This window comes from Acinonyx jubatus, chromosome B1 (assembly GCF_027475565.1).
Source record: "Acinonyx jubatus isolate Ajub_Pintada_27869175 chromosome B1, VMU_Ajub_asm_v1.0, whole genome shotgun sequence".
Classification (NCBI taxonomy): domain Eukaryota; kingdom Metazoa; phylum Chordata; class Mammalia; order Carnivora; family Felidae; genus Acinonyx; species Acinonyx jubatus.
The window spans coordinates 101,016,409-101,072,295 of record NC_069382.1 but is presented as its reverse complement, the minus strand read 5'-3'; the positions used below and the strand labels follow the sequence as shown (position 1 = coordinate 101,072,295).

At 38.4% G+C, this 55,887-nt stretch overlaps 1 protein-coding gene across 1 annotated transcript; it reads right to left on the bottom strand.

The window, feature by feature from the left end:
- Positions 1 to 4,304: 4,304 nt before the first annotated feature.
- Positions 4,305 to 45,104, bottom strand: NDNF (neuron derived neurotrophic factor). The gene is made up of 4 exons (XM_015077490.3): positions 44,576 to 45,104; positions 19,100 to 19,288; positions 10,373 to 10,497; positions 4,305 to 8,690 (listed from the first exon to the last, which is right to left on the bottom strand). Exons 2-4 carry the CDS (start codon positions 19,285 to 19,287, stop codon positions 7,297 to 7,299), a joined length of 1,707 nt encoding a protein of 568 aa, XP_014932976.1. The 5' UTR covers position 19,288; positions 44,576 to 45,104; the 3' UTR covers positions 4,305 to 7,296.
- Positions 45,105 to 55,887: the final 10,783 nt, after the last annotated feature.

Sequence of the window (55,887 nt, the reverse complement as noted above, 5' to 3'; positions counted from 1 at the left end):
AAAAAAAGAAAAAACTGGACAAAACTGAAACAAAACTAAAAACAACCACAGACAACTCTTTATATGCTAAAACACAAAGGCATTAAATAAAGGTTTATTGGCATCATATTACAGACACATATTATATCATATGTGAGCATTACAGCAAATTCTATATAATAAGATATATGTATAAGGAAACCGCCAAGCAAGGTTGTTGTGGTGTAGTATAGGACACCATTAAAATGGAAACATTCCGCCCAGTAAGAGGAATTTAGCAATACTTTGTGAATTATTTCTCGTCTGTCTCTAGCTCTCCATATTTATCTGTGTCAAAGATAATTTGTTTACAAATGTCCAGGCCAAGCTTTAAGTGTATTTTAACTTTTCCCCATTTTTATCATCTACTCTTACTGTATTTTATTCTGGCGAAATTCTGGTTCACTAACTAATAAGCAGCAGAGCTCACTACCACACAAGTGGAAGGAGAAAGATGCATGAATTTGGAGCCAGATGTATCCACTTTGTATTCACTTTGTGACCTTGAGCACATTATGTAATTCCTTTGTTCTTTGGGTTACTTGTCTGTTCAGTGAGACTACAATAGTGTCTTCATCTCAGAGTTGTTAGGATTACATAACTGTATTTCATATGCCTGGCACTCGGCATGTGCTTAAAGGTTGTTAGTTTCCCTGCTTTTCCAAAAGGAATCTGAGAGATCATCACTTCTCATTTTACAAATGAGAAAGTTCGAGTCCACAGAAGTTAAAAAAAAAAAAAATCTGCACACCCGAAGTCCCATTTCTAATGCACTCTTTCCACTGCGGTCCTTTCCCCTAGAGCTTTGTTTAACTTCAACAGAGAAGAGAAAACTCGGTGGAATCAAAAAGTATTCTTTTCCTCTTTTTAATATAGGTAAGTCACCAAGAGATTTTAAAAGTGGGAGTGAGTTTTATGAAAGGTAATAAGTAGTCTAAGAACTGTCTTAAATCCTCAGAAACATTAAAAACAGAAGTTCTGTTCTTCCAAGATTTCCATAGCAGAGCATAAGTATTCTGTATGCTTTGGCTCCAAAAACTCCAGAACTGAGTATTTATCTGCACATTTCAACTCAGGCCTCCCGGAATGCTTGCCCGTGCAATTGGCAAAGGAGCTGGCTTTCAGAATGTAGAGCAGTCAAGTTTGCTCAGCACACAGCTGTATTTGAAGCACAGTGCTCTGCTATCAGTCCACGGAACTTGCACAAAACACAAGCAATTTAAATGTAAATGCTGTGCTCTTACCCTGCTTTCGATATCTTTGTCATCTATTCCCATACCTGAAGATCACCATGGATAACTCAGGAGAAGCCGTTATCATGTACATGATGAAAACAGGCAAAAATTCAGCAACCTGTAATTTAGATCTTGGACTCTTTGAGAAAGAATGGCAAGCTTTATTCAGCAGGAAGGAGATATTCAACACTGCCATTTAAAAATAGCCAGCCAAAGAGTCTGTTGTTTCTTTAAAAGCTGTTCGTAAGATGGCATTTTACCGTAATAAAACTAATTGAATTTTACTTGGTTATTTATAAACAAATATATGTATACTTGTGCCTCTCACTTGTCTCCCTTGCCTCTTGTCTCAGGTAAAGTTCTTACTCCATCCAGAAAGAGCAGGACACAGTAAATGTGTCTAAGGCTACTTGTGGCTGCCGTGATACACGGACACTCAGTCTTTGGAAATGGGCCGTATTTGTGACGACACCAGCTGCTCTTAGAAATTGCTCATGTAGCAAACTCTATCTGTTGTTGTTACTATTACATGGTTAAGCCCAAATCTAGTTACTTTGCCATATGGATCTGCAGAGGAGCATGAAATGGGTCAGACAAACACAGAGGCCTATGCAATATTTCTGTGGCTCTTGAGGGTAAAGCTGCTTCTAAAAACTGCTGTTGTTCTGGTGGTGTGGAAAATTTTCCAGCCTCAATGGGAAAAGCAGCTAGCACATTAATCTTACTTAATACCTCTCCGTTCATTTTATAGGAAGAGATGAGACTGAACAGTCTAACCTCTAATGCTGCTGTGTATTAATGTACTTTATTCTATTTATCATAAACAATTTTTCTCAGAAGGAAAACCCTTTCAGGGTTATGATGTAGGATGGACATTTGGGGTTTTGTCAAACATATCATAAAACAACTGCTTATATTATTCTGTGCTGCCTTACTTACACAAGTTAGAAGGATTATACCAAGAGCAAACTACAGACAAGAAATACATTTGCTTATTTCCAAATTATGGCAACATTAATCTTGGCAAGTATTTATACAAGAAGAGAGAGACCCAAAACATTGTGAAATTGCTGCTTAAAACTCAGTTTCTGATGATAGTATCAGACTCAAAAACAAAGCAACATACTCATCACATCTCTTGCTGTAGGATGGCTCTTTTTTTCCCAGACTGTTCTGTCTGGATCTCATCACCCACAATGAGAATTGGTCTGCTCTGACTTCTCTTTATTACACCTTTGTCTCAACTCAAATATTATTTCAAATTCTGACGTCTTAGGACACATCCACATCCTGGGAGGGTGCTTGATGTGTCCTTGGCTCAAAGTCTTTAAATTTACCTTTCTGACAAGTTTCAAGAAAACCTGACGCTTTGCTGAAAGTTCTCTGTAGCATAATGGGATGGTGAATTACATTCCTCCTTATTTCTGTTTCTTAATGAGTCTTTTACTAGGACTCAGTGTCCCTCCTTGTACTACTTTCCTCCCCCTCTAACACTTGTGGGGTACCTGATGTCACCATATCTTTATTAGTATCTGAATAATGACAAAATGCCAATGTAACTATGCCTAAGGCCATGCACCCCTCAAACTCGGAGCCAATTATTTTTCTGTGATGGCAATCAATAGACTTCAATTTATTTTACACTTTGAAAAAATATTTAAAAAAATCTTTGAGGGGCACCTGGGTGGCTCAGTCCGTTAAGCGTCCGACTCTTGGTTTCGGCTCAGGTCATGATCTCACAGTTCATGGGTTTGAGCTCCAAGTCAGACTCTGCACTGACGGCATGGAGCCTGCTTGGGATTCTTTCTCCCTCTCTCTGCCCCTACCCTGCTTGCTCTTCCTCTCTCTGCTCCTCTCGCTCTTAAAAATAAATAAACTTTTAAAAAGTATCTTCGAAAGAGGTGTGAGGGTAGATATGAAAAGCCATTCTAAGCAACGTTATCTCTGAATTCTGATTACTAAATTTCTCAAAGGCTGAGAAGGAGGAATGTGAATAAACAGAAGTGAAAATCTTATCCAAATAACATGATCGACCATTCCTAGGAAGTGAGAATATCAATCAGTGGATAAAATGTTAATAGAGTGGATGGTGATCTAGATCAAATTTTCCAATACAATATTTCACATCAAACAGAATCCAAAACCTTAATAAGGTTAAGCTATAGTAGATATCTCACTGCCCTTATTCTCTCAGGCCTCTTAAGAAAGAAATTCGCTAAAACTATACTTTTCTCCACACTCCATTTCATCTCCCTGCCCTCCTCTCTCTCACTTTCCACCTTTCAAGCAACAGACAAGGCTCAAATCCCAAACCACTGCATATTTATCTGGCCAAAATTCTCTGGGGAAAACACAACAATGAGTGTGCCCTGATGCCTCCCAGGTCCTGTGGACAACCAAGAGCAGAGGACAGCTGAAGTCTGGCAGTGGTCACTTCTCTTGGTGCTGGTGACAACCCAAAGTCATGTTCCCAGACGATTTTGTCTCCATCACACCTTATCAAAGTGGGGAAGGAAGTGGTTGGAGATGCTCCAAATGACCTTGTTTTTCAAGTTAGATGCTAGTTCTTGTTTTGTTTTGCTCTGAAACCAGCCAAAGAAGAGAGACAAAGAAATATACTCTGGATGAGCCACTGCATGCTTTCTGGAGTAAAGAAATGCTTACAATGAAATCCTAGAGTGAACATTTACTGGGAGGGCAGGAATCTGGGTTCTCATCTTAGTTGGGCTTCAATTTCCTCATCTATAAAATGAGTTAGTAGAAATAGATGATCTCTAAGAGGGGTTGGTAAAGTATTGGAAGAGATCCTGATTGGTTTGGGGTCCATCAAATCCACTGAGTTGTATATAAAACTGAGTGTGTGTGTGTGTGTGTGTGTTTTCATTGAATACATCTAGACCTCTAATCTATTAAGAATCATTAAACTGATTTCAAACTGGAGAGTTCACCTAAGTGATTTTTTTGATTGAATTCATTTCATTTGGCTTTTCAAGACACCAAAATCATGATCTTTTCAAATGTACTCTGAGTAATGAAAATGAGGAATGAATATATCCTTTCCAGCACATACCCTTTAATGCTTCACACTTAAAAATTTAAGCTAGACATTGATTACAAAATAATTTAACCAATAAAATCATCTGCTATAATTTTTTTATAGATTCTGAGTAGTTTTCGATTCAAAAAATACAGGGCTTATCATTACAATAGTTGATTAATGATCTTATAGCCTCAAGTTTGTATGTGCATGAAAACCTAAAATACTTCATGTCTCTGAAAATAACTAATTTTTTTTTCTTACAAGTTTGAAGTCAGTCATAGGTTACACACATTCTTAAGAAAATCTGAAATGGCCTTTAAGAATAAGTTCCTTTTAAGTAATAAATAAGACAAAAAAATTATTTACTTTTGGAAAATGATCCACAAGTCACATTTCCCCCTCAAGAATTAGTGATTTACATTCTGGTAAATATTTTGGAATCTGGGCAATTCCACTCTCTGTTTCGACCATGAGAATTTTATTTTTATTTCTCTGGTCTTTAATTTCTTCTGCACCTGAAAAATAAAGAGAGTGACCTTGAACTAAGTGTCCTCAAAGATTCTTCCCTCCTCAATGATACTATGGCTATTCTTGGGATTCTAAAAGTCCTGTTCTCAAAACAGCTATCCTGGAGTTTAAAGAAGATAAGGTGGTGCTTTTGTATTAGCTACTTTCTAGTTCTTTGTTAATTAAGAACAATTTTTTTCTTTCTTGTCTCCAGCTCACCTGAGTGCTGCTAAAATTCTAACACATTCGTAAATGAGATCTTTATTTTTAATAGGTTTTACCCTTTCTTTGTGACTGATAAAAGTTTCACAATGTGTATTTAATTTCCCTACAAGTTCTAAAAGGCAAATTTCACTGGGGCCATGAAAGAATTCTCAAATTTATCCAAACTATGTAGTAACCAGCATCACAGCTGGCTGAAAAGCAAAAACTTGGTTAAATTGAGTTGGCCCTGTTCCCAGGGGTTCCCAGGCATTAAGCAATATCTGAGAGTTAAGTCCATTGCCTTCAGAAGCTGCAATAACTCTTTGATCCACTGTGGCTCCATTTAGCACTTTGGTCTGTAATAACATATTAGTGAGTAATACGAGAAAGTTGGTTCTCCCTCCAAATGCACCACGTTTATAGCTTAGGATGTTAACATCTCTGGGATATTGTCAATTTTAAAGTTCTCCTTCCAGTCTGATAGGCTACCTGGCTTCGGTACGTGTTCTCTTTTTCTTTTTAAAAATTCTTTCAGGTGTCATTACTGTTTTATCTGGATGTGATCAATTTCCTTTTAATATCATAACCTAGAGGAGTGGGAGGATAGATTTTTAGCGGAAATATTTTATCCTAAGGTGATCAGAGCACCTTTCCTATTGGCCACCACTTATACTTATCTTAGCCGAAGCAATTCTGTGCTCCATAGGAATGCGACGGATGCATGCCCACTGTATGAAAGGTGGTGCCTGCATGTAGGGGACAGTGTAGAGGTTAAGAGATTATATCTGTTCCCACTTGTAGTTACAGGAGCACCTTGCAATTTAAGACTCACAGAATTCTACAAAAGACAATGTCTTATAAAGAAGGTATCTTATAATGTCTCCTTATCTGAATCTGTCACCACCTAATTTATAAATGGAAAAGGGGGGCAATGGGAGTTACCAGATTTTCTTAAGGTTATGTGGCTTTGGTGATGACAGACTTTACACTCTCTGAATCCTGAGCTAATGTTCTCATGACATCTCATGTATAGTACTGTGGAGAATGAAACCATCTAAAGCGGCTCTTTGTGCAGTCTTTGCTAAACGGTTTCTGTTATTATTTGCCTATATTTTATCTTACACCTAAATTACTTTGTAAAAATTCGTGACAAATCAAAGTATCAGACTGTTAATGTTACAAAACAGTAGCTTCTGTCGTTTCCTCATTTCTAGCTCGAGTCCTAACTGGTGGTTGCTAGACTGCTTCAGGTAGAAATTAAAATAATTATTTTGCTAATATTCAAGAAGATGGAAAATACTTGCAATGTCCCAATTTTGTATTTAAAACAGATGCTTATGTTTAAAATAAATGAAATACATTTTAGGTCATTAAGAACGATTTGTTGAACACTTACAAGCTACAGTGTTTGGCTTATCCTATTCTTTTAAAACAAGTCTGTTAGAGCTCCCTCAACCCTGCTGATACCTGGCTCCGGCTTCAATTCAGTGTCAAAATACAAATTGTAGCAACTCTCTCTAATGCCACAGAAACGTTAGAGAGATGCAACATGCTTTCTTAACTGTTAAAAAAGGGTCAATTCTGGTGCCAAATTCTATAAAGACGCAGTTTTGAAAACAGAATAGAAATTGAATACACCGTGGTAGCTGCTTGGGAAAATGAACAGTATATAATCTAATATCTTTAATTTTATGTACATGAATATAATGTATGTCAACTTTGTACATGAGATACATATAGTATTTAAACATTTTACTCAACAGATAAGAATTTACAATAGCAATATAACTGACTAGAGGGCTGTCCACTTAATATACTTAGATTAGATCTGTACTTTAACAGGAAAAGAATTTAATAGTTTACAATCATAGAAACACTGACATTTAAAATGACTTTATAAAATAATTTATATATATCCTAGCATCTATAGAGAGGAATGATTTGCATTTTGTGGATGTGTGCAATGAATGGCATTATCTTAGATTTTTAGGTAATAAAATAATTTAGAAGCAGTTCATGCAGTGGTCAAAGCAAGAGATGGCAGTTCCTTCAAGATGTCCTCTATCTTTGACATCCACGGGCAGCAGACACACACTAGGTGCCATCGGGGCACACTAGAACAAGGCTCCTCAACAGTTACTCATATAAACATCCATGTACACAAGTTGATATCCTTCCTTCCCCAGTACCAGTCACAACTTCTCTCAGCTGTGGGAGTAGTCAGTTTATATTGAAAGTGATTTCGTGTCTCTCCTGCAGTTCTATGTAATAGTATCTCTCTCTGTGAGGTAACTAACAGAACTTCCTGGTTTTCACGACTTTACTCTGATACTTCACCGAGTGCCCCCCATGTCCTATGACATAAACATCCAGCAGGTAAGATTTTCCAGGCAGAAGTCCTTTAATTGTTTCTGTGGTCACTGCTTTCTGTAGGTTTTGACTGTGGAAATATTTACAGAGGACCTTTTCCGATTTCTTCCTTGTATCTGGTCCGAGGCATTGGTTTTGCTCTCTTTTCTTCTGGTCTTCATTGTAGTTATCATCCACTTCCTTTTTGTAGATGCAGAACTTGTTCCTCTCCTGAGTGCCCAGCCAAGCCACCGTGGCCGAAGAACAGGTGCGGAGCTTGTCGAAGGCTTTGATTCTTGTGTCTTCAGGAAGAGAGGGAAATGGCTGCTTACTTGGCCTTGTGGTCGCTAGTATTTTCAACATAGATGCTCCTTTCTTGTGTCCCTTCAGGCGAATGAGATACTTGGCTTTAGGTTTTCCTCTGAGCTGAAACTGCCGAATGCCTTCCACATTCTGTGACAGAAGAAGCTTCCCATCCCTTCTCACTTGGATCTGGATAGCGTCCAGACAAGAGTGAATGAAGAAAGTGACTTTTTGGTGTGAAGAGACCGGGGCAAACCGCAAAAACTTGGCTCCCTTCCGTTTGACAAATACGTCTGTCACTTTTCCATCTTTGAGCTCGACCGTCTTCTGTTTTGCCTCTTCCTTGGTCCTGGCGAAGGTGCCCACGTAAGCCGTACTCATGTTGCTATTGCTGTTGGCCACGAAGACGTCAAAGTAATACTGCGTGTCAGGTTTCAGGTCTGAGACGGTGAAGATGTTCTTATTTCCTATGCAGATTTTCTGAATGTCAACCTTGGGCCTCGAGTAGACATGCCGCCCCAGTTTGGGGGAAGGCTTGGTTAGGAAGCTGCGTTCTTTGCCCAAATTATCTGAAGGAAATCCAAAGTGGGCAAAGTCAAAGGGGCTGAAGTCCAGCCCGGGTTTTGGAGCCATCATAAAAGCATCATCTGCACTCAGTTTTGCTTCAACGGCACAGAGACTTTTGAAATTGTGCTCTTTGTTGATGACCACACAGTACTGAATGGGTTGTTTCAGCAGAGACGCTGTAGGGCTCGGTTTCCAGGCCAAGGTGACTGTGGTGCGTCCCAGGGACGTGACATCTACTCTTGGGTCGTAAGGTAATTCGGGGTAGGGCTGATCAGACTCTGGGGTTGTGGTGGCATAGACTTTGAAATGTGTGTCTTTCTCTGTTGAAAGAAGCTCCAACTGATACAAACCAGATGGAGAACTAGAAGATATAAAATACTCCACATCATTGCCTTTGTAGGAGAATAATTCTGTGCCTTCCTCATTAATGATCTGCTGCCTCTGTTCCTCCAGAGGCTCTGGGTCACCTAGAAGACACGAGAGAAATACAAGCTACATGTCAGGGTGTGTACTGTGGCTTGCTGACCTTAAATTGTGTTTTTAGACTCTTCTTTTTTCTCTGTTATAAAACTAATAATGTTCCCAGTAGATAATTGGGAAATAGAGAAAAAGAATAAGATAAAAAAATCATAAACTTTTTATCCTGAGACAGTCCTTTATTAATATTTTTTGATCCTGAGACAGTCCTTTACTAATATTTTCATTCATTTCCATCTATGCAATTGATTTATTTCATCTTTCTCTATAACCTAATAACATTTATTCTCATACATATATGTTCCCAGGCAAACCTTCATTTTTGAATCCAGTGTTTCTCAATGTTATTATTATATTAATATTATATCATAAAAATAATATTGTTGGTCAATTTTTGATCATTTAAAATTGTGCTCTTATATATATGTTAGGCTTTTCTGAATTTAAATTTAGGCTTGAGGATAGGCTCCAATTAGTGGAATTTTTAGGTCAAAGACTGTAAACGTTTTAGAGACTAATCCCTACTGTCAATCTGCTTATCAAAAGGATTCAACCTGATTGCATTTTGATGGCCAGCCATTTCACAGATTTTGCTCTTGTATCTAGGACTGGACAATCTCTCATTAAAATATAGAATATAAAGGACCAGCAGGGGTACCTAATTTTCAGTGTAGAGAACACATGCACAGAAATAATAGGAGGAAAGTATTGAAACTAAACTAATTTTTTCTTTTTATTGTTAACATCAGATATCACACGAATGCCAGATAAGCTGACAGGAATTGGTGAAGGACTGGGTTGCCAGGGTGGGAATGAACCTTGTTCAGCTTATTACTGCAGCTTGAGTGAGGTATGTAGACTTTCATATTCCCAAACCATGAGATTAACACAATCTCGTGTGACTCTTTATTCTCTATCTCCTCTGCTGTACTTTCCATATTTGCCTAGTTACAACATCCTCTTAGCACTGTGAGTGGAGCAGCCTGCTGGCATCCTTCGCCTGGCACCAGTCACCAAGCCTTCATCTTTAAGCTATGATGCCTTCACCCCTTAAAAGGAGATCACACCAGGTTCGTATATGGACTCTTCTCATTTACCTGTGTCTCGGTATTTGCTTTCCACCATCTGCATTTTCTTTAAATGCCTCACGCACACCTTATACTGACTGTCTTGTCATCCTGGACTTGCACTGGTGCTAAATGCCTTCCTGCTCCTCTTTTTGGTGCCATTCTTTATTCCCCAGAGATCTTGGCTGCATATTGGAATCACAGAGGGGGACATTTAAACAGTCCCAATGTCCAGTCCACACTCCAGGACAATTAAATCAGGACCTTTAAGGGTAGGATCTAGGCATCAATAGTTTTTAAAGCCCCCAGTACTGATTCCAATGTTTGGTAAGATTGCAAACCACAGCTAGAGAGCCTAGTCCAAACCTCTCCATTTTTCCTCACGCGTTCAGTCTCCACATCTGTCTCCCTTAGCCATTTAACTAAGATCGCCATCATTTGATGCCACCTTCCATTTCCCTCATCTCCGTTGCAAAGTCTCCAGCTTCTTCACATATGCATTCATGCTGTTTTTTCTTTCTTCTTACTAACAGAAGGATGTATATTTCATAAGCCTTTTAGCTATCCATTCAGAGGTCTGGGGCCAGATTCATCCTGCTGCTTACCTGAGCCTTCCCCGCTTGCCTCTTCTGGCAGCTCTTGGAGACTCAGCTTCCACTCTAAAGGTGCATCGCAGGGAGTCACTGTGACTGATAGTGGAGTATTGTCTTCTTCAACCACAAAGAAATACCTATGGGGAAGTGGACCAGTTCAGACTGAGATCATTCATTCTAAGACTTACAATCAAGAGTCACTGGAAAAATCACTGGCTGCTTTAGTTTTCATTCGTTTAACAGATCTACCCTGACCCCTTATGTAAAATATCACCTTCCTTCCCAAGAAGCTTTCTTTCACACTTCTTCATTTGCCTTCAAAGCAGCTATCACTACCTGACATATTATATTTCTTTGTTTACCTCTTTATTTTTCTATCTCCCCCAACTAGAATGAAAGCTACAAGAGAGCAAGGTTCATTGATGAAGACTGAGAGACTAAAATAATTCTTAATCAGTATTTGTTGAATGAATTGATGAAGAAGCTTAGACTTTAGGCTTTTGGGGAAAAGTCCTTAATTGTTTGCAGAGTCTAAAACTTCCTCAGTGGGGGTGGGGTGGGGTCTGCCTGCCTCATTGGCTTCTTGTCTTCTATGCTCAAACCACGTGGGATCCCCTAGTTTTCCAGGATCCACCCTATCTTAGAACTTCTGGGATGTTTCTCGTATGCCTGAAATACACCCCTTTGCCCTTACACATATTTAAGTGTCACAATATGCCTTTTCTGACTCCTCATTCTGGATCAGGTTCTCTTATATACTCTCAGAGTGTCCTCCTGTACTTTTCAGTTGGGGCACTTATTGAAATTTGTGACTGTATATTTGTATTATTTGATTGTCAATTTCCCCACACAGGCCCATTTAAGGTTCATTTGCCATGCCATTGTATTCCCAGAGTTTAGTACTGATGTCTGCACATAGTAGGTACCTGTTAAATATTTTTGAATGAATGAATTACTAAATTAATGAACAGAACCCAAGAAACCTAGCACTAACCCTATTGTTCCAGACCCAGGATACTTACACCTAGAGTCTATTCTGTTGAAAGATACAGAATCTGAATGGCATTAGAAGTACTTCATCCCCCCTCAAATATGAATTAAAAGAAGGAAGGTGGGGGTAGGGCAGTGGGAGGACAAATAAAGTGAAGACTCTATAAAAGCAAAACAACCTGTTCATGAAATAGTAAAGCTAGATGTCATCCTGAAAAAACAACCAGATGACTGAAATATTTACTGTGTGGAAAGTTATATGTACCATAAGCATCCTTCAAGACATATGTCAGGTGGCTGAGTTTTCAATTCAGTCTACTTTTTGGAGAATAGAATTTTCTTCCTTTGGCCAGGTTGTATGGCATGTGTTAACACTATACACACACTATGAACTCATCTATATTACAAAGAAAAGATACAACAAAACAATTTGGCATCACGTAAGTGAAAAAATGTTCAAAACGACTACGTTTTGATTTTTGTGAGGGTAGCAGCACTAGCTGTGGAAGCAGAAATCAATGTCAGTTCATCCACTACCTTCTGTTCTCACTTCAAACAAGAAAGTAGCTTATTTCCCAAAGTAACTGTCTTAGTAACTTAAATACGGGCCATAGGCAACCAATGACAAATAAAACAATTCTTGCATTCCACAAGGTACTCATTATACATATAAAACAGCAGGGAGTCCCTCTAACTCAACATTTTCATATGGAAGTACTTATGATTTGGGATAAAAGATAATCTTAATAAACTTTAACAATTTGAGAAACATTTGTTGGCTACCATGCGCAGAGCACTTGTGGAAGAGAACAGCAATCAGGGAAAACAGGGCATGATCTATGTGCTCCAACTATTTACTGGCTGGTGAGGGAGACAGAAATGTAATGAATAACTAAGAAAACATGGTCCCAAATTATAATGCCAAAACTGAGGGATAAACACTCCATGAACCATTTAGCCTTTGGAATTTATGTGTAAACCTAAGAATAATTAATGAAAAAAGCTATCCACTGCTGCTAAATTATATCTGGAATTTCATCTTTAGTTGTAATATCAACAATGTCTATGAATGCCTCCCATTGCATATTTCACACCTAGAAGTGATGTTTCTATTGTTGCTGCACCTCTCCACTTAGTGTAAGATAACATTTTATCCAAATATCAAAGCCCCCAATCTTTATTTGTGGGGGGTGGAAGGGGAAAGACAAGAAAGAATAAACAAATATATATTGGAGAGTAGAATTTTCTTTCTCTGGCCAGGCTGCATGGCATGTGTTAACAATATACACTATATATATATATATATATATATATATATATATATATATATAGTGTCATTTTTAAAGTTAAAATATTTATAACCATTGTATGAACCCAATCTGTTGATGGAGTAAAGGTAAATGAACAGTGATAGTTTTTACTATAGTTGGTTTAATATTTTAAGAATGTAATCATATTGTTCAAAGAAATATTATCCTTATAATAATATCCTTATATTTATTGAGATATAATTAAAATGCAATATATTAATTTTGGATGTACATAATAATGATTTGATACATGTATGTATTGTGAAATGACCATCACAGTAAGTCTACTTTATCCCTTTAACCATGTGAAGTTACATAACATGCAATACAATATTATTGACTGTAGTCACTATGCTGTACATTACAACCCTTCGGGTTTTTTGGCTACATACCTAGAAGTAGAATGCTGGATCATATGATAGTTCTATTTACAGATTTTTGAGGAACCTATATACTATTTTCCATAGTGGCTGCACCAATTTATATAGTCCCACCAAAAGTGCACAAGGATTCCCTTTTCTCCACATCTGTGCCAGTATTTGTTATTTCTTGTCTTTTTGACAATAGTCATTCTGAGAGGTGTAAGGAGATATCTTATTATGGTTTTGACTTGCATTTCCCTGATCATGAATGATGTTGAACATCTTTCCATGTACCTGTTGGCCATATGTATGCCTTCTTTGGAAAATGTCTATTCATATCCTTTGCCCATATTTTAATTAGGTTGGTTGTGTTTTTGTTGTTAAGTTGTATACACTCTTTATATTTTTTGGATTTTAACCCTTATTAGATACATGATTTGCAAATATCTTCTCCCATTCAGTAGGTTGCCTTTTTATTTTGTTAATGATTTCCTTCACTGTGCAGAAGCTTTTTAGTATGATGTAGTCTTACTTGCTTATTTTTGCTTTTGTTGCCCTAGCAGATCCAGGGGGAGGGGAGGAAACATTGCTATGACTAATATCAAGGAACTTACTCTTACTACCTATGTTTTCTTTCAGGAGTTTAGTGATCCAGTTTTACCCTTTAGCATGTGGCTGTCCAGTTTTCCCAACAACATTTACTAAACAACTTTCCTTTTTCCATTGTATATTCTTGGAAAATTGTATATTATTGGTAAATTAATTGACCATAAGTTCACGCTTTATTTCTGGGCCATCTATTCTGTTCTATCGATCTATGTATCAGTTTTTATGCCAATACCATACTGTCTTGATTACTATACCTTGGAATATAGTAATATAGTTTGAAATCAGGAAACATAATACCTCCAGCTTTGTTCTTCTTTCTCAAGATTGGTTTGGTTTTCAGGATCTTTTTGGTTCCATACAAATTTTAGAATTATTTGTTCTACTTTTGTTAAAAATGCCATTGGAGTTTTGATAGGGATTGCATTGAATCTATAAATTGCCTTGGGTAGCATGGACATTTTGACAATATTAATTCTTAGAATTCATGAAAACAGAATATCTTCCTATTTACGTCTTCTTCAATTTCTTTCATCAATGTCAGTTTTCAGTGTACAGGTCTTTTACTTTCTTACTTAAATTTTTTCCTAGGCATTTTAACCTTTTTGATGCAATTGTAAATGGAATTATTTTATTATTTTCTCTTTCTGGTAGTTCATTTTCAGCATATAAAAACAAAACAGATTTTTGTATATTGATTTTGTATCCTGAAACTTTAATGAATTTATTTATTAGTTTCAACAGTTTTTTGGTGGAATCTTCAGGGTTTTCTATATATAAAAAATCGTACCTGCAAACAGTGACAGTTTTATTTCTTCCTTTCCAATTTGGACACCTTTATATTGTTTTCTTCTTAATTGCTTGGGCTAGGACTCCCAATACTGTGTTAAACATAAGTGGCAAGAGTGGGCATCCCTGTCTTGTCTTTGATCTTAGAGGACAAACTTTCATCTTTTTACCATTGAGTGTGATGTTAGCTGTGGGCTTGTTATATATGGCTTTTATTATGTTGAGGTACATTCCCTCTATACCTGCTTTGTGGAGAGTTTTTATCATAAATAGATGTTGAATTTTATCAAATGCTTTTTCTGCATCTATTGAGATGATTTTTACCCTTCATTTGGTTAATGTGGTGTCACACTGATTGATTCATAGATGCTGAATCATCCTTGCATCCCTGGAATAAATCCCACTTGATCATGGTGTATGATATGTTTAATGTATTGTTAAATTTGGTTTCTTAATATTTTGTTGAGGGTTTTTGCATCTATGTTTATTAGGGATATTGGCCTATAATTTTCTTTGATGTGTGTGTTGTCTTTATCTGGTTTCAGTATCACAGTAGTGTTGGACTCATAAAATGAATTTGGAACTGTTCCATCCTCTTCAATTTTTGAAATATTTTGAAAAGGATAAGTATTAGATCTTCTTTGAATGTTTGGTAGGATTCACCAATGAAGCTCTCTGGTCCTGGACTTCTATTTGTTGAGATGCTTTTGACTACTGATTCAATCTCCTTGCTAGTAATTCATCTATTCAGATTTTCTATTTCCTTATGATTCAGTCTTAAAGATTGTATGTTTGGGGGGATTTATCCAATTTTCCTAGATTGTCCAAATTGTTGGCATATAATTGTTCATAGTAGTCTCATAGTAGGTCCTTTGTATTTCTTTGTTATCAAGTGTAACTTACTCTTTTTCATTTCTGATTTTATTTATTTGAGTCCACTCATTTTATCTTAGTGAGTGAAACTAAATAAAGGTTTATCGATTTTGTTTATCTTTTCAAAGAATAGCTCTTAGTTTCCTTGGTCTTTTCTATTGTCTCTTTAGTCTCTATTTCATTTGTTTCCACTCTGATGTTTATTATTTTCTTCCTTCTTCTAACATTGGGCTTCATTTGTTCCTATTTTTCTAGTTCCTTTAGGTGTAAAATTAGACTATTTGAGATTTTTCTGATTTCTTGAGGTAGGCTGTATTGCTATGAACTTCCCTCTTATAACTGCTTTTGCTACATCCCGTAAATTTTGGTATGTTACATTTCCATTTTCATTTGTCGCAAGGTATTTTTTGTTTTTTTTTCTGTTGACCTATTGGTTGTTCAGTCACGTGTTTTGAAATCACGTATTTGTGATTTTTTCCAGTTTTCTTTTTGTGGATTGATTTCTGGTTTCATACAATTATAGTCTAAAAAGATGTTTGATATAATTTCAATCTTCTTAAATTTACTGAGACTTTTTTTGTGGCCTAACATATAATCTATCCTGTGTACTTGAGAAGAATGTGTATTCTGCTGTTTATAGATGGAATGTTTTATATATACCCAGTATATCTATCTGGTCTATTGTGTCATTTATGGCCAATGTTTCCATATTGATTTTCTGTCTGGATGATGCATCCATTGATTAATATAGGGTACTAACTTTCCCTACTATAATTGTATTGTTGTCAGTTTCTCCCTTTGGTCTGTTATTTGTTTATATGTTTAGGTACTCCTATCTCTATTGGGTGTATAAATATTTACAAATGCTAAATCTTTATGCTGGATTGAACCCTGTATGTAATGCCCATCTTTGTCTTTCATTACAGTCTTTTGTTTTAAAGTTTATTTTGTCTGATATAAGCATATCTACCCCAGCTTTCTTTTGGTTTATATTTGTATGGAATTTCTTTTTCCATCCCTTTATTTTCACTCTGTGTGTGTCCTCATATCTAAAGTGAATCTCCTGTAAGGAGCATACAATATTTTAAAAAATCCATTCAGGCACTCTATTGTCTTTTGATTGGAGAACTTAGTCCATTTATGTTTAAATTTAGTCCATGTATGTTTAAAATAATTATAAGTAGGTGTGTATTTACTGCCATTTTGTTAATTGTTTTCTGACTGTTTTGCTCCTTTGGTCCTTTCTTTTTCCCTTGCTTTCTTCTCTTGTGGTTTGATACTTGCTTTAGTGTTTAGATTCCATTTTCATTATCTTTTTTGTAATCTAGGTTTTTCTTTTGTGGTCATCATAAGACTTACAAATACGTATGTATATATATACCAGTCTATTTTAAGTTGATAACAAGTTAAGTATGAATACATTCTGAAACTACATTTTTTACTCCCCAGTCCCCAATTTATGCTTTTAATGTCACATTTTACATCATTTTATTGTGTGTGTACCTTAAGTAATTGCTGTAGTTTTAGTTATTTTTTACTTCTTTTGTCTTTTAGTCTTCATGTGAGGTTTCTAAGTGATTACTTCACTATATTTACCTTCACTAGGGAGACTTTTACTTTCATATGTATTCTTAATACTAGTTAGTGCCTTTTCTTTCCATCTTAAAGAAGTCCCTTGAACATTTCTTATAAGGCTGGTTGAGTGTAGTGAACTCCTTTAGTTTTTGCTTGTCTGGAAAACTCTTTATCTCTCTTCTTTTCTGAATGATAATCTTCCTGGTCTTGGAAGTTTTTGGCTTTCAGCACTTTGAATATATCATGTACTCCCTTCTGGCCTGCAATGTTTCTACTAAAAAAATCTGCCATTATCTTATGAGTATTCCCCTATTTGCAACAAGTTTTTCTCTTGCTTTTAACATTCTCTGTTTATCTTTGACTTTTGACATTTTTAGGTAACATATCTTGGTGTGGATCTCTTCAGGTCCATCTTATTTTGAACTCTCTGGATTTTCTGGACATGGATGTGTGTTTTTTCTTCTAGGTTAGGGTAGTTTATAGCCATTATTTTTTCAAATAAGTTTTATGTTCCTTTCTCTCTTCTCTTTCTGGGACCTCTATTATGCAAATGTTGTTCTACTTAATGTCCTACAGGTTCCTTAAACTGTCTTTACTTTTTAAAATTATTTTTTCTTTTTACTGCTCTTTTGGGTGAGTTCCACTGCCCTATCTTCTGGGTTACTGATTCTTTCTTCTGCTTTATGTAGTCTGTTACTGACCCCTCTAGTATGTTTTTCAGTTAGGTTATTGAGTTTTTAAGATCTAGGACTTGGGTTTGGTATTTTCTTATATTTTCTATCTCTTTGTTGAAATTTTCTGTGTTCACCTACTCTATTCCCAAGATTGGTGAGTGTCTTTATGACCACTACTTTGAACCCTTTTTCAGGTAAATAACTTATCTCTGTTTCATTAAGTTCCCCCCACCGCTGCAGTTTCATCTTGTTCTTTGATTTGCAACATATTCCTCTGTTCCCCCCCCCCCCCCCCACCATTTGCTCGACTGTGTTGGTTTCTATGCATTAGGTGAAAGAGCTGTCTCTCTGTTTTGAAGGATTGGTCACAGGGAGACTGGAGGTGTGTCAGTCTTAGTCTATGCAGTGCCCTGGTGGTGGTAACCTGCTAATGACAGTCTCTCTGATTGTTTCAGTCCCATGGCGCTCTGAAATGTAACCATCCTGGTCAGGAATTCAAGGGGCCATCCCCTTTGTGGCCCGTGCACACCTGCTAGCTTTAGTCAGGGTGTGGTGCTGTGCCAGGCTGGGGCATGCCTGCCTGCCAGGTTTAGCAGGATGGAGCCATGGGAGGGCACAAATGTGGGCTAAGTGGTACTAGCAAGGTAGAAGGAGAGTGCAAAAATAGTACCTGCCAGCACCTCCATGCCTGGAAAGAGTTCTAAGAGACCCCTTTCCCTCTAGAAGACACTTTGAGATTAGCTAATGAATCTCCTTTGCACGTGGTCCAGGAACTTTTCAACTTACTGTCCTTTCACTGTGTCTTAGGGTGAGTAAATTTGTGCCTATGCCCTTTAAGAGTGGAGTCTTAGTTTCTTATAGCCTTTTGGGTCTCCTAGAAATAAGCCCTCTTGGTTTTCAAAGCCAGATGTTTTGGCTTGTCTCTCTGGTGCATGCAGATTCCAAGGTTGGGGTGCCTGATATGGGGCTCAAACCCCTTGCTCCTCAGGAATATGCTATATATTTGTCAGAGCCTTCCTCTTTGCGAGTTACCACACTAGGGGTGGGGTTTTTGGCAAGACCATTTCTCTGCTTCTTTTACCCATCTCTAAGTGGCCTTTTTATCCTTTGTGTGAAGGAACTCTTCAGCTAGTTTTCAGGTCTTCTTCAGAGAGAATTGTTCTACATGCAGCTATAGATTTGTTGTGTCAAAGGGAGAAAGTGAGTTCAGGGTCTTCCTATGCCCCTTTTTTGAACCTTATTTTAGATTAATTTCATCATAATCCTACAGAGTCCTTCTTAAAATTTTCCTGCTATCCTAAAGATAAGAAAATCATCATTCCAAAATGTAAGAACTACAAAGATTGTCCTCTCCATCCCCAGAGAGATCACAATCAGTAAGGATCAAACAGACTCTACTTAATGATTAGAAGTTGCACTGTCATTTTCTTTTCTTAGAGAAAATAGGCAATGTTATTCAGAGGTTGATTGCAAGTTATCTAATCTAAGTCTAAAAAGTTACTTTCTTTTTTAGTATCATTCATGAGCTTATTGATAAAGAGAGTACTGCAGGGAGAATACCTTTTAGGTGTGTCTCTAAAGAGATAACTGCTAATTTCAGCTCCATCTGGAATTACTGACGAATCATGAAAAAATGCTTTGTCCCGGATCTGCATCTGAAAAAGTTCCTCATCTCGAGTGGGTAACTTCTGAGTCCTTGAGCTGAGTGGTAGTAGCAACCACAGCAGACACCAATGGAGAGGCACCATCCTGGGGCAAAAGAAATGATTGCTTACATTAGTTCTGTGGATAGACACTTGGGCACATTGCAAATGTTCTAAAGGGATAAGAATATTTCAGTTTTGATAGACAGAGCCAAATTATGCATTTTGGATATAACTTTCCTGTTGTTTTTTTTCCCTTACTATTTCATAGAGTTGATAACAAATTCACTAGGATTTTGAAATAAAAGGACTCTTGATGCATTAACTTCCCTGGGTATCTAGAGAGAAAATCCCACTTCAATATGGCCAGAAAAGCCAATGTGGTTATTGCAGAAATGTGTATACAAATGTCTCAATGACTGAACCATAACATAAATCACAGAGACTCACTGAGAGCCAGAAAATTACCATTGCACAATTATTTTTATTCTTTCTTGAAATTTGACTAAGATTATACATGTATAGTATTATTCTGATTCCCAAGATCAGATTTTCATAAATCAGAGATTTTTAGAGATGATAAAGTTTAATTTTCTCATAGGTTAAGCAATTTGTCCAAAATAAAGGTTATTATTTGCTGATGTCTAACTATCATTCATTACTAAACTCTTCAACAAAACATTAAAAAAAACAAACAAAACCTTTTACTGTAATAGAAATGGGCTTGGATTACCACTCTCAGGTTAAATGAGACCACTGAAAAGTTGTATCGTTGGTCATTTGCCTTAACCTCCCATAGAGTTATGTATTTACTACTCCAACAGAATATTTTCATGGAGTTACATTTTGGCATTCAAACTGTCTTTTATCAAAGATCCTCTAGGTAATTATGGATCACTCTCTACTGCACATTGCTATAGGAACATTGTCAAGGACACTATCTTCTACATGTCTCAGTGTCCCTAACAGGAAGTCTAAGGTAGGCAAGTTCTTTTCATGTCAAGTGCTGGTGAAAGCTTTGCTTCTGTTGAGGATTTGGTGCCTTTCTCTCTCACAGAAAGAACTCTGTAAAGAGTTGTTCTCCTTTATCTCTTTGACAACATACATCAGGGAATTGAAGCATGAGGGAAAGACAGTGTTTTTACACATAAGTGCTTCAAATAGTGAGAAAGTTGAATGGAAATATTTGCAATAATTTGAAATGAAATGAACACCAGTTTTATTTATAAAGAGTCATTCCTATAGCTACAAGATCACCTCTACTTAAACCATCCTTTGAATTTAACTTTATCTTCCTTGGAGTGCTATCAAAAATAGATTCATACAACCAAAAATTTTTTTTGAAGGGAATAAACTTTTCTTTTCTATGAGAATGTGAGAAGAAACTTTTCCACAGTGAGCTTACCCAAAAAGTAAATTTAACTTCCTTTTTCTTTTCTTTTTTTTTAACGTTTATTTATTTTTGAGACAGGGAGAGACAGAGCATGAACAGGGGAGAGGCAGAGAGACGGAGACACAGAATCTGAAGCAGGCTCCCGGCTCTGAGCTGTCAGCACAGAGCCCGACGCGGGGCTAGAACTCACGGACCGCGAGATCATGACCTGAGCCGAAGTCGGCCGCTTAACCGACTGAGCCACCCAGGCGCCTCTTAACTTCCTTTTTCAAAAACATTTTTTTTTTTTTTTGCCATTTGTTCTGCAGTTTTCCATATAAGACAGCTGCAGTAATTGAGAATTACTATGTGCAAAAAAAGGCACCAAATTCGCTAACTGCATTATTGCATTTAGCCTTCGCAATAATCTGTGAAGTAGGTACTATTCTTATATAAAAATAAATCTCCTTTTACATAATCAGAGAGGGATAGAAATCCAGGTGGAGATGACTGTAGAGCCCAAAGGTTTCTCCTCTGTAATATTTTCAAGAAAGGCATAACAGTTTTTTACAAGGGCTCTTATTTTTCATCCTTATTTCTCGGTTGTTTTGTAATCGAATGAAAACTTGACTGAGAGCTAAGAAATTTGACTTTTTGGTTTCAGCACTAATTAGATGTGTAATCTAAGGCAATTCACTTAAGCACTCCAGATGGACCTCAATTTTCTGAAGGGTTTGGATGATGATCTCTAAACTTTGAAAACGAATGGTGATTCTGAGACTGAATACTCAACTCCTCCTCCCAACTAGATAGCAGTTTAGAAGGCCAGGCTTTCTTAAGTTTCATTAAGTAATCTGAACCTCAGATATCCGAATGATTGTCAGGATGAGATCCAAGGGCAGCTGGAGATGTGAAGCAGGAGCTCACATTAGTTACTAATAGCAGATGAAGCTTATAACTACAAAAGATGGCTAGATATATCAAAATAAAAACTCAGTGAACCTATTTGAAACAAGCATGGACATAGTTGGCTAAACTAAATGGGACCTCTACTCACAACCTTTAATTCCTCCCCTCTGATGCCCTTCCTCCTGTGGCTAAAAGAAATGAAAAATCTGATATGCTAGAATTTGCTTTGCTGGCCCTGTTAAGAAATAATTATTATTTCAGCATAATATGTCCTGTTTACTCTGTAGCAGTGTCCCTGAAACTTTGCCCCCTGAGAGCAGAAGCAGCTAGATAATAAAATTTGTCTCTTTAGAAATGGTTAGAATTTGGCTTTCTATACTTATTCGGAACTTAGAGCCAACATGCCACGGCAGCACTTGAACATGAGATACTCAGGTGTATTTGCTCTAGACCCACTCTAATGCACAGCTTTACCTCATTAGGCTCTATGTTTGCCCATAAAGTTGTCAATTGCACAGTACCACCATAACCGAGCAGAAGAGGCTGCCCAGTGCCCCAGGATATTTGGGATATTTAAGTCAGCTCCAGAGTAAGACAGGTCACTAGTTATCACTGGTGGGAATTTTTCCAGTATCCTCAGCCATCCATTGGCAGAACTTTCTCTTTATTGAATCAGCTAATGATAAGAAATGAATTTTGAGTTAAAAATAACAATATTAACAAAGTTTGTTTTGAACATGCTGTACTCTTCTAAATGCTATATATATATATTATCTCATGTAATGCTACATCAACCCTATGATGCAGTCACTATTATTTTCTCATTTCAAAAACGATCTAACTGAAGCTTGGACAGGTAAGATCACATAGTGATACAATATGATGTAAAAAATACAAACTATTTACCATATGTAAGTTTAAAAATATGAAAAGTAGGATTATTGTATGTTCTCCACATCAGCTACTTTTTAATTTATAAATAAACAAATAACAGTGAACAACTTAAGATGACAGGATTCTACAAAGTAAGTGGTGAGAGATGATTCTCCATGGGTCTCTGTGATTGGTTTTGCATGTCTTGGAAGCAGAAGAATTGACTGCTTTTGTGCCAGATTATATTTTCAAGGATGTTTGTGTAATGAAAAGCCTTGGAAGATAAAGCTTCTGGAGCAGGCATGATCACTATATCAGGGAAGATCTGAGTTTCCCAAGCTCAGGGCTTCTCTCTTGTAAAAAAACCCCTATTTGGGGGCTAGTGCTATCTGGCCCTCTTTTCATCCTGTGGAAATTGGAAGTCAGTGAGCCAGGGGGAGAAAATGATAATACTGTGGATTCTGCTATTGCTCTTGAGTTGCTCTGAGTATTGCTTTTGTCTCCAACCCAGTAGTCTGATGCCATCTAGTATCAATGAAACTATGTATAACAGGTTAACTTGTTAACTTACAAGTAGAGTAAAATCTTAGACTCTTCATTCATATTTTTGACACTACATTTTTCTTACTGAATTATTTTACTGGATCACTACTAGCTCAGGTAGATGTTTTCATTTGGATTATCACCAACAGAGAGTGGACTCAACTCTATCTTTTTCTTTCTTTCTTTCTTTCTCTCTCTCTCTCTCTCTCTCTCTCTCTCTCTCTCTCTACATATATATATGTATATGTATACACATATATATATGTATATGTATACACATATATATATGTATATGTATACACATATATATATGTATATGTATACACATATATATATATATAAAATTATTTCCCCTGATAAAATTCTATGAGGCCAACGTTTTGTTTATGAAACAACTCTAACCATATTAACTGCTATATGTTATAGACAAGACAGACAATTTTTGGAAAGGTGTTTAAAATTTTTATGATCCCTGTTTTCTTTTCTTCTTTTTTTTTTCATTGTATACATATAAGAAGATAGATGCTAGCTAAGCCTATGGTGGTAATCATTTTATAATATATATAGATCAAACTATTATGCCATGCATCTTATATTTTTATAGTGATGTGTGACAACTATTTTTCAATAAAACTGGAAAAAAATAGTGTGATCCCAAAGCACAGATCTTTATATTTTACAGGATTATCTTTTTCAAATGTTACCTAATAACACTCATCTACTGTTGGGAAAAAGCTTACTCTGTTATTAGGGAAAGTTAATCATTTGACCAATTTCATCAGGTTACAGGCAGAATTACTTTAAATAAACTGTACTTAAAGGAAGCATTGACTATAGCTGATCAAAAAACTATTGCGCAGACAGGTTGTGTATATTTTTTCAGTTTCTATTCACCAATTCAACTTTAAAGCTTTACTTAGATATTGTTTAAAGGATTGTTTTAAGATTATATAGATTTTTTCCCCTACCAATAAAATGTTCTCTCTCAGACACTCAGCTTAAGAATTAGTCACTTTAAATAAACAACTAAAAAATACATTCCTCTCATGAGTAAGACTTGGGTAAGCCAGTCTATAAGAACTGACTTTTCTTCTAAGATTACAAAAGTGCCCTCTAATGGCATAACTTTTCCTCTCATTTATTTTTGTTACTTCTAGGTATCCAGAGCTTATCTAGATTTAGAGTTTAAGTTAAATAACATTCCTTAGAATTTCTCTTTCAGCATTATTTCTTTTGTCATGGGCATCTGGTAGTAATCTAGGCAACCTATCTGTATAGCAAGAAACCATGCTATCTTTTTATAATCAAGGGTCTAGTTCCAATAGAAGTAGGAAGTTGCTAGGATGATTCCAAATATTTTTATTTTTCTAGGCACAGCAGTCAACTCGGTTCCACAATTATTCACAGCCTAGGAAAACTAGATGGTGTTATCCTATTGAGAAGAGTGACTTTGTTTCAATTAAAATTGTTTCAATTAAAATTCTGATGAATTACATATATAAATGCTATACTTGATTTTAGATGCGAATTTAAAACTCTGACGCTGTTCATGTCATCAGAAGCATCTGCATATCTGGCACACAATTTCAGATCCTGCCAAGACTGAAGTGAAAAAAGAAAAATGACCTAATGGTTTGATATACCTCAACCTTTAGTCTAGATTATGGATAATCTAGATTATTGGATAGTTTTATTCTTTGGAAAACCCGTGTGTCCTAGATTAAAAGGAGAAATTGTTTTTGAAATCTAATTGTCCAAACATTAACCATGCATTCTATACTTACAAAGATTGAGAGAGGTCTGGGTACTGTAAAGTAAATAATTTTAAACATAATTCATTTTTATGGCATGTGCGCACACACACACACACTTAAGGTCAAACTATTTGAAAACATTATATGAGTCCAGTTAGTTGATATTAGAGCAAAGGCAAATGAGCAGTGGTTCTAAAAGAAGAATCTTTTACATATAAAAATTTACTTTTATATTTGCTGCCCCCTCTCTGGAGAGTGGGTAAAAGCTACAGAGTGGTTTTCTTGGGGATGTTTTAGGAATGACTACCAGGGTCACTTCTCCCATTCCTCTCCGCCATCTTCTCTGTGGGGGTCTCTGTTCTCCCATCCCATAGAGGGAAAGGGGACACTAGGAAGCATAGGGGATGAAATGGAGATCAGTTTTAAAGAAAATGCCGATGAAGAGATACGAAGCATTTGTGTCATTTCCTAAAGGGTAGAGAGTAGAGCATATGATGGATAACTGCAAACATACAACTCATTCTAAGATTTTATTTTCGGTATTAACTTAAACATTTTATTCTGTAGAGCCTTTAGTGTAGTTAAAATAAATAGTCAAACTGACCTGGCATACGCTTTTACCACAAACCTGCAGGAATGTTTGAGGGTTGTAAAACAGTCTAATGGCAAGCAAGAAAAAAGGGAAGTTTAAATAATTTACCAATGTATCAACTAAACACCCAGGACAACCTCTATTACCACAAGAGCAGAGTATAGTAAAAGCAATAAAACTTGCCCTATGGTGTCTGTTACAACTTCACTAGTGTCATTTCGCAAAATTTATCTTTAATTACATATGACCGGCTAGTCAATTTATCATCTTGGTTAATCCACTGGCTCACCTAGTGAAAATAAAAATTTATTTTTGGAAATTGTGTAAACAATGATTATAAGTAAATAAATCTGGTTACTTTCTCACTTCTTTTAAAAATATATTAGATGTACTTGACCACAATCCCTATTGATAATCTTGTCTTAAGAGTAGGGAAATATTTCAAGCCACTAAAAAGCTTGCCTTTAGATTTATAGACTACGGTTTAGCTATATTATCCCATTAATGTAAGGGATTTGCAAATCTGGTAAATAAAACGCTGTTTCAGGTTTTCATGAACTGTCTAAGACTCTCTGAAATAGAAGCTGTCCTGTATATTGAAGACATTGTGACCTTTATCAGTGCTGTAGTTTCCTCAGAAACAGCAGCCAACAGTTCAGTCTACCTGTGAGTGAGATGATCAAATCAAATTTCTCCATTCCTCCACAACCAGCCACCAAGGGCTTGCAAGTTCCTTACAAAAACATGTGAGTGTATTTACAAAATATATCATTCAGCTCTTACAGATATTACATGTTGTAAACCCAGTAAGATCAGATTCATCTCTATCAATAGGCCACACCAAGCAAATAATGAAAAAAAAAATAATGTCATTAAGATTCACTTAAAAAGTCTTCAATGAACCCAATCACATGTAGGCTAAAACCATGAAATAAATTTACAATCCCCAGAAAGAAGGACGGGCATTCTGAATTTACTTGAGGCAAATGCATCTGGAATAAATGAAATCTAATGTTTAATTACAGAGAGTGGAAAGTGCATGATTATAATTTAGTGAGGATAATTTCAAGGAATGGTCTGCCGCAGAGATTTCTGTTATTTTCTTTTCCTTTTTAAGTGCAAATATTTAGTCTCTCCACTTCTATTTTTAAACTCAAGGGCATTTGTTTTGTTTGAATCATCCATGCCACATCTGATAATAAATCTGAAGCATTTAACCTAGCTGTAAAGAAAAAAAAAATGTAGCCTTTGTTGGGGGAACGGCCCCCGCGTCTGCCACAGCCTGCTCTGTGAGCAAAGGGGGTCTGTGTGCACACTTTAATAGCAGAATGCCCAGCGTGGGCATGCACATTCCCTCAAGGCTGAAATTTAGTGGTAAAAAAAAGCTGGATTCCCCAAAATCGTTCTGTTCTGTTGTCTTTTGCAAACGACGAAAATGTTAACTGAAATTAGTTGGTTGTTCTCGTACATACAGAAGTATCCTCTGCTATGGCTGAAAAGTTGAGGGATACAGAGCATATTGTGGTTTGGTGTGTTTCCATATTTGCAAAGGGTGAAATGAAGCAGGTGGAAGTGGAAGGCCCCGGGTTGGCCCTCAGGAGTGGTCTGTGGCACGTGCCAGGTGAGCTCTTGTTCCGCAGTGTCTATACAGCACAGCTGCATAAGCCTCCCTCAACAAGGCAGAGCCAGAGTCAGGCACAGAACCCACAGGCGAAAGCTCTCCAAATGCGGGCTGTCATTACAGAGGGGAAAGATTATTAACAGTTTTAGAGTTCATTATGTCAATGATCTATGGATTAGGGACCTTCACATGCATTTCAGCTGCAGTGATTCCAACCTCCCCTACCACTTCTCTACATGATTGCCAACTTTCATTCTGGAAGGAAATTAAATTAGCATGAAAAAGCAATGTGAAATTAAAACATGCCAAGGATCTGAATACAGTTTCCATTCTGTCATCTCCTCCCCTCTGATCCTCATGGTGTGTAGTTCATAGTGGGGCCAAGACTAGGGCACTCTAATTTTAAAAGATGGTCATGCCTACAGAATAAGCTTGAAAGAGGATCAGATTTTAAAGTAAGTTACCCTGTATTCCCACCATCACTACTGCCAATAATAAGAATACTGAACCATAGAAATGGCCAACGATGTGTACTACAGATAAGAGTAGTCTTTGATTCAGGAAGCCAGGCCCATTTTACTAAAGGAGTGGATCTCCTAAAATGCATCTGATAGGTGATTAGAAGATATGATAAATTCAAAAGCAATACAGAAGACAATGCAAAGTAAAACTGGAACAAAAGAGTGAACATCTTCCTCCTATCAAAATTTCCTCTGCATGTGCAACTGAGATAGCTGGGATAATTTCCACGATCTTAGGCGCAGCTAATGATTCCTAGAATAATGAAAGCCCCTAAGGGAGAAATAATATGCTTGGTTGCTTTTCTTACTTTAGTTTGGCAACTAAGCCTTGCTTCCTGTTGGTCTGCAACAAAATGAAAATGACTTCCTGTGCAATGTTCCCCAAAGCAGTTAACAAACTGTATACCCCATCGTCTACTGAAATTTAGCTAAGATGTAATATGGCAACAGGCCAGGAGCATCTAGCAACAGCACATATCAGCCTAGAAGATAAGACATGAATTGTCATGGTCAACAAATACTGAGCCCCTGTTGTGTGTAACACACCAAAAGTACACTGAAAGTACAAAGATGTTTAATGTAGATTCAGACTGTTCTGCTGCTTACAATCGAGTTGAGTGGCCATTAATTATGAGTAGAAGTAACGTGCAATGTAAGATAGCACAATGCCAAGAGGAAACGGGGTGCTCATATGATAAATGCCTTCAGAGTTGGAGCGAAAACTCACCAAGAGTTGGTGAAGACAGAACAAGACTCAGAGAGAAAGTAGGATAAGGGGAGAAGAGCCAGATGCCGGGAAGGGAGATGGAGGTGTGAAGTGCGGGGCTGAGGCACAGACGTAGAGCTGCAGCAGTAAAAGTTAACAAACAAATGTTAACTGAGCACTTCCTTTGTGCCAAACACTGAACAAGGTGCCAGGTACATAAGACATCCTTTCTTCTTGAGTTATTTATGGTCTGGAAAGAAGTGAGGAAGAAAATATTTTTATACAGAGAGATCAGTAAGGAAGTAATTGTGAAGGTTCATAAAAGCAAAATATCCCATTATAGAGAAAACTTAGGAAAGCTAAAAGATAAGGATCTCATGGTTTACAACCTATGCTTCTTATCAACTGCTGGAATTCCTGGGAAGAATTCTGAAGAGGGCCCTACAGCCCCACATCGTGTCCTAGGACCACAGGGAAAGACTACGGAGGCAAGAACAAGTACTTCCTCAGGACAGGCTACTTTTTCAAAGAGCCCTATTTGCAAAACTTCTCTTTTCCACACAGAGTTTCCCTCTCCTACACCCCCAAGGTTAGGAGGCATGGTTCAGTGGAAAAATCACAGTTTGAGTCAGGACACTTTCACCACAGGCAGGAGAACTATCCACGTTGAAGGTTTGTTGGCCCAGATGGTCTCCTCCGTGCCCTACACTTGTGAACCCCTGCCAGTCCAGGTGAGTGCATCAGACCTCACAGGAAAGATGGCAACATAAGAAAGAAACTAAGTTTTACAAAGTTTACAAAGATGCAAACTACTACTGAGATTCCGCTCAGGTCATGATCTCACAGTTCATGTGTTTGAGCTCTGCATTGGGCTTTGTGCTGACAGCATGGAGCCTGCTTGAGATTCCCTCTCTCTTCCCCTCCTTTCTCTCTCTCAAAATAAACAAACTTAAAAAAAAAAAAGTTGTGGTAACGGGTTGTTCATGCTCAGTGAGCAGGAAACTAAGAGAGACAGAAGTTATGAAGGGAGCGCCCGGGTGGCTCAGTTGGTTGGGTGTCTGACTTCGGCTTGGGTCATGACATTGCTGTTTGTTGGTTCGAGCCTCGCATAGGGCTCTGTGCTGATAGCTCAGAGCCTGGAGCCTGTTTCAGATTCTGGGTCTCCCCCTCTCTCTGCCCTTCCCCTGCTCATCTCTGTCTCTCAAAAATAAATAAACATGAAAACATTAAAAAAAGAAAAAGAAGTTATGAAGAAAATTTGACAAGAAAACCCTGCAGTTTGGCATGTGACCAGACTTCTTCATAAGCTGTGTCCAAATGGATAGGCTAAAATACAACTTACAAACCTTCCTATAAGCCCACATCTGCCAAATGTCATCTAACTGATGCTCCTGGGCACTTTTCTGCAGAGTGCCACCATCCGCGGAGGAATCCTAAGGCAGCAGGCTTGATATGAGAATGAAGGCAAGGGCACAGGCATGGGCAAGGATGAGGCAGGTAGTAAGCTCAGTGACAGGCAGGGAAAAGCAGGCTAGAGAGAGCAAAGAGATCGCTGGCAGGGTTATTAGAGCAGACACCAAAGAGTGTAGAATACTCTAAAGGAGAAAGGTCAGCAATCTTGTCAGATATTTTGTCACATATATAGCAAGGATTTACTAAATACCGATTGACTGGTGGACCAAACTGAGTAATCGCCATGTCTTCTGAACGGAGATCATTACTAATTTTGTTTGTTAGTGATAGCAAGGATAAAATAAAATACTGTAGAAGGAACAAAAGATTCTAAAAATAGTCAGTCTCTTTACCCACCCATCAGCAACAACCTTACCTTCTTTACATATTTTCCATCTATCTCAGGTAATATATACTACCTTCTCAAAGAAACTTCAAAATTTTAAAGGCCTTTTTAGTTCGACTTACCATACTAAAAAAACCAGGTACTTAAATTATTCTGGTTCAAAGATATTCCCGTTCTTATAACAAACCTGGTTTCAAAAATTGCTTTGGTAATTCTGCCAGCTATGTCTGCTGAACACATGGGCTGAATCTTCCATAAAGTTTTGATCAAAGAAATCTTTATAACCCAGATTCTAGTGATGTAATAAAAAGCGATACTCATCAACAAGGCAGTGACAACAGGAACTTTTTCTAAAAGAGCAAGCGTGATGGGATTGCAGAGTTCATTGGCTGATTCAACAAATGTTTACTGGGCACTTAACTCTGTGCCGGGCACTGGGAACACAGCAGTGAACAAGATGTGTGATGTTCTTGTGTTTGCAGGGCTTGTGCTTCGGTAGGTAAGGGAGATGATGACCAAGTCAACAACTACACATACCCGTTCCAGACAGCAGTAGCATTGTGAAGAAAATGAAACAGGCAAAGAGGTTGGAGGGGAGAAGAGGGAGTAGGTTGGGGGGAAGGAGCCCTCCTAGGCTGAGTGGTCATGGATGGCCTCTCTGAGGAAATGACATTTTAGCAGGGGATTGAATGGAGAGGAGTAGTAAGCCATGGAGACTGAGGGGAAGGACCTATTTGGTCTACTGGATTTTATGTCCAGGAATCCGCCTCATCTGTGCCTTAACTGTCACCCTCAGCCACTAAGAGGGACGCAATCACAATCCACAGGGACCAGAAGACAGCACTGACTCAGTGAGGCGGCCACAGTCACATGAGGCGAGGAAGGACTGGCAGTGTTAAGTCCAGGCATGCTGGGATGGGCGGTGACACCAGATGTTTTAAGGTCTGTTATCAGATGAAAGAGGGATTAGAAGCACTCTGGCTGGCCTAGCTAGTACCAGCTGCCCGCATGGCACTATAGGGACGGAGATTGGGGCTCAATAAAATAAAGACTTATCTGACAAAGCTGTTAAACTGAACAGAGCGGTTTAAAGAGTAGGTGTTCTGACAGAGGAAGGATGCTTCCTGATTTTCTGGACTGAGACACTGAAAACAAAACAAAACAAAACAAAACAAAAAAAGCAAAAGAAAAAAAGGGCTATAAAACCTGTAGGAAGATTCTTAATAGGATTGTAGGGGCATAGTGTTTACTTAGATGGTTTGTTATCTGAGCTCTCCCTGTAAACTGTCAGTGAGTGAACTAATGTTTATTAAGTGCCTGTTGCAAGATCCCTGGAGACATAAGAGGAGGATAAGGCAGAATTAAGGTCTTCCAGTGAAGCCAGAGACTTTGATTCTTATGGCACTTTCTTATCTTCCTTGAATTATAGCTATTTTAATATTTTTTCCTGTCCTTAAAAAAAAAAAAAAAAAAAAAAAAAGCTCTCCATGAAGCAACATGAGTTTACTCAAGTACGTGTCCCCTGGAAACTATTACTTTTTACTCATCCTTGTATCTCCTATATAGACTTTTTTAGTTCTTATACAAAGTAGGCACTAAATAAGTATTTGCTTAATTATACTGATTTCAAGGAGTTTATTGCAAAGAAGAGGGTAATCTGAAATCTCTCCCATCAGATTCTGGACTATGCAAGGAAGTTGGGGGTGGTTGTTTGCCAAGGCCTCGAGGCCGATTCTTAGCTCCAGGCCCGTTTTCCTTCTGATGCCCAGGATCTAACATTCAAAGGTGTGAAGTGGCTCAGCACTGGCCTCACCAAGCCAGACTCAGGCTGGTGAGGAGTTTAAATTTGGGCTCTATTCCTTCCTCTGCCAAGCACTTCTGTACCACTGAGTCCATGGGCAGATTAAGTCCCCACAACTTCTTGATTCACCCTGGTTTCCGTGTTGACTCAAATGGAATAGTGTTCCTGACCAGGCTGCTCAAGAGTTACCTGAGATGCTGCATGAAAACAAGTACATGCTGGTGTTAATTAGCTCAGCAGCACAGTCCTGCCACGTACCAAATGAAGAACCTCAACATTATCCACTTTTTTGGATCTCCATCCGCTGTTCACCAACAAATCCTGCCAATCTACCTGCTGCATATTCTCTCAAATTTGTTCTCTCTTCTCTATCCAAACTGCCAATGCCTCAGATTATCCACTTATTGCTTCTCACACCCATTTCCCACAGCTCTCCTTGACCATTTTGCACAGTACTGACACTATTATCTTTATGAACAAGAATGTTTCACTCTTCTGCTAACCAAAACAAGTCAGATGTTTCCCCCGAACTGGAGGATGAAGTCCGTGCACATGAGGTCCTTTACCTCACTGCTCACTCCACCAGACTTATTCCCGACAACTGTCCGTACTTGGCTTGTCATTCCCGTGTGTTCTTCAGGACTCAGTGGACTCCTTCACCTAGGACACCTTTGCTGCTTCTCTCGGTGGCCAACTCCTACTCATTCTTCACGACTCAAACATTTATGACCACAGGGAATTTAGTTGTGTGCTTTTCTATGTGTATACTTCTACTGCACACCGTTTTAATTTGTTTGTGCATATTCTTGACATGCCCAGGGTCTGTAGAAAGGAAATGCTATGTTTATGACAGTTATAATGGTGGTCATAGAACAACACCAAGCGCATCTACATGACATTTTGTGTGTAACAAATAAATGAAATTGAAAGTAATAAAATTAACTATTATTGCTGATTTATGGGATTTGTTTCATAAGAGACATAATAAGCTAAATAGGAAACAAGTTATGGATGCTTTTGACAATTTTATGGGTATAAAATAGGTTGTTTTATAAAACTTAAAGACCTGGGAAGTATTTCTTTAATCTTTTGAGGTGGGCCTCATGGAAACTCGTTGGCTGGCTGCCATAGAGGGGTGGTATGTGCCGGATGGTCCAGAGGCCTGGTATAGGGAAGCATTTTTTTCTGTTGTTACCAGGACATGTAAGAATAACACAGTGCATTACTCAAGAGAACCTTTTTCCTTGAAAATAGGTGAAATATGGTTTGGTTGGGATACTTTCTGATCAGGGAATAGGAATGCTATAGACCAGTGCTTCTCAAATCTTAATGTGGATTCACATCACTCAACTTTCCTGTGAAGATGCAGATTCTAATTCAAAAAGTCTGCCTGTCACTCGTCCTTTCTAACAAGCTCCCCAGAGATATGATGCTGATGGTTCATGGGCTGCACTTTGAGTAGATCTGTGTCTTTCAATTCCACGACCGATTATCTGGTTATGGTGGCACGATGATTTTCTTCTCCAGCATTTTCATTGCTTGAAATTTTTTTTAAGTATTTTAAGTAATCTCTACACCCAATGTTGGGTTGGAACTTACAACCCCGAGATCAAGAGTCGCACATTCTACCGACTGACCAAGCCATGTGCCCCTCATTGTTTGCACTTTCTGATTTCTAATTTTCACTCATTCCAAATGTTAATGTTTTAAACATATATTTACCATGGACGACATGGAGATTATACATATCCTTTCTTCCTTTTACTTTGAGAACTATTATTACATCCACACAATTTCACAGCTTTCTCTTTTCTTTACCTTCTTTAGATTAAAAAACAAGAAGATATGCAGGTTTATTCTCTCTGGGGAATACGTCTGTGTTTAACTTAAAGCCCAGTAACTAGTGGAATTTTTTAGGAGATTGTGACAAGATCCTAATTTATTCATATACCTAATGAAGTTGGCAAATATACTACTAAGAAATAAGATGCTATCAAGAAGAAATAATTATTACCGTAGAACAGTAAATACCATAGCTAAGAACTGGCATTTGATTCCATGGACCTAATCCCATATTCTCCCAAATACCTGATGGTCCTGAAGCTTTGCTTCTTTCCTCCCCACTGGCAGTTATTTTGACATGACAGCATTAAAGCCTGTCTGCTATCAAAGAGTTTTGGAAGTGGCCTCAAGTGCCAAAGCAAGGACAAAATCAAAGTAGTCATTAAACATACTGTAATCAAGATAATATACTTCAAATATAGAAGAGTGAGACAGATGTACCAGGAACCTTAAATAGTTCAAATGATTAAACCCTAAGTTATTATTTCCAGATTAAAAAAAAAAAAGGAAAAAAAAAAAGCAAGGGGCACACAAGTATGTAGTTGTTGTGTTCTTGTAAAAAGAAATAAGTTCAAGTAACAGTTTTAAAATATGGATTTCTTCGGCGATCCCTCTTATAAAATCCAAGGCCAAAAACAAACTACAAATGTAGAGCCCTGTCTTCAGAGAGATGAGATAATATTCTCCAAGGACACTGGTTCGTGACAATCTCACAGTTGAGAGAACCTCAAAGAGAGGATAGTTAATGCATCACCTCTCTTTTCTTTCTGTATCTCACTCTCTGGTCTCATGTCTCCAAGCCTGGGGACGGTTAAAAGGCTGCCAAAGTAAAATAGAAAATGATCGCTAGACTTTGAGTAAGAAGATCTGAGTTGAAGGAGTTCTGACCAAACCATTATTGGCTTTTGTACTTTTAGCAAATCTCTTAATACTCTTTGAGTTTCCTCATCCATAAATGGAAAACATTTATTCTCAGGGTTGTTAATGAGGTTTAAAATGGTGGGTGTGAATGCTTTTTTACAATGAGAAAAGGTCCTATTTATGTATAAATAGTATAAAACGGCTTCTCAAACTAGTTGCAAAATTTTATTCAACAACAAAAGATACATGTTTTGACTTGCTCTTCAAACAGGTATCAGAAAGAGTTTCAGCATCAGGTCATTCTATCTGAATTTACCTAATCTATCAGGTAACAGATTAGGTTCCTATTTAAAGACTGACTAGAAACGCAGAGGAAAGGCCAAGATGTTGGGTTTTAAAAAATAATCACATAAACAGGAGGAAATTCTTAATATTCTTTTTGTTAGCCTTGATAGACCATATCTGAGGGCATCAATATTGTTTAATAAACAAAGATGGACTAAGCGGATTGAAAGGTGAGTGTTCTCAGGCTTTTTAGGCACTAGATCTAGCAAGGGATTTCAGATGCACGTGTCGAGATTAGAGAGCTGAGGATCAGGCTCAGTTCCTGGGATGTTCTGCATTATTATTTCTGGATTAAGAGATGATTAAAGAACAGGGCACTCAAAAGGCAGATAGTGCGGGCAGACCCCAAGGTCACTTTTAATGAAGAGTTTATAGTAAATTATGATGAAATAACACAAGCTCCTAAGTCTACAACAGAGAGATGACAAACCAAAAGACACTGACCACAATTATTTTATCCCTCCCCTCCTCCAAAAGTAAGATCTACCGTTAGGTGTGGTTTTCCTTTAAAAAAATTTTTTTTTTAAGCATTGGGGAAAGGCTGCTGCTGGTGAGTGTCAAGGGTCAACAATGTTCATTGGTCGTTACACAAGATAGAGCCTGCCAAGAGAAAAAAATGTCTCAAAACTGCCTCTTTGTTGTCATTGTTTTGTAAATGTGAATAAAACTTTAAATATAGAGATTGTTTTCAATTACAGATTGACGTCGCTGGCTGAAATGTTAATATGAGTGTGCGTATAAATATCTTCACTGTTTGAACTTACTTATTCCTCATTATGTTTTAAAGGGCTTTAAATGTTTAGAATATTTGGAATATCCTATCATATGTGTCTACAATAACTTTCATTCCACTGAAGTGTGTAATTTCATCCAACTTGGGAGGGGGAGGAATCATTTATTTAAATAATTTTAAAAGAGACGTAACTTCAAATCTTATCTCTCAAAAGTGCCATATTATTAGTGGAATAATGGAATGAGTCTAGAGGTGAATTATTATTATGAAATACCACTATTTTAAAAAGGGATTCTGCAGATTATTAATTTTTCAGTGTTGTACCTTAACACATATTGATTAAAAGTCAAAAATTGTAATCATTTTTCTGTAAAAACTTCTCTAGTAAGTTAATTACCAAAACCAGCAAACAAACATCTAGCACATAAACTGTCTGTGATTAAGGTCTTATCAATTTAGACTAAATTAATGATCTTTTTTAATCATTAAATTGTAAAAGAAAAATTTTCCAAGCAAATGCATCCTTGCAAATTAATTTGGCAATTAATCTCAATTAAAAATTTTTAGACATTTCCACCAATTTTGCTTATGAAACCATGAGTCCCTACTTTATTTTAGAAGTGTGTGAATGAGTGTAGGGAAGTCTCTTAACTGAGTCTCAGATTTCTCAGCAGGAGGAGGGTTACTATCTTCCTCACTGGGTTCCTGTGAAGATTAAGGTAAATGATGAATGTGGAAGTACCTTGTAAACAATCAATGGGTTTTACAAAGTTATAATATTGTTAATAAGTAGAATAATTTCCATTAACTGTTGTGAATTCAAAACACAGAAGCAACTTTAACATAAGTTAGTAACTAGCAACTTTACAATAAACAATAAAATTTCAAATAAAAATTTCCAAATGTAGCACTTTATATATTTTTACTAGAGCAGATTAGACAACTTTTTTTTAACTCTTAGAATACTGAAAATTTTCAGAGCATAATGGAATGTATCATCTATTTACTTGTAACAGAGGAATTATCAAATGCGTATACATATAACTAAGAATACTTTTGAAGACAGTGGTGACTAATTTATTTGAGGGCTCTTTCAGCTTTCTGTTTAAGACCTCTGGCTCTCTAATGTGTTGTTCCCAAATCTTTTGGAATTGTGATTAAAAAATATATACCTGTATTTCATATATATAAAATAACAAGGCATTCTATGCCACAGTGAGTATCCTAGTTGATTATATTGGATGTAATCCTATACTTCATGTCATTTTTTCAGGTAGGGTTGACTTCTTGTCAGAGAATTGGAGATTGGAATGCCCTATTTTCACCTGACATTATTTTTACGTCATAGAAGATGTGACCTCTGCCATTATTTCTTTTTCATTGACCATCTGATACACTGAATAAGAGTGCTTTTGACATTAGATCTATTACATAATGTTAACAGAACTTCTTTTCCCTCTTTATACATAAAAGTCAGTATAGATAGGGTTTCTGATATTTTCTCATTTCATCATAATGAGGCATCTTGTGAGGGAAAGAGGACCCCCTTTTTTAGAGACCTGTGCTTTACAAGAGCAACACTAGATATCTGTTCAGTGCCTCAATTATTTAAAAGAGTATCCTGTTTCCTTCATTTTACTGAAAAGATATGTTTTTAAATACAAATACTCAGTAGACCTAACCTTGCAAAGATAATCTCAAGTGTCCTCACCGATTCCTCAACATCAAGATTCCATATCTTAAATTTACATCAAGGAAGAAAGAAGGTGAATTCCGTATTTTGTGGGCCCAGTGTAAAATGGAAAGTACAAGACCTCTTGTTCAAAAGTAAGAATTTCAAGATGGTGACAGAAGAGCATTCGACTAAGCACAAGAGACCTTCCAAGTGTGGCCCCTGAGGCTGGCCCCGGGGTTAAGTTACACTAGAGTATAAGAAACTGAGAGTCAATTACCGGTGGGAAGGGAAGGGAAGAGGAAGGGAAAAAAGCAGATACACACTAAGGGTAGGCTGTCCAAAGGAGAGGCTAAGAGATACAAAGATAAGTATCTCCCTTCTCTAAAATTCTTTCCAATCTGGCTTTATCTAGCTATTAACATCTCTGTAAGATGTTAGCAATGACCTTCCCCTGTTTTCCTTCCCAGGGGTATTTTCATATTTATAGGGGACACTGACAAATAAAATTACTTTAAAAAGGAAAAAAAAAAAATCATCTTTCGAAGGTAGCATTTTAGTACCATGAGAGGCCTTGGTAACATTTGGGGGCAGGACGGCTCCCCCAGTACCTCAGGGGACCTGCCCTTTTGTCCATCTACTAATATGGTTGTACTTGCTACCGTGATCATTGGAGTATCAAATCCTTGTCTTCTATTTAAGAGGCAGTTTCATTTTCCATAAAAAAAAAAAGTCCTATGTTTTCATAGCACACTTTAGCAAACTTCGAAGGATCACCCCTCGAACTGAAATATTTGAGACTTGGGAAGGCCAAAAGATAAATGATTGCTGTCTTTTCTCAGTTTTCCAGGTGTTTTAACTACCAGTGCTGTTTCTGATCTCTGTCACCACTGTTGGCAACAAATATCTCTTCAGCTATAGGATCCAGTTACTTCTGAAACAATCCCAACTTGAAGCTTTGGATGGTATCAGTGAATTTTAGTGAATGCTGTGACTTAATATGAATTACAACATTTATTGAGTGCTATCAACATATGAATAATATTTAGATTTAAATCATGACATATATACTAGTGTATTCTTACGGGTAACATGTATTTATTACCTGTCTTTAAATGTATTTTAAACAAGATAACTAAAAAGGATCAAGTATGTGTATTTTTATGTGAGATTATTTTGGTATGACTCTGATAATTTAATCAGAGACATATTTTATAACAGAAATAAAATGCATAATGTGACATTTGGAAATGCCCATGAGCTTAGAGTACACATGGCCTGAACAAAAGGGAGTAATCAAAGCCATTTCTTAGGTTCACATGGATTGCTGAGGTTTAACTTTTCACTACCATGTGCTATAAATTGTAACCACCTATACTCCAGGATGCACCTAAGTTGGAGAAACTAACCCTAAATAAATCAAGCCCTTTACACAAGCTTTTCTCTTGTAAACATAATATTTTCAAGTATCACAACGTCACCCCTCATTTTGTTTGTCAACTATCCAGATATGGTATTCTCTATCTTTGCAAATAAACACTTGCTCATAGTTTCTGTATTAAACAGCAGTCATGGTGATTTCAAAAACAAGATATCACCCTTCACAAGTCTTTCTAATGATCAGTTCAGGTTTTACTCTTTCTTTTAGAAAATGATAAATTTCAGTGGTTCCCGGGTGGCTCAGTCGGTTAAGCATCTGACTTCAGCTCAGGTCATGATCTCATGGTTCCTAGGTTTGAGCCCTGCCTCTGGCTCTGAGCCTGGAGCCTGCTTCAGATTCTGTGTCTCCCTCTGGCTCCCTGCCCCTTCCCCACTTGTGTGCTTGTGCACTCTCTCTCTCTCGAAAATAATAAATAAATCAACATTTTTTAAAAATGATAAATTTCAGTCTCATTTTGTCTAGATCTGTGTACACAAGGACAATTGCCTCAGAGAACAAGATGTAGTTACGATGACTTTTAGTTATGGATAAAATGCCTATATGAATAGAGTCCATATTTTTCGGCTATGTCTTTAGATCGTGGAGTACACGTCCTCTGAGCACACAGCTGGAATACGAGAGTGTTTGCCTTGCTTTCATGTTAGGGAGAAGACAGAAACTTGTACGGTCACTGTAGACTACAGTCAGGACCACTATTTGTGATACTGGCTGTAAGCATTCCAATTAGAAAACAGACATGAGTGCATGTTGCTAACTCGATTTTTGTTATTTGGTTATTAAATGTAAAATGTCCACACTGTGTCCAAGAGTTTCCTTCATTTGAGCTGATTTCTAGTCATGTGTATTCACGTTTTTATTGAGTTCTTTTCAAACTTTATATAACCTGTTGTTTCTTTCTTTTTTATTTTTTTAATGTTCATTTACTTCTGAGAGAGAGAGAAAGACAGAGTGTGAACAGGGGCCAGGAGGGGTAGAGAGAGAGTGGGAGACACAGAACTTGCAGCAGGCTCCAGGCTCTGTGCACAAGCCTGACACGGGCCTTGAATTCAACTGTGAGATCAAGACCTGAGCAGAAGTCGGAGGCTTGACAGACTGAGCCACCCAGGTGCCCCTATTTCCTGTTGTTTCTAAAAAAGTTTTTTTTTCTTTTCTAATAACTATATAGAAGGCAGCAAATTCTTTCAAAAGAACAATTAAAAGAGCCATTGGAAAAGTTAACTATATACATTCTGTCATATTTTTCTTTTTTAAAGATCCAGAGTTTTCACAAGTGAAACTAAAAATAAATATTTCAGAGAAATATATAAGATATTAAATATATGTCCTTTTCAAATTTGATACAGGAAAAATTAACAAATCAAAACCCCAAACTATCCACCAACTTACTAAAATATATCAGTTTCCAAGGGATATGGATAATTGCGGAAGGAATAATGAGATATAATCTTGGATGTTTCTATATTTAAAGACTTGAGGTCTGTGGACTTTAAAGTTTAAGTCAATTTTAGCTTAGTGAGTGCTTAAAAAAAATTGACAATGTAACAGGACCCAATATCCAGCTGTTCTGTGGTCAAGTCTGTCTCTTCATCCCAAAGGGAAAGATCTGCAGAAACATATCGCTAGTTCACTTTTGTTCCATTACTGATCAACTACCTTACCCTTAATTTTTAAAATGCAAAACTAACAATACCTTTTTTTATCAGGTGAATTAATATTATATAGTTTATAATTTCCGAATATTTCAGAATACTAAAATACACAGATTAGGTGGCTTGCAGTTGTAGTAAGATACCCAAAGAAAGGGGGAAGGTGTGAATATAGCACCTTCGGGTTCAGGGAATGTGTTTCGGAAGTAAGCAGCTGGGAACACACCTGCTTTTGTCACTGGTTTGGGCACTGGTGGGCTACAGACATCAAATGTCAGGTGTCATCTGAGGAGTGGCAAGAGATCTCTATGCACAGGTCCAAACACAGACTCATCATAACATGCTTTGTTTTTTTCCCAGAAATACAACCGAATTTAGGATCAGCATACCACTATACGATGCGATAAAGTATTAGTTTTGTTTTTCTATGTCATACTATGTGATTCTTTTTTTTTTTCCTTTTTAACAACAGTGGCACAGTATTTCCTTTTCTTCCTAGGTGAAAAATAACATGCGGAAGCATGATTATGTGTGTCGTAGGTGTCAATGTGCACTGTAATATAACGGGAAACAAGGCAAAATTTATCCTAACTTTGGGGTTTAAGTGGCCAGGCATTTTTACATGGAATATTTAAATATTTGAGGACTTTAATTTTGAAATCAGTTTGAAAGCAAAGATTTGGTGCGATTTACTGTTTACTACTCAACTACATAACTTGTTTAATTGGTGCTTCTATGAATGACTGAGCCAACTAGAAAAGAAAAAAAAATATATTCTTCAGAATAATTGCTCCAAAATAAACATTTACAGGTTCTAGACATTGTTTCAAGGTCAAGTGAATAATCTGAATTAGTTTTGTAGATTACACTTGCCTTTGACCCAGTATAGATGACTATGGGATATGCTTTCTTCCTGGTGCCTAAGCTGATGGGAACTGACCCTGGCAAGTTCCATTTATTACTTGGATGGTACTATGGGTGCAGGGCTCCCCAAAGCAAGACCTGACAAGAAAAGAGGGAGCAAAACAGTGTGAGAACACTGCTTGGTCACTAGACTCAACTACTTTATCACTGGAATAACTAAGGAAAAAAAGACTAAAATAATTTTAATCCATGCACATTATGTGGAATTCTTACTATTTCTTGCTATCTGTTAACTCAGGCATAGTCGTCACAATTCCAATATCTACTCATTCATAGCTGCAAAATGAAAAATAAGTTCTGTCCTAACAATGACAACAAAAACACAATCAGTTTTAAAATAAAAGTTCTGACCTCTTCATAGACTGACTAGAAATACTACAGAAATGAACATGGGAAGATAACAATGGACAGATACATTTTATTTCTACCTTTCCCTCCTTCCTTCCAAATAATTATAGTTTAACAACACAAAATTTCCCGTATTATACACGGAGAGTATAGTCAATAAATCCAAGTGAGAAAACTAAAATCTGAATCACCAGGTTCATGAAGCTGATTGAAACATTCGCTACATTAAGTTATCCGAAGACTGATCCACTGTGGCTACATTGAATGTAAGCATTCCCTCAGCATGGTGTTGCCAAGGTTATGACATCACTCTTTGCTTTTTTACCATTCATATGTTGCCACATGAATGCTCAATAGACCCAGGACAAATAAACGGAGGGTGAGGGCTTCCCTCATTCTTAGAAGGGTATTTTTCAATTATATATTTTGTTACATCTTAGGAGATAAAAGCTGTGTCTGCAAGTGATTAAAAGATGTTTTATATTCATGGTTTCATTTCTGCTGAAATAAATGCGTAATTTAAACCACACATAATTCCTAGCAATTTAGGCCCATTACAGAGTTCTAGCTTCTTTTTTATGATAGTTACTAATTAAAACGGAGTGTTACTGCCACGTGGAGCCTGTGACTTCCACATACAGGTTTAATGAATCAAACGTCCTGACATAAAAATGAAAACAATACAGACAAAGCTGCAAGCTGTTATGTTTCTAGTGTGTGGTAAGGATTAAGGATATTCACTGAAGTTAAGAATTATGCAGAGAAAACACTTGTAATTTCTTTCTTTAAAGGGAGAATTAAAGGGTTTTTTTAGTGAAATCTGAAATAGTCACCAATTTTTCTAACTTCTGGACCCCTCATTCCCAGCGGACTCCCCCTCCTGAAGAATTCAAACTCATCAGAGTCACTTTTAAAGGATACATGATGGGATATTTTAATGTAATCCTGCATATAGGTTTAGATTGAAAATGGGAATTGGGACTATAATTAATTATGTTGCCATGTTTTTTGAACTTTAAGGAGACAGACTGAGGCAAAGGAGGGCATTTCATAAGACTGCAACCTTCTAAAAGTTCATAGGTCAAGACTTTGGTAAAATGACAGTATCTTTTTGACATTTAATTAATTCCACATGCAGAATGAGTGTGAGAAATTAATACCCCTTTGGTGTACTCACTTTCTGAAACCACTGTAATAAGAGACTGACACAAAATCAAAACCAAATATAAACACGGTCTTCAGCTAGGGTATGGCCTTACGATCACTGTTACTAAACAATAATTAATAATAATAACTACTGATCGCTCTCCGTACGCGTATTTGCTGTCTCGTCCATCCATCACATCTTTCAGGATAATAAAACAGTTCAATCCCATCAAATCCTCCAAAGCGCTCCCTCTGGAGGGATGTTTTATCTCTACTTCTGTGAGCCCAGGGAGGATTCTACTTGTTTGAAGGGGGCGGAGAATGGAGCTGGGTCCTATTTATTTCCATTGACGACTCCCCGGGTTCTCACAGGCGCTCAGAGCCCGGGTGGGAGGAAAAGGGGAGGAGGTGCGGAGATTCCCTCCTTCAGAAAAGAAAAAAGGGTTCAGGAAGCGAGGCGAAAGAAGGGGTGGGTGAGGGAGTGGGGGAAAGGGGGTAGTGTGGTTGGAGAGGTCAGGGACTAAATGAAGAAATAAATTCTTCTTTGATATAGTAGGATCGAATGATGCGAAGTGGACGAATTTACCAGTCCAACTAAGTTGCTAAAAGGAACTATGTGAAAAAAAAAAACAAACAAACAAAAAGAAAAGAAAAAGAAAAAAGAAAGCAACAACAGCAACAACAACAACAACCCAAAAAACAAACCCAGAGACATTTTCTCAGGTTCATTTTTCGCTCAAGGTCTTGGTTTCACTGAGCTACTTGCACCCTGAGCAGGAGATGGACAGCGCCCCGAAGGGGGCCGGGAGCACAACCGCGACCTGCCCGAAGGTCAGCTCAGCGCCCTTTGCAGAGGTGCCCGCGGCAAACTCCGAGGGCCTCCGCGACCCACGCGGACCCGGTGCGGAGGGCTAAGGGGAATTCTCCAGCTTCGGGCGGGGGGACGGGGGGGGGGAGGGGGCAGGAAGGGCGCAAAATGAAACGAAACCACACCCTAAATTTTGCAGTTTGCGAAGTGTCCCAGGGGAACAGCGGGGACCTGGAACCACTCGTTCATTCCTGAGTGTCGGGGCCGCCCCAAGTCTCACCTCAGTACTGAAGGTAGGGCGGACTGGAGCGAGCACCCACTGGTGCACAGACAGGTCTAGGGCACTACGTACGCCCTATCGCTCGGTCTGGGGCGAGAAGGAGCGTCCCCTCGGTGGCTGCTCTGGTACCCCGGCAAAAGCAAGATCAGGTCCCAGGCCTCCCTGCTCAGCTCAAGGAAGTTTCTCTAACGATGCTCGCCTCCGAGGCAGAGCGCGAACTAGGTGCCAAATCGGAGAGGTTCGGCTGGCCGAAGCGGACCGAGATCCCCGAGCCCCTGGCTGCGGCTGGGGGCCGCCCACCAGGACCCCGCGCCTGCTCTGCCCGAGCGCGAGCCGGGTGCGCAGTCCGGACTCCTTGCGTTTCGTCCCACACTCAACGCGCCGGCAAGACCCCAGTCTCACAGACTTTCTGTAGCCAAAGCTACAGGAGGTGAACCGGAGGGGGAGGCAGCAACCCTCCCGGCAGGCGGGCAAAGTAAAGTGTCCAGGCCAAGTCGGGGATAAAGGCTCTGCGGCTCCCAGGACTCCGCCGCACCCTGGGCACCTGGAACCCCGTGTCCCCGGCCCGTGCACGGTCTCTCCACCTCCTAACACCGCTGGGGCCGCCCAGCCACGAAGCCAGTGTGGAAAACCGAGGGAGATCTGCTCCACGCCCCTTAAGCCCTCAGCTCCTCGGGATCTGGCGCCCTCGTCCAGCCGCGACAGAGAAGCTCGCTGGGCCCCTCTGAGTTAGGGGATGCGCGCCTCCACCCCCAACCCCAGAGGAGCCCTCGGGTGTGAACACTCCTTGTACCAGGTCTTGGGGTGGCGGTCTAAGGCGTCGGGACGTCACGAGTTGCTTTCCTCTCGTTACTTACCTTAAAAAAAATCGGTTTGCTTTTCCTGGGAGGGGGAGAGGAAAAATCCCTCCACGAGGTGTGGTGTGCGAAACAGTCCACGTCCCCGGCACCGGCCAAGATGCTAAGCACCAGTACTCAGGAACCGAAGGGGCTGGGAGGCGGAGGAGGAGGCCGATAATAGAGAAAAATTAAATCGGCCGAAGTGTCCCAACTTTGCGGTGGGCGCTGCAAACTTCAAAGGCGGGCGAGGGCTGGCGGCGCGCGGCAGCCGAAGTTGCTTCGAAGTGGAGCGGGGAGCAGCGCGGGGCTGGGGGATTCCTGGGCAGAGTGGGGAAGTGGCGGGAGGTCCTTTTAAAAGGCCGGGAACGTGCGGGGGCTGGGCGCCGCGAGGATGCTGCCAGCCCCGCGGGGGCTGTCGCGGGCTCCGCGGGCGGCCGCTCGGGGCACCGGCGCCTGGCTGGAGTGCGGCGCAAGGAGAGCGGGGCGCGCGGGGCGACGGCGGCGGCGGGTGCGCGGCTCGGTTCGCTCCGCTCTCTCGCGGCTCCGAGCCGGGAGTGTGTGTTCGCTCCCGAGTGTCACTGCTGAAGCCCAGAGCCGCTCCCCCTCCCGCCCCACCGCTGCCCGCCCGCCCCCTCCCTCCTCTGCCCGCTGCCTCCCCCCTCGGTTCCTCCCTCCCTCCCGCTGCGCGCCACCGCGCGCGCGCGCACTTACACACACACACACACACACACACACACACACACACGGAGACCCAGCGCTCCCCAAACGGGGACCTTCGCGGGCGGCATCTCAGGGGACGCACCGCCGTTCTTACCTCCCCGCCAGTCGTGGGGAAGAAGAGAGAGGCCCACCGAGACCCCCTCAAAGCCACAAAACCTAGGGAGAAGCGTACGCGGGGCCATCGCACCGTCAGGGAGCCCCGGGTGCACAATAAGGGGGAACTCTGGGGTTGATTGGGGACCGGGGGTGGGGAGACGAGCTAAATCCAGAAGGTGGGAGGCGGAAAGCAGAGTGTGCAAACTGTGCATTCATGTCCCACTTTTCACCCCACCGCCTGCCTACCACCGCCTTCACTCAGGGAGCGCTTCCCCCTCGGCGCACACCGAGCCTCCTCCGGTTTGAAACTCAGCAGCTGTTTTAACAATTGAAAAGCGGCCCTACAGGACCAGTGAGAGACGGAGCAGAGTGTGTGAAGCCATTAAGGCTGACTAGGTAATTATGATAAGAAGTTACCTAATTAGCAACCTGGCCAGGGCACAGAAAAAAAGGCGGGGGCGAGGGGAGTAGTGAGTGATTTAGTGATCTCATTTTCCCAAATGCGAACCTAGTTTCCAGCAAACCTGGTTTTTAGACTCTCAAATTTTATGTTCTCAAAAAACAGTTTATTAAGATACAGTGTCAGTATTGAAAGCATGAAGGATACTTGCCCTCTTCTTGCCACAGAGAAATGAAGATAAGTAAGATGCAAATCAGCCTTACCGAGGTCATATGAACAACTATGGTCTTTTTGTTAAATACCTGGTCACAGAGGGCAGTCCAATGAGGTTCCCAAGGTTTTGTGGCTCCTAGGTGAGAATACTGCCATAGATGGATTTATGGAACAGTTTATACTCCACAAAGTAGTTTTGCAAAAGCCATAGAATGTTTAAACGGCTAAAAGGGTTGTTGACATCACTGTGCAAGATTTTTTTTTTTTTTTTTTTTTGCATATGGGACAATCAGGTGGGAAAAAGGGATCTCTTGGTGTCTGTTCAGAAGATCTGGAGAAGTGACTCCAACGCTTAACAGATATGACCCAGAACAGGTCATTGGGCATTCATTAACAAACATTTATTAAGTGCCTACTGTGTACTATGCAGATATTGGTGCTGTGATTTCAAGGTAAGTCATAGTCCTTGCTGATTTTGAGGAGCTCACAGCCTGGTGGGGAGACTGAGGCATAAATGGAAATGGGATTATCACTATAATAAATATGCGTACCTGTTCCTGTAGGAACACTGGAAAGGAAACAGCTAATTCTTCTTTAGAAGGTACTCTTGATAGAGATTTTAGTGTAGAGTTCTGAAGGATGAGGAAGAGAATGCCAGGCAAATAAGGATAGAGAAGGAAGGGTATTCCACAAACCGAGAAAAGCAAGTGAAGAGGTTAGGAAATTGTCAAATTACACGGTGTGTCCTGGGAGCTGGGAGAAGTTAGGTGTGGCTGGATTGCAGGTGGGAGTAAGCATGGCCAGGCCATACCAGGATCTGTGGGCCCAAGGAGCCAAAACTCTCCTGAAGGGGGTGCATAGCTGGGAAACTAGTAAGGCCTTTAAGCAAGGACAGATTTTATGGTTTCTAACTGTCATCAGATAAGAGTTTTAAAAAGTTTTGTCTGCTGTTGTTGTGGAAGACAAATAGGAGAGAGATGGCAGTGAGGAGGTTATTTCCAGAGAAATTTAGGTCAGAACTAAGGCAATGGCAGTGCCCATTGAGAGGTTGGGACAGCTCTAGAGATACTTAGGAAACAGAACATGCAGGACCTAGTGGTTGATTGAATTTGGAGGGTAATGGAGAATAGGAGTAGTTTAGACTGAGTTGGAGATTGCTGGGTGGGGCAAGAAGGCAAATGATGGTGCTCTTTGCCAAGAGGAACAACATATAGAGAGGGGCAGTTTGGGGAAGAACGTAATGCATTCTATTTTGTTCTATTTTAAACTTGTTGAGTTGGGGGAGATTGTGGAATATCTGAGTGCAGCACTATGTAGTCCACTGGAAGGAGTGTGTCTTCTCTCTGTTCCTAAAAGAGAAGACCCAAGCTGGAGGATCATCAGGAATCATCAGCATTCGGGTGTTTCTTGAAGCCAGGGAGAAGAAGACAGCCAAGAAGAGACTTAGGATGGAACATGGCAGAACACCAATGTTCTGTTCCTGCAGGGGTTGATGGGAGAAGAGGAGCCTGCCAAAGAAAGAGATGCAGACCAGAGAGGGAGGAGGAAACTAGGCGCAACTGGGTTGATGAAGCCAAGGGAGGAAGGGACCGTTGACCAGTGCAGAATGTGACAGAATCACGACAGTCAGCCTGAGAAGCAACTGCTACTCTTTACCGATGTCTCTGTGATCTTCACCTAAGCAATTGTAGTTTATGGTCTTCGGATGTGAAGGATCCAGATAAGAGCGGGTAGAGAAGGTGGGATCATGGGGAAGAAGCTCATTTACCTAGCAGTTTGGACTTGAGGGAAAGGACAGAGAGTTCTAAGAAAAGCATTTGTGTGGAGGTTGTATGCTTGTTTGCTTTTCTTATGTGAGATACTTGGTCTTAATTGCATGAAGTTGAGGGAAAAGCAGGTGGAAAGGGAAAGGCTGAGAAGTTCCATGAAGTTCTCTGAGCATCGGTTCCCTCCTAAACATGGACAGGGCACCCTAACTAGTCTATGAATCTCACAGGGTTGGTGGGGAGTTTGAATAAACCAGAGGCGGAAATAGTGCTTTAAAATTGCCACTGAGAAGAAACCGAGTCTAAAAGATGTTAAAGTGACTTATCATTAATGCAGATGATTCGTGACAGGCCAAATCCATGTGTCAAGTTCTATAAGAACTCTATGAAGAATATTTTTATGAAAGTTCCTAAAGATATTTTTGTTTTGAACAGAACATCACGATTTGCATGTATCAATATGCCTATCTTCTCAAAATGTATGTGGTGTGTGTGTGTGTGTGTGTGTGTGTGTGTGTAGATATCTTCAGACTTGGGTGATATGACATATTAGAACATGCGTTAGTCAGACAGACTTACATTTAATTCTAGACTCCGATAATTATTTGCTATGGAGTAAATAGGTTAGCCTCACTGAGCTTCAATGTTTTCATTTTTTCAAGTATAAAAAAGGAACGAATTATAGTTGACTTACAGATGTTTTGTGAGGGTTAGGTAGTATACCCTATTCAAGTGTTTGGCAGAGATTTGATTATTTATATCTGAAATTACTTTTAAACTATGATTTTATGATTATTCAATTGGGGGGGAAGCTCAAAATGATTATAAAATTAAGAATATCATTCAAGGCTATTTACGAGAACTCCTAGTTCAAGCCTACATCCCTTAGGGGTTCATGAGACCCTTTCAGGGAGGTCTGCAAGGCCAAAGCTATTGTTACATTAATTCTAAGATTGTATTATTGTATTATTACATCAATTGCTTGTTTTACTGTGTTGATCTTTGCACTCACAGCACAGAAGCAATGGCGGGTAAAACCGCTAGCACCTGAGGATGGCCCAGGGCAGTGCAGCCCAACCATGCTAGGAGTCGTAGTGCCCACTACCACAAATGTCACTTTCACTCAAGAATGTCTTTGATGAAGCAGAAGGATTTTTTATTTTATTAAATTTAAACTCTTGACTCTGTCCTCTTAGTATTCTGTGTGGTAAAATGGAAAGTACACAGAAAATTCTTCTGCGGCATACCAAAGCACAGTGTTGGTCTTGAATTGAAACACTTGTGTAATTAGGTTGTGAGCTAAACTAGCTGTTTTTTATTTCTTTTTAATTTTTTTAATGTTTATTTATTTTTGAGAGAAAGACAGAGCATGAGCGGGAGAGGGGCAGAGAGAGAGGGAGACACAGAATCTGAAATAGGCTGCAGGCTCTGAGCTGTCAGCACAGAGCTCCGTGCAGGGCTGGAAACCAGGAACAACGAGGTCATGACCTGAGCTGAAGTTGAACGTTTAACGGACTGAGCCACCCAGGCGCCCCTAAACTAGTTGCTTTTTAAAATTTTACTTATTTATTTTTTAGAGATGGAAAGAGAGAGAGAGAGAGAGGGAGAGAGAGAGAGAGAGAGCGAGGATGTTAAGCAGGCTCCACATTCAGTGGGAAGCCCAGAGTGGGGTTCAATTCCAGGACTCTGGGATCATGACCTGAGCCGACTGAACCACCCAGGTGCCCCAAGCTGTTTTCTTTTTTACTTGAAAGGGCAACTGACAAACTATAGGTATTCACACTTGGATATTTTGCAAACATTTTTTTTCAAAACAAGTTAAGTGAGCCTTGTCACTTCAAGGTAAACAACTGGAAGTATTTATTTTCAATGAAAAATATGAGCTTTCAAGTAAAAAATAGAGAATTTAGAAAACTTGTTTCTGCCATTATGAGCTTGGTGGCTTTCCCATATTTAAAATCTTTTGTAATTAGATTGTGATCATTTTAATTAATGTGTTTTTTGATATTGTGTAATGAAATATGTTGACATTTTGAAGATCTGCATAACTCATTGAACCAGTATTTTCCAAATGGCCAATTACAAATGATGTTATAAAATCATTCACGAGTTAAATGTCCAAAGTACAAGATAGATCAAAAAATGTTAATATAATGGAGTATGAAATATTAACCAATTTGGTTTCATACTCCGCACTGCAATTACAAAGTTTAAGAAACTTTGTAGCATCAAAGAAGAATATCCAGAATTATTAAGAATCTTATTAAAATGCTGCTGTTTTCCAACCACATATCTGTGTGAAATGGGATATTCTTCATCTATTTCAAACAAAACAACATATTGCAATACAGAGTAAATACAGAAGTGATATGAGAATTCAGCTGTCTTCTACTAAGCCAGACATTAAAAAGACTTGCAAAAATGTAAACAATGACACTTTTCTTACTAAATTATATTCTTTGGGTAATATAGTCATTTTCAGAAAAAAATGTTATGTTAACATGTAGCAGATATACCACAGTTATTTTGAAATAAATTCATAAATATTTTTAAAAATTTATCTTTTAATATATGATATAATGAACACTGATAGCAATAACCCACATAAACCAAAGTTCCTTGTGATCCTCAATAATTTTAAGACTATGAAGTGTTCCTGAGGACCGCCATTATACGGAATAGGTTCAATCATGAAAATAGATAGAAATATTGTCAATAGATGGAAAATAATTGTTTAAAAATGGAATACACTGAAGATCATCAATACTATGATAGTATTCTGCCTATAGATTGGCCACCACCTCAATTATACTTGTCCAATATATGTCTCATTTTATACATATAGTTTCTATATGTATATAGTATATGTATAGTTTCTATATGTATATAGTATATGTATAGTATATGTATATATACATAGTTCTATATGTATATAGTATATGTATAGTTTCTACATGTACTTAACTCCATAGACTATTGTGGTTGGCATCACTACTCTGGGGACCTGAACAAAAGAACTGGCAGAAACCATTGTACAAATCCTGAAGCTTGTATAAACCAGTGTCATAGTCCTGGCCATACCACTGAATCACTACTGGGCATTCTTTTGTTTGTTGACTCACTTTCAATCCCTTCCCCATCCCACCCTCTCCATGGCAAAGATGCTTACACAGTTCTTGAAGTAGTTCTCAAAAATTCTTTTGAAATTAGTGATAACCTCTGATTTGATGACTCTTACACACTGAACTAATGTAAAGTTGAAACGTTAAGGCTGAGCCACCTTTCATTCTTCCTGAGGGCAATCATTCTCATAATAAATATTTGTTAAGCTCATACTATATGCCATGCATTATGCTAGGTGCTGGAATAAAAGAATAAGCAGAGCTCTTGTTCCCCAAAGGCTGTAGTCTAGTGGAAAATTAGATAATTACCATGTAATATAATAAGGGGGTGGGCTTGCTGTTCAAGTCCACGAGGAGGGTGGGAGTGGGACGTTGGGGAAAAATTCTTGAAAAAAGTAACACCCAGAAACCTAAAAAATGGATCAGTCATCTTGGGTCAAAGGATAGACATGTGGAGTCAATGGGGTTTGAAGGAAGTAAAAACAGATATAGGGAATGTTACCTATTAGGGACATATGTTACATTAGGGAGTAACATATTTAGGGAATGTAACAAAGAGACCATTACTATAGAAAATTGCCTTAATTAAATCGCCTTAATTATAAAGGTGTAGATAAGATCAACATATTTTCCTTGAGTTTTAGTTTGTTTAAGAAGTTGAATGGTATATTTAAAAATTGCTATATTACATTTAAATACAATATAACTTACATCAGAATTACCATTATCTTACAAAATATCACTGGGTTAAAAAATATCTAAAATTGTATTAAAAACCTCAAACATAATTTTGCATGAATTTTCAAAGATTAAGTTAGTACATGGCAAAGAAAAATTATTCTTACTTTAAATAAATTCATGCTTTAAAATAAATTCATAAATTTGTTTCATGAAATTTGTTTATGTAGCTTTGTTCAAGGCACTGTACTCACTGCTGAAAGACATACTGAAAAATACATAGAATAGTAATTTTCCAGGACGACATTGCAAGAAGAGTTCATTTTTTCTTTCCTTTCTTGAGATATTCAATAAATATTTATCTGCCAGATCCTGAGGATGTATTATTAGAAAGACAGATGTTGCCCCTGCCCTCAGAGTGCTTACAGCACAAGAGTGCCAAATTAGTTGGCTTTCAAATATCAGTCACAGCATCAGACACCAAGACATAATTGTCAAGGGAGTAATAAAAATTATAAAATAGAATTTATTCACTTTAGGAAAGGTTTGAATTGACGGCAAAGAGGGTGAGAACATCAAAGCCACAGAAATGTTTTTGGGGAAGGTTCAGAGGAAGGAAATACCAAGATGCATTAAGAGGCAGTGAAAAGTATAGTTTGGCTAGGATTGATTTTGTTAATGGAATTAATATAGAAAAAAAATTGGATACATAGGCTGGGCAGATTGTAGTGACCATGTTAGAGGAGGTTTGGACTTGATCCTTTTGGTAATGGGTAAAACTTAAAACATTTAAAGCAAGCACTGTTTGCCATAGTTAAGAAGGACACTTCTGGTTTGCACAGTTTAAATGTTTATTTTTTTAAGATTTTAAGTAATCTCCACACCCAACTTGCAGCCCAAACTCACAACCCCAAGATCAAGAGCTGCCTGCTCTACCCAGTGAGCCAGGCAGGTGCCCTGAGGACACTCTTGATTTGTAAAAGAGAGATTCTTTTGATTGTAGTAAATGGGTTCCTGTTACCAAAAAAAAAAAAAAAAAAAAATCCCCTATCTGTTTTACTTTAAAGTATATATTTGTTCATTCATTGCATTTCAATATATCTGTGCATTTCAATATATACATTAATATAGCAATTAGTAAAAGCAGCATTTTTGATATATTACACTTTATCAGTTATGTGCTGGAAAAACTAAAATATTTTTTAATGTAAATCCAGAAAACATTTCCTCCTATGTTCTAGAGGAAGGAATCTATTGATGACCTTGAGTCTCAGCCTTTGGTATTCCCTCACTATTCTTTGGTCCAGGTTGTTGACCAAATCAGCATGGATTGCTGTTTTCACTATCCTGAACTGGATGTATTATAAAGCAATGAAGAACAATGCAAGCCTAAGCTAGCAGCAATATTGTAAGGGTGCAAAAGATACATGCACACAAAAATAGAGAGATGAGAAAAGTCTGGAGTATAAAAAGGGCCGAAAGAAACAGGGGTGAGGATGCATTCTGAGCTGTAACAGGGAGTCCAGGGGCTTGCTATTAATACGTTCCTATAATTTGGGATCATTTAAGAATTGCTGTGTTTAGGCACAGCTAAAAAGAAAACTCTTTCATGTGAGTAATTTGGCCCAAGTGCCTGACAGTTCCATGGTGGTGATATCATACTGCCTTAAGGCCACACAGACACAAAGCCTGGTTAGTTTTTAAATGTTGTGAAGCTGAATGGCATGAGATATACTGGAAAATACACAAGCTTCTGAGTCAGAGGTCTTGGGTATGATTTCCTACATTGCTCTTAATAACTCTGTCACTGTGTGAACTCGGAAAATTGTTTAATTCCTCTGAGGCTCTGTTTTCTTATCTGTAAAATGGGGATAATAAAATTTCCCTGATGGGGTTATTGTCAGAATTAGACTTTCAAATATGTAAATCGCCTGCTACAAAAATAGGCACTAAATAATTGGCAGTTCTTAATCCCTGAATTTAATTTGCCTTAAAATGCATAGATCATTTGCCCCTACCTAATTAGAAAACCATTTTTAAGCGAAAAAATAACATGAATGGCACATACAGGACTTGCTCATTAGGATGACCAAAATAAGTGATTTCATGTTTGACAAAATGTATTATATCTAGTACTTTCTCTTTATAAATTTATCTAGCTTATTACTTAAAATATCCAGTGTAAAGGACATAACTTTCCACATTTCTCAGATGAGAAAACAGATTTAGAGACGCGAGTGGCCAGGCCGGGGTCTGATCCAAAGCCTCTGCAGGCTGTCCTGATATATTACTTGGAGCCTTTCTAGTAACTATTTTCACAGATTCATTTTTCTCCTTTTGGTGCTGTCATGTTAATGGGCAATTTTTAAGAGAGGATTTTACCACAGAATTTGATTTGGTGGCTCCTTGTTGGTGCTCCATAAGAGCAAATGTGACCACACGTACCGTCTTCACAAAAGTGTGCCGGTTTATCAGCTCTAGCCACAAACGTCTCAGGTCCCAAGTTGGGAAAAGTAAACCAGAGGGAGGTGGAGTAGTCCAGACTGATTTAGCTGCCTGAGTCTTTTACTAGACAACCATTTAAACTCTCCCCTAATGACACAGTATGGGTCCTTCCCTAAAAGTACTTAACAAATTAGCTTGTCTATGAAAAACGGTATGGATAGGAGGGTGCACATAATTTTTGCAGTCTTATCATGTGCAGCTCATAAAAAGTAGACATATAGACTATATGTACCTTTGACCTAACCAGTTTCCATTACTAGTAATTTGTTAACCCTAGAGATCATTATTTAAAAAAAAAAAGTCATCCACATTAACCTTTTGACTGTCTAATCCTTATATTCCTTGAGTGGTTTCTATGTGCCTGCTACTGTTACTATTCAGTAGTCCCCACAAGAACCATTATCCAGAGGTATTATTATGATCCCCATTTTAGAGATGAAGCCACTAAGGCTGTCAGAATTTGTCATATTTCTTGCCAAGAAGAAATTTGAACCCAGGCAATACTTTTTTCTATGACACTCTCTTCTCCCCTTTTGGAATAGATTCAAGGTGTTCCCTCACAAATGTGGGGAAATGAACTAAATAATTAAAGAATGAGTCAACTCCAGTCATATCAACATCCATTTTTAGCTATTTCTTATAAACATTTTCCCTTTCAAAAAATAAAACTGTTCTTGAATAGAATAGCATTATGGAAAAATTCCATTCAGCTTCTTTGTGTGTGCTATCAGACTGAAATATAGTAAATTCCTTATTGGATTAGAGCAGTTAACACCGGATTTTGTCACATTTCTACTTTTAAATACCACATCTAGGAAAGAAATGTCTTAATATTTACTTCATTGTGCCAAATCAGATCCTATTGTAAAACTAGATCAAATCTGAATCACTACTCTGTAAAACTCAAAATCTGTATGTTCAAGGTAATGAGAAACAGAGGTGGTTCTCATTGTCCTAGCATAACTTCTCAACTCTCATTATGCTGTACTGAAGAAAAAAATTGCATTATTTCAGGTCCTATAAAAGGAGTAAAGCCATTTTTTTTTTCCTGGGCAATAAATTGTAATTTAATCACTGAAATTATTTTGGGAACACAGCTTTCATTCCAACAGAGTCTGATGTGACTCTGAAAACTCCTGGGGTTCTAAAGGAAAATTCTGATTTTTGCTAATGTAAGCTTAGATGATATAACCTGAATCATCTTCATTCTTCAGATCAATCCTTATATGACATTTTCTCTCTATAAAATATAATCAATATGGAACCTTGATTTTTTTTTTGTCTTCCTAGCATTTTGTCAGTAGCTCTCTCTCTAAGTACGTACATTTGTATTAACATGATAAACAGTGGTGGTGTATCAGTTCCAGTCCCCAAACCAACTGCACGGTCAAAATCTGAGGGACTTTCCGGTGTGATGAGACTGCAAGCCTAGGGGTTGGACATTTTTCTGAAATTTGAGGAAAATAACATCGTGAACAAATAGGTTAGAAACTCAGAGGTCATTTGAAATACCAACCTGCGAAGAACTCATTTGTGCGTCTGTCAAAACATAGGAAAATCATTCTGATTTTGAAAGAACTTTTCAAATCTATGGAGGAAATTTCACATTGACTTATGAGGAATATGTAATTTGTGTTAAACACCAAATCTCATTCAAAAACTAAAGGTAATCTTATATCCAATCAATTCTAGACCAGAATTTTTGTAATTTGACAGAGAAAGTTCTTAACGGAATAAGGGATACAAATCCAGGAGGATCCAAGTGCACAAAGACCTTCAAAAGTGCTAAAATGTTTGACTCTATCTTTGCATGAGCAAACACATTTATAA

Bases quoted from the DNA above. Each gene is read 5' to 3' on its own strand.
- NDNF (XM_015077490.3), bottom strand. From the start codon at position 19,287: ATGGTGCCTCTCCATTGGTGTCTGCTGTGGTTGCTACTACCACTCAGC. The intron at 10,498-19,099 runs GTATTCTCCCTG...ACTTCCCCATAG, and splicing joins TTTAGAGACACACCTAAAAG to GTATTTCTTTGTGGTTGAAG. The intron at 8,691-10,372 runs GTAAGCAGCAGG...CGTGTCTTCTAG, and splicing joins GGCAAGCGGGGAAGGCTCAG to GTGACCCAGAGCCTCTGGAG.